The 72,089-nt window shown below is 38.7% G+C and overlaps 1 protein-coding gene and 1 pseudogene across 7 annotated transcripts; one reads left to right on the top strand and one right to left on the bottom strand.

Moving 5' to 3' along the window:
- Positions 1-21,881: 21,881 nt before the first annotated feature.
- Positions 21,882-22,272, top strand: LOC308340065 (small ribosomal subunit protein eS12-like; annotated as a pseudogene). The gene has a single exon. The product of its transcript is annotated as a small ribosomal subunit protein eS12-like (transcript).
- A 3,615-nt stretch (positions 22,273-25,887) lies between these two features.
- IWS1 (interacts with SUPT6H, CTD assembly factor 1) lies at positions 25,888-66,612 on the bottom strand. Of its 6 annotated transcripts, none has more exons than XM_080797926.1 (15): positions 66,278-66,612; positions 64,122-64,237; positions 48,282-49,431; positions 46,869-47,058; positions 46,266-46,323; positions 41,278-41,375; positions 40,094-40,244; positions 39,444-39,526; positions 38,203-38,332; positions 37,208-37,325; positions 35,292-35,403; positions 34,663-34,719; positions 30,881-30,992; positions 30,286-30,443; positions 25,888-26,259 (listed from the first exon to the last, which is right to left on the bottom strand). In XM_080797926.1, the coding sequence occupies exons 1-14, from the start codon at positions 66,309-66,311 to the stop codon at positions 30,315-30,317; spliced, it is 2,538 nt and encodes an 845-aa protein (XP_080654052.1). In that variant the 5' UTR covers positions 66,312-66,612; the 3' UTR covers positions 25,888-26,259; positions 30,286-30,314. The 6 variants fall into 6 exon arrangements, 4 of the variants coding, with proteins under 4 accessions (XP_080654052.1, XP_080654050.1, XP_080654051.1 ...); XM_080797924.1 differs by having other exon boundaries at positions 46,869-47,061; positions 66,278-66,597; XM_080797925.1 differs by lacking the exon at positions 30,286-30,443 and having other exon boundaries at positions 66,278-66,605.
- Positions 66,613-72,089: the final 5,477 nt, after the last annotated feature.

Raw genomic sequence — 72,089 nt, 5'->3', positions numbered from 1 at the left:
AATGAGTTTCACCTTAAAGGAGATTCATATAAAGGACTTTCAGGACAAATACAGATATTTGATATATTTGAAAATCCTAAAACTGAAATGGGTAAGAATTTCCAGAACTAACTAAAGTTGCATTCAAACTAAACCAGAATTAGTAACATGGGACTAACTGAACTAAAAGATTATAGTGTTATGTCTCTTATTTTAGACACTGCTTGTTCTCTAATGTTTACTCTTCCAGACTAAGAAAAATTAAAAATATTCATTTGTAAACAAATCAAAAAATTTAACTTTTCTCTCTATCTGAGCCCTCTGAAACTCAAAATGTCTCAGTATTCTTCCATGGCAATCAGTCATTTGCATAAGTTCAATAAGAATCTGTTCTCCTTATAACATGACACTATTGGAAACATTGGTTATTTTACCAAGGCTTTGACTGGAACGTCATATTTGAGAAAGGCATGTGTAGACTAAGATATGACCAGACAGCTTTAAGGAACTAAGGTTGACTTTATGAAACCTGGAGCCATAAAGCCCCTAGGAACTGTTGGCCTGATACCTTACTTACAGAGTTCCTGGCAGCCTCATCAGGTGAGTAAAGGATGTCACTTCCTGGCAGATGCAGGAACCTCAGGATACTTTGGGGACCTCATGAAGAGGAATTCACCCAAATTGACAGGTATTGCAGGCATGTCTGATGGCAAGTACTTGGCTTTGCTTCTTGCCTGGAGAGGCAACTAAAAGTTCAACCTAGAGATTCCTTATAAGAAGTTCCAGCAAAGCAGATTCTAAAAGATCTATATGATCACTCAGTGTTCTTGCTGAGCTTATGTAAATAATTAGGCCAAGTTTGTTAAAACTGGACTTGTTTTTCAAATAATTTAGTCCTGATTTGGCCATTTATGGAAATGAGGGTTATTTTAGGGAGAAAAATTATGTTTCAATAACACACCTTTGTGGATGTTAAGTTCGAGATTTGATTGTCTTTAAATGTTTGTTGTTTACCTAAGTTTACCTGAGGTAAACTTCAGAGAAGTTGCACCGTAGCTCGTTTAGATGATCTTGCTTAATATTCTGTAGGGATAATAACAGAACCTGTTTAACTGTTTAAACAACTGGAAAATGGGATTGATTCCTCAACAATTGTATAACTTAACTATCACCTTGTGTGTGGCTGGGCTAATGAAATTGCCTAAAAGCCAGCATACCCCGCTCCATAGGATTAACTATGGACTTGTGGAGATAATGGATGACCCCACTTTCTTTATGATTGGATTGAATGATGCATATGGGACTCCCCTTATCTCTTGACAAGTTTTCTCCCACTTGCCAGTGATCCTTTGTAATAGGATATTGTTAAGGCTGGACCACTCAAAGGGCTTAATGGTTTCATCCCTTAGTCATATTTATCCTAGAAGGTACAGTTGCAAACAAATGCTTTAACTAAGCATAGAATAGCCCTCCTCATAAAAAGAGCCTCAAAGCTCACTATGGGACAGTCCCTGACTGTAAGGACTTAACATTAGGTCCAGATTTGTCTTAGAAACCAAAGGCCATCATTGGATGATGGAGGCCAACTTAAATACTGGGCTATGCTCACAGATATGCCTGAAATAATACTTAAAACTTGTCAAACTTTAAAACTAGTTACCTGTATGACTGAACCTGACCCTTGTACTTCTCTATAGAGCAAAACTGTTCAGAGGTTATTGATCTTACTTTAGTTGGCCATATTTAAGATACCCCTATTAAAAATACAAATGACAGTTGGTTTACTGATGACAGTAGTTTTCATAAAAAGAATAAGAAAAGCTGGGTATGCTGTAGTGCTCACTAGCACCTTGCAATTTCCAAAGTCTTGCAAATTGATATTAATACTGACTCCAAATATGCTTTCCTAGTCCTACATGTCCATGGAGCAATTTGGAAGAAAAGGGTTTATTATCAAGCCATACTCCACAATCAAATACAGGCCTAAAATTATTACTCTTCTTAAGGCTGTACACCTACCTAAGGAGACAGCTATAGTTCACTTCAAGGGATGTCCAAGGATATGACCTTAGGAACCAATGAAAGTAATACAGGGTTTACACCAGGCCACTGATTTGGGCAAAAAGGCCATGAAGGTGACAAGTTTTGTGGAAAAAAAAAAATTGTTCCTAGGTTTAGACTCCCTTGGTCCCTACAAAGTAACAATGGACTGCCTTTTATTACAAATTTAATAGATGGCCTTCCAAAACTGAATAGCCCTTGATATCTTGACTGCAGTTACAGAAACCCAGAATTGGAGGACTGTCTCCTAATGGGACCCAATGGTTATATGACTCTAACTTGTGCTCATGGTTTCCCCCAGACTGGATAGGCCACTGTACTCTGGGTTTTGCCTGGAATCACAAATGCATGATTAAAACCATTACCAACCTGGCCAACCTTCCAAAACTTCCAAAACAGTGGTGAACTCATTCTGTCTCATTGGTATGACCAAATAACATCCACTTTTGTTCCCCCTTTGGAACTGGAGGATGTCTGGCACATGGAAGCTCTTGCAAAGTACATGGTCAGTCCTTGAAGTAACACTTCTCTATTAAAATGCTATGGTAATACAAATGTGTAAAGCAGGTTTACAAAATAGAATGGCAAAATACTATGTTTATGTTCCAGATTATCACAAAATATCTCTTTGGTTCTAACATACTCAAGTTGGCACTTTAAATAGTCCCTCTTTCCTTTAATGATTGGTTAAACTCCTGGACTGGAAAAGGGTGTTTTGTCAACTAGCAAAAAACTTATTTGAGCTTCATTTTCTTTTTGTTACACTAATCATGTTTTGCTGTTTTCTCCCATGTCTCCTCACCTGACATTGACTCTTTCACTGCCGTAACTTCCACAGATGATCCTTTCCACTTGGGAAGGCCACCTGAGCAGTCTCCCCTGGATTCAGCTGCCTCTGTTTACACATTCCCTCTGATCAGTGTTGACCCGAGTAGGTAGGGACAACTCTATGCCCCTGTTCAGCAGGAAGATGTTACAGAAGCTGAGACCTTCCACTTTCAACAACCTTAAAGATTTAAGGGTCAAAACTACTCAGGGGGGAATGATGAAGGAACAGAAGGCTGGCTGAGGACAAAGCAAAAGGCTGACACCTTGCAACCTCCCCCCTACCCCCACTCCTGGGTGGGACATATGTGACATTCTTTAGGAATCTCCCACCCATCTTAATATTAATACCTTGCTAGAGGGCAAAATGACCTTGGCAATGGCAAGGCCTCTGGTATCTGGTATCTTGTAGGTCCTCTTTAGCATATGAATGTTTTACTGAAACCTCCCTTTTCCTTACCTCCCCAACTCCATGATACGTAACTGGCCACCCCTCACAACCCCAGGGCAGCAGCCCTTCCTGCCCATGGGTCCTGTCCCCGTGCTTTAAAAAACCACCATTTTGCACCAAAGATGTCTCAAGAATTCTTTTTGGTCATCAGCTCTGGACCTCACCCCACCGAACCTCACCTATATTCTAGAACTTCATCAGCATTGTTCTGCATCACATTGTACTCTATATTTTTTGTAGTCTCTCCCAGTGCCTCATCATCTTGGACAAATGATACCACCAGTATCTGAGTGAACCAATGCCATTGGAATAGAATTTGGGGGCCAGAGGCCCTGAGTAGCCCAAGGGAGGTCAGTCCACCCACCTGGTCTTCCATTAGGCAAGCACTGGACTATGTTAAGACTTTTGGGTCTGAATAGTGAAAAAAAGTCAGAACACAGTCTCTGTAGAAAGGGTGGGCTAATTCCAACTCTGTAATAGGCTTTAGCAAGAGGGACTCTCTACAGAAAAATTGTGATCTAGGGAACTCCTGAGATGGGAGAGAGGCAGGTAAAAGTTGATAAGGCCAAAATGTCAGACTGGGCTGGTCCCCTTAGCACAGTTTTGGGAAGTGCTTTTGTAAAGGGCTAGCATGCCTCTGCTGCTTGGATTTGCAGCAGCCAACAGTTGGGCTAAGCTGGCTAGAGCATTACTTAATGAGACTCAACGCAGGGAAGTTTATATTCCTGCCCCTCTCAGGACTCCAACGGAGGTAGCTGTCTTAGGTGCTCCAAACCTTGAGATGAGACACTTGTTGGGGTCTGTTTGCCACTGCTTTTCACAAAGACACTCTCTCTTCAGAATGCCATTGGGCAGTAGGCAGGAACTGGAACGCCCAGGGAGATGACCAAAGGGAGGGTTCTGGGGAAGATGACTGGTGCCCTCTAGAGGAAAAGGCCACACAATACCACCATGATAGTCGAAAAGGGTTCTGCTCTAAAGAAACAGAATAAAACATCGGGGGATGATTAGGGCAGTTAGTGGAGATGTTGGCATCTCAGGGTTAAGTGTTTTCATTCTGGTATTGCTGATAAAGGCTGGCTTTTGCCTCATGACCCTAAAGCAAAGCCTGCCAATCAGTGGGCTTTGTCAATGCATATGGCTTTTCCTGTATTTTAAAAAATTACCTCCTTCTTAAATTAAAAAAAATGACTGAATACCCAACTATAGTATTTATACATGCACATTTGCATGGTGTCAAAACTATTTTTTTAAAGGAGACTATTATGGCTAGCTGGGATGGTAATAAGCTGGTAGAGAGGAAGTTAGAGTATAATGACAGGCAAGAGGCATATATACAGAAAGCTTCTAGGGTGCCGGCAATGTTCTATTTCTTGATTTGAACAAAAATTCATTCAGTTGAACACTTGTTTTCATGCTTTCTTTTTTCTGTACATGTGTTACTTATTTTCCACAATAAGATGGTTTAAAGGAAAAAATACGAACTAAGACTCACTGGATATTTGAAGAAAATCCTTGAAATGAAAGTAAAAAACCCAAATAAAGAAAGAAAAAACAGACTCTAGAGGAAAGACAGAAATTCAGGAGATGAAAGAGAACTTAAAAAGAAAAAGTTAATTTTTCCAAAGAGATCTTTTAAAAATTACATCCTTAGGAAAAAAGAAAATGCAATTAAAAATGAAATAGAGAACCAATTTTAAAAATGAGCAAAACATCTAAATAGATACCTCATCAGAAAATATACAGATGGGAAATAAGTATATGAAAGGGTACTGAACATCATATGCCATTCGGGAATTTCAAATTAAAACAACAAGATACCATTACACGGCTATTAGAATGGCTAGAATCCAAACCGCTGACCATACCAAATGTTGTCAAGGATGTGGAGCAACAGGAAATTTCATTTATTGCTGGCAGGAATGCAAAATAGTGCAGCCACTTTGGAAGGTAGATTGGTAGTTTCTTACAAAGCTAATCATAGCTTTACCACATGATCTAGCAATTGTGCTCCTAGGTATCTACCCAACTGATTTGAAAACTTATGCCCAAACAAAACCTACATAGACATATTTATAGCAGCTTTATTTACATTTGCCAAAAGTAGAAACAACTAAGATAGCCTTCAATAGGTAAACAAATAAACAAATTGTGCTATGATCATAAATGGAATATTATTTGGTATTTGAAAATTAGCTACCAAGCCATCAAAAGATATGGATGAACCTTAAATGCATAGTGCTAATTGAAATAACTCAGTCTGGAAATGCTACTTACTGTATAAGTAACAAAAGAGGTTAAATGGATGAAGCAAAAGGGATTTTTTAGGGCTGTGAAACTATACTACTACTATAATACTTAAATGATGGATACATGACATTCTTCATTTGTCAAAACCCATAGGAATTTACAGTGCACAAATTAAAAGAATTGTTTAGGATGTTGGGAAAATCCTATGATGGAATACAGACTGTGAGCACCCCCCCCCCCAAAAAAAAACCCCACTAATGTATTACTAATACATGAAACAACCTCACTGGAGGGGGTTGGAGTAAAGGTGCCAACCTGCATAAAGGACTGTATGTAAGCATTGTACTTTTGTTGATAAAGTTGTTTCCCATAGGTGAATGAGTTAGCAATTCTGATATTGCTCTTTAGAGATTCTAGAACTGAACAGTAAAAGGATGGCAGAGGGTGAAATCCAGAGTCTTCAGTGGTAGACTGAGAGTTTGCAGATAAGGTACAGGAAAGGCTATAATAATCCATATGGTAATAGAGTAGAGAACACCAGTATGAACTCATGTGTAGCTTAACACAGATACAGATGGTTACACACAGAAATATTTAGAGATCTACTTACACACATGGGTTAGTACACACACACACACACACACACACACACACACACACACATCCTTGCTCTGTCAGCAGAGAAGACCTAGATGCAACAACACCCCAGTAGCAACAAGCACACCTAATGCCCAGATCTTGGTTTCTAATATCATCCTCCAATAACAAGAACAAGGGATCTTTGGAGAAATGGGTGATTCTACACCTGGGGCAAGAAATATCCAAGATAAGCTTACGGCATCTTACAGTGCCATAAAGGAAGGAATTGCTCAACACCCCCCACCACCTCTGATGGGACTATGCCAAGGGACACAGGAGCCAAATGAAAGAGTTCTCAATGGCCAAACCTAGATCAGTTTGAACAACAAAATAAAGAAGTACTGGATTACATCCCAAAATATAAAATAAATACTCTGGAGTCTACACTGACATAAATAAATGATTACATAAATTTAAAAATGGGGGATAAAGAACTTATCAAACGCAACACCCAAAGAACAAATAATCCAATCAAGAAATGGGCAGAAGACATGAACAGACATTTCTGCAAAGAAGACATCCAGATGGCAAACAGACACATGAAAAAGTGCTCCATATCACTTGGCATCAGGGAAATACAAATCAAAACCACAATGAGAGGGGCGCCTGGGTGGCTCAGTGGGTTAAGCCTCTGCCTTCGGCTCAGGTCATGATCTCAGGGTCCTGGGATCGAGTCCCGCATCGGGCTCTCTGCTCCCCAGGGAGCCTGCTTCTCCGTCTCTCTCTCTCTGCCTGCCTCTCTGCCTACTTGTGATCTCTCTCTGTCAAATGAATAAATAAAATCTTTAAAAAAAAAAACAACACAATGAGATACTACCTGACACCAGTCAGAATGGCTAAAATTAACAAATCAGGAAATGACAGATGTTGGCAAGGCTGCAGAGAAAGGGGAACCCTCCTACACTGTTGGTGGAAATGCAAGCTGGTGCAGCCACTCTGGAAAACAGTATGGAGGTCCTCAAAAATTGAAAATAGAGCTACCCTACGACCCAGCAATCACACTACTGGGTATTTACCCTAAAGATAGAACTGTAGTGATCCGAAAGGGCACATGCACCCTGATATTTATAATAGCAATGTCCACAACAGCCAAACTATGGAAAAACCTAGATGTCCATCAACAGATGAATGGATAAAGAAGATGTGGGCTTTATATATAATGGAATACTATGCAGCCAGCAAAAACGAAATCTTACCTTTTGCAATGGCATGGATGGAACTAGAGAGTATTATGCTAACCAAAATAAGTCAATCAGAGAAAAACAATTATCATATGATTTCTCTGATTTGAGGAATTTGAGAGACAGGGTGGGGGGTTATAGGGGGCAGGGAGGGAAAAAATGAAACAAGATGGGATCAGGAGGAAGACAAACCATAAAAGACTATCTCAGGAAACAAACTGAGGGTTACTGGGGGGTGCAGGGGGAGGGATAGGGTGGCTGGATTACGGACATTGGGAGGATGTGTGCTATGGTGAATGTTGTGAATTGTGTAAGACTGATGATTTACAGACCTGTACCCCTGGGTCTAATACTACATTATATGTTAATTTAAAAATGGGGGATACAAATGTCCTATGTAGAAAAATTTCAAATAATTTCTGTAGATACTCTGCCCTCAGGAAATGGAGCATAATTCCCCACTCCTTAAGTATGAGGTGGAGATAGTGATTTCCTGCCCAAAAATACACTGTAGAAAAGGGAGAAAAGAATAGTTTTATAGCGGAAAATGATGTGACATACACAGTGATTAAGATGATAATATGTTGCCTGGATATGATGTGATGAAAATGGTGTCTTAGCTCCATGGTCTTCCTCCCTAAATCCAGTAACAGCAGTCTAACCATGAAGAAAACACCAGACAAATTCCAATACAGGAACAGTCTACAAACACCTGACCAACACTCCTCAAAACTGTCAAGGTCATCAAAAACAAAGAAAGTTTGAGAAACTATCACAGTCAAGAGGAGTCTAAGAAGACATGATGACTAAAGGGTAATGAATCCTGGGTGGGATCTGGAAGCAGAAAAGGACACTGGAAAAAAACTAAGGAAGTCTGAATAAAGTATGGACTACAGTTAACAATAATGTATCAAAATTGGTTCATTAAATGTAACAAGTGTACCACACTAAAGTAAGATGTCAATAAACTGGGTGTGGAATATGCAGGAACTATCTGTACTATCTTCAGTACGGTATCGTACTGAAAAATCAGCTTTTCCGTAAATCTAAAATGGTTTTTGAAAATAAAAGTCTGCTTGTAAAAAAATGAAACAGAGGACAACAAAGAGAACTTAGAAGTAAAAAAGTAATTACCATGAGTAAAGAGTTGAAAAATAAAGTTGAGGAAATCTCAATGTGCAAAAGAAGGAAAATGTAAAAACAGGGTTTTTTTGTTGTTGTTTTTTACAAATGTTCAGGATCTAACAGCTATACCAGAAAGAGAGAACAGGGGAAAAAAAAATAAGAGTGGAAGTCACTGAAGAAATAATAGAAGAAAATGTCCCAGAACCGATATGTCTTCAAATTGAAAGAGCCCTTCAAGTGCCAAGCAAATGAATAGAAAAGGATCCAAACTAGGGCACCTGGATGGCTCAGTTGGTTCAGTGTCTGCCTTTGGCTCTGGTCATGATCCCAGGGTCCTGGGATGGAGTCCCACATTGGGCTCCATGCTCTGTAGGAAGCCTGCTTCTCCCTCTCCCACTCACCCTGCTTGTGCTCCCTCTCTCGCTGTGTCTCTCTCTGTAAAATAAATAAATAAAATCTGGAAAGAAAAAAAAAGACACACACTTATACACACTCTTGTAAACTTTCAGATCAGAGAAAAATAACCCAGAAAAGTTCTAGAGACTTTTTTTTAAAAGATTTTATTTATTTGAGAGAGAGAAAGAGAATGAGCCAGGAGCAAGGACAAAGAGAGAAGGAGAAACAGACTCCCCACTGAGCAGGGAGGCAGCTGTGGGGTTCGATCCCAGGACCCTGAGTTCATGACCTGAGCTGAAGGCAGATGCTTAACCAACTGACCCACCCAGGTGCTCCTAGAGAGTACTTTTTTTAAAGGCTACTTTTAAAGGAATAAGCAAATTTCTTTTTAGCACCATTGTACACTAGAAAAGATCGACAAGATCTGCAAAAATTGGGGGGAAAAATATTTTGTATCTTGAATTCTAAAACCTGCCAAACAGTGAATCAAACTTGAAGGCAAACTAAAGTTATTTTCAGATGTGAAGGTCTCAATTTTCTTTCCATGACCTTTTTCTCAAAGAAGTTACTATACTCTGGCAAAATAACCCTTTGAGAACAAGAAATAATCCTGTAACAAGAAAAATGTGGGATCCAAGACACACTGCAACTTTCAAGGGAAGAAACAAGGGTATTATATAAAGCTTTCATATAAAGAAAGCAAACAGAATGATAACACAAACTCTTAATAGTATCAAAAGATTTACAATAAAAAACAAAAATATCTGTCAATCAATAGTGAATTTATTAACTGAGAAAAAAATTCTGATTAGATCACAAAGTAAAACCCAATATTGTGCTGCACATGAAGCAAAATGACACCAAAAGCACAAGAAATAAAAGAAAAAATAAACTGAATTCCATTTAAATTAAAAACTTTTATGCATAATGGGGGAATATTTTTGCAAATCATATATCTGATAGCGACTGATATCTAGAGTATATAAAGAACTATTATAGCTTCATAGAAAGACAAATAACCCAATTAAAAATGTGCAAATTATCTGAATAGACATTTCTCTGAAGAAAATATACAAATGGTCAATGAGTCTCAAATATTATTAGCTATCAGGAAAATGCAAATCAAGAGCATTAAAAAGATAATAACTGTTGGCTAGTATATGGTAAAATTGAAGTCCTCATACATTGTTGGTGGGAATGTGAAATTATACAGCCACTGTAGAAAAAATTCTAGCAGTTCCTCAATAGTTAAGTTACATGAGCCAACAATTCTATTCCTATATATCTATCCAAGAGACATAAAAATATATGTCTACATAAGAACTTGCACACAAATGTTCATAATAACATTATTCATAATAGCTCAAAAGCTTTCCATATACTCTTGAATAAATAAAATGTAATATAGCCATTTAATATTTATTTGGCAATTAAAAAAGTGAAGTGCCGATACTCGCAAGTGTAAAAGATTTTATTTCTTATTTTTAAGTTTCTTTCAAAAATAATGAATTGTTTAAAGCAGTATAATAATAATAATATGTTGTGTGCTGTTATGGGTTTAGAATTATGTTCCTTAAAATTCATATGTTGAAGTACTAACCCCTAGTACCTCCAGATGTAATCTTAGCTGGAAACAGGATCATTGCTGATGAAATTAGTTAAGTTAGGATGAGGTCTTACCTGGATGGAGTAGGGTAGGTCTCTAATCTAATCTAACTGGCATCCCCATAAAAGGGGGAAATTTAGACACAGACATGCACACAGGGAAAATGACATGTGAAGACTGAGTTATGCTGCCACAGCAAAGGAACTACCATAAAAGAGTCCAGGACCAGGAAAGAGTCGTGAACCAGATCCTTCCCTAGCACCTTCAAAAGGTATATGGTGCTGTCCACACTTTGATCTTGGACTTCCAGCTTTCAGAACTGTGAGATGATAAATTTCTGTGGTTTAAGCCACTCAGTTTGAAGTAATTTGTTGTGACAGTTTTACCAAACTAATACAGAGAGTTAAGATGTAAAAATAAAATGTGTAACAATAGCACAAAGGCTGAGGGAAGAGAAAAAGACATACACTGTTAGACTGCCATGTGTCAGCAGACTGACCTAAGTTAGGGATCCATACTCTAAACCTAAAGAAATGCCTTAAAAAGGTTTTAGCTAATAAATCAACAAAGGAGATAATGTGGAATTATAAAACTATATTCAATTAATCCAAAATAAGTGTCCTCCCCACAAAAGAGGAAAAAGAATAGATGAGATAAATAGCTAGAAAATAAATAGCAATATGGTAGATTTAAATCCAGTCACATCAACCAACACATTAAATGCGAAGATCTAAATATTCAAATGAAAAGGGCAGAGATTGTCAGTTTGGATGAAAAGTAAGCCTCAAATTGCCTACAAGAGGCCTACTTTAAACACAAAGAAACTGGGGCACCTGGGTGGCTCAGTAGGTTAAGCGTCTGCCTTTGGCTCAGGTCATGGCTCTCCACTCAGCAGCGAGTCTGCTTCTCCCTCTCCTTCTGTGATCTCTCACTTTCACTCTCTCTCAAATAAATTAAAAAAAAATAAAAAATAAACATGAAACAAATAGGGTAACAGTAAAAGAATGGAAAAATACACACCATACTAATACTATCAAAAGAAAATTAGGTAACTATATTAACAGACAGAGTAGATTTCAAAGCAAATAATATAATGTGGGATAAAAAGGACCACTTCGGGGCACCTGGGTGGGTCAGTGGGTTAAGCCTCTGCCTTCGGCTCAGGTCATGATCTCAGGGTCCTGGGATCGAACCCCACATTGGGCTCTCTGCTCAGCAGGGAGCCTGCTTCCCTTCTCTCTCTCTGCCTAGCTTTCTGCCTACTTGTGATCTCTCTCTCTCTCTGTCAAAAAAAGAAATAAAATCTTAAAAAAAAAAAAGGACCACTTCAAAATGAAAAAGAGAAAAGCCAATCTGTCAAGAGGACATAATAATCCTAAACATTAATGCACCTAATAATAGAGCTTCAAAATACATGAAGCAAAAATTTATGGAATAGAAAGGAGAAATAAACACACCCACAATTATAGCCAGAGATTTCAATACCCCTTTCAATATTTGATAGAACACGTAGAATAAAAATCAGTAGATACACAAAACTAGAACAACACTACCAACCTACTTGACCTGACAATTGTGGAATACTCTTCCAACTACAGCAAAATACACATTGTATAGAAGTATACACAAACTGCTTACCATAATAGGTCCTATTCTATGCCCATAAAACAACTCAAAACTCTAAAGTTATTCATACAATACGAAGTATATTCTCTGATTATAATGGCATTAAATTTAACTCAATGACAGAAATGTGGAAAATTCCCAAATATCAGAAACTAAATAACACACTTCTAAATCATACTTAAGTCAAAAAATGAATTCAGAGGGAAATGAGACAGTACTTTGACTTGAATGAAAGTGAAAACACAATGTATCAAAATTTGTGGGATACAGCTGAAAGTGGTTTTTTTGTTTGTTTGTTTTTTAAAGATTTTATTTATTTATTTGACGGAGAGACAGACAGTGAGTGCGGGAGCACAAGCAGGAGGAAGCAGGCTTCTTGCCCACCAAGCAGGGAGCCTGATGTGGGGCTTGATCCCAAGACCCTGGGATAGTGACCTGAGCTGAAGGCAGATGCTTAACAACTGAACCACCCAGGAGCCCCTGAAAACACTGTTTAGAGGGAAATTTATAACACTAAACATCTCTGCTTGGAAAAGAAGAAAGATCTCAAATCTGTAATTGCTGTTCTACCTTAGGAAACCAAAGAAGGACAAATGAAATACAAATTAAGAAGAATAAGGAAATAATAAAGATTACAGCAGAAACCAATTAAAAAAGAAAACAGAGGGGTGCCTGTGTGGCTCAGTTGGTTAACCGACTGCCTTCGACTCAGGTCATGATCCTGGAGTCCCGGGATCGAGTCCCACATCGGGCTGCCTGCTCGCAGGGAGTCTGCTTCTCCCACTGACCTCTCTCCTCTCATGCTCTCTCTCTCTCAAATAAATAAATAAAATCTTTTTTAAAAAAAGAAAAGAAAACAGAAAACAGAAAAGCAACAAAGAAAAATAGTAAAACCCCAAACTAGTTTTTGAAAAGATGCACAAAACTGATAAATGTCTAGACAGGCTATAGGGAGTTGGAGGATTTGGGGGTTGAGCACAGAAAAAGATATGACCACCAGGTGGCAGTAGCACATAATGAACTTTATTTGACTAACTCCTTGGACAGGTAGGCATGATGAGGGAAGTCCTTCACAGGATAAAACTGTCCATCCAAAGGGAGAAGAGGAAAAGCAGAGAGAGAGAGCGCTTGTGTGTTTAGATGATATCACTCAGTAGCGACACTGAGAGTCTCTGGAACATGGGACATGGAACACGAACAGCTTTATAGCTGCTGGGTTTATCTATGGCTAGAAGAGGTTAGGTGTGGTTTCCTGGGGTATACATACCAGATAGCTTGCAAATGGCTAAAAATCTGCTTATTTGAGCTATGTTTCAAAGTCTTGTATGGGTAAAATTTGAGTTTGGCATCCGCAGGCTTTTGAGCTTACGGGTCCCAGGCTGCTATTACTAAGTTAAACAACAGAAGGCCAACATACAAGGGGTTATCTTTGGCTCATAATATAATAATCCATCCCTCGGGCCCACGTTGCTTTATAATTTTAGTTATATGTAAATGCATTATGCCTCAGTTTGGACCCCATGGAAAAGCATTTTGAAGTCCCAGAATCCAATGAGAGTAAAAACAAGGATTTCAAAACCCATTTGCAGCCAGTCTGTCAGAAGACTTAGAAAATTGATTTGTTCAATTTGATTAATTATAAACTGTTATTAAAGGGACATGCCCCTTTAATACATGTCCCTGGCTATCTTTAAAACACGTAGCAACATGTGTTAAGTGTGCAGAACCCACTTCCTGCAGCAGCCAATAAATGATCTAGGACTAAGCGATGATACATACACCAGTAGCTGTGGAGTTGACACCGGCAAGGACAGGAATTTAGGTAAGGAAAACACACAGCAACAGAGTAGGTGTTGAAGTCCAAGTCATCTGCACCCAGCAGTAGAGGAATGTCTTCTGGGCATCGTTCAAATTGTGTTGGCCAGTCTGGGATGATGAGTTTGATCCTACAGGTATCCGTTGCAGATTCAGACTTGTTCTTCAGTGTCATCAGTGGAGCAAAGTACTTGGATGGCAGACGACAGTGCCTTTCTCTCCAGATGGTGGTAGGCAGTTTGCTTAGCTAAATCCTGGATGATGAGTGGACACAGGCTAAGGACAGTCACAGAGTTGGTTCATGTCCAGTCCTCATCCCACATTTTGCTGAAGTTCTGATCAAATAGAATTTTTGGTGAGCCCATTAACCCACAACTAGGAGTTGGTAAAAATATAAATCTTGGGAAAAATGTTTGTCAAGGGCATATGCTATTTCTGGAAGTAGTGTACTCAGCTCAGCCCATTGGGTGCTTTGGGCTCTCCCCATACAGAAACTGGAGTATGTGAATATGGACCATAGACTGAGACTGCCCACTGTTTGGCTCCTTTAAGCCCTGTGCCCACTCCATTCATAAAGAGACCTTTGATTTTTTCATTTTGTGGGTGCTGGCCACCTTACCTCTAATCCCCATTGAGAAAGGAATGAGACCTGCTGGGGACTTTGGCAAGTTAATGTAGTGGCAGGGTATGTGGCCCTTTCCTTCTGGAGTTATGACACTCCACAGGGCCAGGTTAGGCTTGAGCCTGTAGATAGCACTTCCATCTTAATCCAGCTGCAGCTTCAATTTTACAGAGAGCTTTTTTCCATTATCCAGAGCATGAGAAGACTCTCACTCCATCAGTAATTGGCTCTGCCAGGATTCAAGGCTAGGTCTGGGCAAACTCCGGAGCCTGAGCATGTAATCCTTACACTGTTCCTAGCTGAGGTAAAGGAAATATAAAGTCACATATCACCAAACCCAATGCTCAATTAAGCAGTGAGATTGAAAACACAGGAAACTGAAAAATAATCACAATGAAGTAGGCTCACCTATTAAGCTACTTACCGTGTGCTGGACATCCTGAGCACTTTCATCTCCATGACCTCTCTGTGCAGTGGGCATCAATGCCTTCAAGGAGGAGGAAACCAATTAGCGAGTTGAAGTGAATTTTGCCCTAGACCCCATAGCCCACGGGTGGCAGAAGGGGAACAGGACTTGGGGTCATGTGACCGCAAAACACCCTCTCTTGCCACTTTCATTCTCATTCCCATTCTGCCACTGTAAGTGATCTCAATATGTCCCTGAGTGAGCAGATGAAAAGAAGACCACCATGAAGAGTCCCACTCCCTTCCCCACATCAATACCACTGTGGCCCTGTGCTACCTGAGCTGATGTGGTGTGAGCAAATTCATTCTTCCCCTCTGCCTTCCCAACCAGAACCTGGGACACCACTGACCAAGGAGGGGAGAATAAAGATAGCGAGTAGCTGGGGTTCTCCATCTTACTCTGGCCCTGTTCTCTGGGTCCTCCTGTATGCAGATTTGCCCTTTGTGCACACGGGCACTTGGCAAACGTCTGCAACCAAGATCCTCACCACCAGTGTGCTGTGTGCTAGCTACCGCTCTGAAGTGAAGGGCTCCTGCAGGGGTAACGGCCGGGAGCCCTGACTGGGTTTCACCTGGACACTTAGTGAGTACTGTGAGCTGGGCGAAAGGCTGGGCTGAAATGGGTCTATATCAAGTGTCTGATCACATTTCATGGATAAGGGTGATCACTGTGGCTGTGATTCCAGACGGGGTTGTGGAAGCCACTGGGAAAAAAAAACAGCTGAGTAGGCTGAAGGGCTTCCAACCTGCCATTTTACTCAGACATTTACAGAAGAAAATGGTGCAAGACCGCTCATGCCCTTGAATACGTTTTTAAACCAAGAAAATGTCAAAAACTTCTCTGGTTGTTTTAGACATATGTGTATGATATGTCAGAACAAATGATCTGAAAACAACATAATACCCATCTAAAGATGTCCATACTGAGCAGATTCCTAGCATTCACATCTGGCATTCCCAAAGATTCCACCCCAAGTCTAGTGCTTATCTTTCTTGGCAGCAATTTGAAGAACTACTTAGTAGCTGATGTCTGTCAGCTCTGTGACTCCACTTGGAGCTCTGGCCTTATGCACCCAGACCAGCATGGGGGTTCTCCCTTCCTCAGGGAGCCACAGGTACAGCAGATCACCCTCATTCTTCATCTTCACCACTCCCATGCAGCTGTCCCTTAGATGCTCTGTCCTCATTAATGGTACCCCATCCTCCCATTCACCCAGGCGTTGCACCTTCTTTCTCTGACTCTGACAGCCAATGCGGAGCAAGCTCCAGCAGTTCTCTCTCCGAAGATCTTCCTGTTGTCTCCCCTTCATTCGCAAAGTTACTATCCTACTCAAGAACTCCATCTCCCATCAAGGACACTACAACCACATAGTCAACTCCCACCCCCACCACCCCCTGCTTCAGCCTTGAAATTTCTCTTTCAGATCAAAGCATATTCAGAAGCCTAATACAGTAGCAAAAGCAAGCTACTCCGGAAGGAAAGAGAAAGGAATCAGGAACAGGTATGCAAACCTGGGTCCTCTAAGGACACCTTCTAAGTGTCATACACTCCTACCTCATCTCTTTTCACACTTCCTGGAATCTCTATTGTTACCTGAATACACATGGTAAGGTTTCAATCCTTGGGATATAGTGTTTCTTCTGCTCACAATGTCTTCCCTCCTTGTCTGCCCAGCACATAGTTACAGCTTGAGATCTGGAACAAGAAAAAGACAAGTTTGAATCTCAGTTCCAAGTACTAGCTCTATGACCTTGGTGCTTTCTGAGCCTATTTCTGCATCCCTAAGATAAAGGTAATATTAGCAGTTATGTCATAAAACTGTTAACAGCCTTAAATGATACTGTATTCATTGCTTAATGGAGAGATGGTACACACGAAACACTCAATAAATGTTCACCATAGTAATCATCCTCGCCCACAGGAATCAGCTCAACACTGCCCTCTTTTTCTTGATCCTTCCCTGTTGTACCCCCTGTTAACTCAGTACAGTGCATTTCTAGTTAAGTTTGCCTTTCTGTGTCCCTCCTCATATTGTGACCTAATTGAGGACAGAAGCTAGCTTGTTCATCTTTGGTCCTCTGCTATCCAGTATATCCAGCACCTACAGGACTCAGTGTTTGTTGAATGAATTGATTAATGAATGAAGGCAGGCAGGCAGTAGGGGCCATTCATGAATCAAGTTTACAGAGTATATACTATGTCACAGACATTGTTCTGGTTGCTGGGGATACATCAATAGATAAAACTAATGGAGTTCCTGCCCTCATGGAGCTCCCACTCTCATGAGAAAGGTACACTCAATAACAAACAAGTAAATATATACCAAGTTAGACAGTGCAAAGTGCTTCAGGGAAAAACAAAGTGAGGGGCAGGTGTTGCTCTCTCATATAAGAAAGTTAGGCAAGGTGTCACCAATAAGGTGACATTTGAACAGAGACCAAAGAGAAAGCAAGGTCGGTGGATATTTAAGGAGACAGGGCAGGAGAATGTGATCCAGACTCAGAATAGCTGGGTGCACATGAAAAAAGGGAAGCTGGCCAGTGGGTGCTGGAGAGCAGTGAGTGAATGGATGAGTGACATGACATGAGAGCAGAGTGGCTGTGGGGCTGTGGAGTACAGACCATGGGCCATGTGTGGCCCAGAGTCTTTAATGAAGATACAAGCTATACTAATTGATTACTTTCTTGAGTGTCTCAAAAATCCTGTTCACTTACCCATTTTAAAATGTAACAGAAAGGAAAACTTTCCTAGCCTTAATCAGCCATGAGTACAAATGAAGTTGTTTCATGTTAATTTCTAAATCTCAATGGCTTTGAGTGCTCATCTATGCAAATGTAGGGAGTCCTACCTCAAGCAAAATCCTTCCTTCTCAAATATTCTAGGAATCCTAAGGGTGCACATGATCCTAAGTGGGTTGCTATGGCCGCTCAGGTCAAGCTTTTGCAGCTTTGGGTCTGATGATCCCACAGATGTACCCCAGGAGGGAGGACCACTCCTGTCATTGTGCCCTAAATTGGTTGGCCAGAGGAGCTGCCATTCCAGGACTCCGAAGGGCTATGAGGCTAGAGTGTTCCTTTTGCATACGGATGACCAGCACAACTTTCTGAACTCCAGCATTATAGCATCCATCAAAACAGCTCAGTTCACACCCACAGACTCAGGAGATACTGGGACCTTCAGCTTGCCTCCAACATTCTATCCTCTTGCAAAGAGGAGCTTGCCCTGTCAGACTGCTCCTTCTCTTACAGTGAATTTTCTCTTGGGGCTCCCAGATCTCTGCAGGTGGGCCTCTGCCTGGGCCACTTCAGCCCATAAGTCCTATCCATAATCAAACCCAATAATGGACAGAATTCAAGATTTTTCCCCAGGATCCAAAGCCCTAACAGACATCAGTAGTATAACATTTGAAGGAGGTTATCACCAAACTATTTAGCAGTATGGCTGAATCTCAGCCCTTCCCCAGCCATTAGGCTATTAACCTTATCAGTGTCCTGAGGTCTCCCATGTATTATTCAAGGTATCTTGAGTGGTAACAGCAAAACCTGGGAAAGAATGGACACAGGTATTCACTTCAGATGGTACTAGTTTAAACAAGATCCAAGAACAACTACAGGCTCAACACAAAAACTCTAAGCATCTGTTTAAATCCTAGTATTTCACCCAGAAAACGCTGCAGCATAACTGAAAGCTTTGAAGACAGAAAGAATGGACTCCGGATCCATGGATGGTTTGCTACTTACAGTATGACTTTGGGCAGTCATTTCACTTTGAACACATTTTTCTCACTTATGGAAAGATAACAGCGCCTTTATGTGAAACCTAAATAGGGTGATTAACTGATCACCATGAAAGGTATTTCCTCTCCCTTTCAGCAGAGACATGCACAGGACTTACACGGTTTTGCTGTTTTGCTTTAAAAATTTTCAAAAAGGAAATTGGTTGACATGAATCAATTTCATTCCAAATTCTGCTCTAAGGATAACCTGATGATGCTGAAAGTCTACCAAATTTGATCCTTTTTAAAATATAATACTGAACAACACTATTTCTTAGGAAACCCCTGAATGACTATTTCCACCTCAAGATTCTCTGACTTCCTCAACAAAAACAGAATAGCAACACTTAGGAATGTCCAGAAGATAAAAGCCAAGAACTACAAGTCTGAACAATAAAAACTACCAAATACTTCATGTGGGAAAAAAATCCAGCTGATAAGGTGGCCAGGGATCTGCATTCAGACCTGAACTTGAATTCTGGCTCTGCCACTCACCAACTGGGTGGCATCTTGATCTCTGTGCACCATTATCTTTATCTGTAAAGCAGGGACAATAACATCTCATAGAATTAAGTATAATCAATGTCAAAATATGAAGTGCCATGTTAGGTCAGCTCAACAAACTGAATGGTGACAACCAGATGGATGTGGTCCTTGACCCCTGTGAGCCCACGGACTCTGATTTGGTCCTACTTCCTCCTGACATGGGTTTCAGAAGAGACCAGCTTGGAATGGCTGTCCTTAACTATACTGGTCAACTACCAGGGTAAGTTCCTCAAAGGGCCAGCACTTAACTGACCTCAGCTGGTCTCATATAGAACTAGTGTGCAGAACTCTATTTCTGTACTATCTCTAGCCAAAAAAGTAACTTTTCTCAAAACACAAGAAAGAAAAGAATTTTTTAAAAAATCACTCCTTCTCCAAATTCAAAGGACAGTAAAGCATAAACTCTCTCCTTTTTTCTCCTCTCAAAACCATGAGCGCTGATTTCCCCGACCCAAAGAGATCCACACATTTTGGGAGACCAAACTCTGTCTCTTTACTTTCAATCCACTGTCTTTTCAACATGTCATCATCATAAAACATTTACAAAGTATTTTGTTTAAAGCCTCACCCATTGCTCTCTAGTCAAATAAACCCACGGAATAAGTAGCTATCTTAGGGCCTGACACACTTTGAGCCTCCCTTGGTGCATCCATAACTGCAGCTCCATCATGGAAAGAACACACAGGTCCAGGGCCCCAGATTTTGGAAGAACTGAGCTAGTCCTGGGGAGCACAGACCGAAACCCCATCTCCTAGAGTGAGGGTTGTTCTCACAAGTTGCTCCTTCAAATCCTGCTTTAAAGCAGCAAGAATATTTTTATTTTATTTAAGTGGTTTTTTTGGGGGGGGGGTTGTTTTTTTGTTTTTTTTTTTAGAGAGGAGCAGCAGAGGGAGAGGGAAAGTCTCAAGCAGACTCCACACTGAGCTTGGAGCCAGATGAGGGGCTCGATCTCATGACCCTGAGATCATGATCTTGGCCAAAACCAAGAGCAGAACACTTAACCAACTGTGCCACCTGGGTGCCCCAAAGCAGTAAGAATGTTTTCTAAAAATCTTGTAAGTAAAGCATTTTCCAAACTATCATCCCCAAGTTTTTGTCAGATCTTTACATTTATGTACTCAGCTTGCTTAAAATGAGGCATACAGGTAATGCTGTGACACAGCTCACCACTTCCTTTAAAAAAAAAAAAAAACAATGAACATATGAAATGCACATGTGGAACTCAATGGTACCAAAATCAGCCAACTTGAGACAGCTTGCTGTAGAATCACATGCATTTTTGCAACATTTCCAGCCCACGTTAACACTACACAATTCCACCTCTCAGGACTACTCTAACATCTCAGCACAACTTTTATATACACGTAATCTATACTCACTTCACTCCACACCACATTCTACCTGTGCATCTGAGGTTGTAAGACTTCTGCTACCACGAGAGGGAAGATCACAACAACAGAGGCAGTATGGAGCTTGGCCTGACAATCTCTGCCTGAGGAATAGTAGTAGTATATAGGTAGGTAGGGAGAAGGCAATTTGGAAACAATGGTTAATCTGATGCTCTCCTCCAAAATTGTATTTTACTAGTAAAGGGGTCCCTCTCTGGCTCCCAGGGCACAATCTCTGCAGGCCAGAAGGCAGTCAGATGATATAATTAAAGTGATTCAAGAAAAAACCCATCAACCAAGAATTCTCTATCTGGCAAAACTATCCTTCAAAAATGAGGGAGAAAATAATGCCATTCCCAGATAAACAAACACTACGGAGACAAGCTCTACAAGAAATGCTAAAGGCGGTCCTCCAGGTTGAAAGGACACTAGTAACTCAAAGCCATATAAAAATGTAAATTTTTCCAGCAGAGGTAAATACATGGACAAATATAAAACCCAGTATTATAACTTCTTTTACAGGATTTAAAATAGAAAAGCATAAAAAATAACTATAAATCTGTTAGTAGGTATATAATATATTGTGCGTGTGTGTGTGTATATACATATATAGTGATTTGTGACATCAATAACATAAAGGCAGGTAGACTACAAAGTTTTTGTGATTGAAATTATTTAAAAATACTTACAACTTAAGATGTCAGAAGTAACTGCCATAACTACAAAGAAAATGTCTATAGAATATACACTGAAATGTTGCTCAAAGAAATCAAAGAGATTACACAGGAAGACATCCTGTGTTCATAGACAGGAAGACTTCATCCTGTTAAAATGTCAATACTACCCAAAGTGATCTGTAGAACCAATGCAGTCCTTGTCAATACCCCAATGATGTTTCTTGAAGAAACAGAATAATCCCTCCTAAAATTCATATGAAGTCTCCAAGGACCCCAAATAGCCAAAACAATCTTGAAAAAGAACAAAGTTGGAAGACTCACACTTCCGGATTTCAAAATTTATAAAGCCATAGTAGTCAAAACAAGATCATGCTCTTTCCCTGCCGCCACCAAGTTGCTCAGAGGCGGGGCTTCAGGTACACCCAAGATTGGGCTCTAGCCTGGCCCACCACCATGGCTGAGGAAGGCATTGCTGCTGGAGGTGTAATGGATGTTAATACTGCTTTACAAGAGGTGCTGAAAACCACCCTCATCCACAAGGGCCTGGCACATGAAATTCACAAAGCCACCAAAGCCTTAGACAAGTGCCAAGCCCATCTTCGTGTGCTTGCACCCAACTGTGATGAGCTTATGTATAACAAGTTGGTTGAGGCCCTTTGTGCTGAACACCAAAATCAATCTAATTAAGATTGATGACAATAAGAAATTAGGCAAATGGCTAGACCTCTATGAACAGAGAGGGAAATCCCACGTAGTTGGTTGCAGTTCTGCGGTGGTTAAGAACTATAGCAAAGAGTCTCAGGCCAAGCATGTCATCCAGGAATTCTTCAAAATCAAGAAATAAACAAGTGAAAAATTTGGTTCTTGTTCCTAAAACAAAAGTGTCATGCTGATGCTAGGATTGCCATACAGACTAATGGAAGTGAGGCCAGAAATAAACCCTTATATATATGGTCAAATGATTTCTTACAAGGGTGCCAAGACCATTCAGTGGGAATAAAGAGTGAAAAGGCAATCCACAAAATTAGAAAAATATCTGCAAATCATTCATCTGGTAAGTTATTATCCAGAATATATACAGAACTCCAACAACTCAAAACTTACTTTAAAAATGGGCAAAATATCTTTATAGGTATTTCTCAAAAGAAGGTACCAAAAGCATTAGTAAGAATATGAAAAGATACTCAATGTCACTAATCAGAAAAATACAAATTAAAGCCATAATGACATACCATCTTATACCCAGTAGGATGATTACTATCAAAACAAGAACAAAACCAAAAATAACCCCCCAAAAAACTAAACATAAATAAGTGTTGATGTGGCTATGGACAAATTAGAACCCTTTGGATTATTGGTAGGAATGTAAAATGGGGCAGCCATTTTGGAAAACAGCATGGCAGTTCCATAAACTAGAATTACCATATGACCCAATAATTCTACCTCTGGGTATATATTTCAAAGAACTCACAGCAGGGTCTCAAAAGAAATATTTGCACACCCGTATTCATGGCAGCATTCTTCACAACAGCCGAAAGGTAAAATCAACCCAAATATCCATCAACAGGTGAATGGACAAACCAACCATGGTATACACATATAATAGTCTTAGTCTTAAAATGTTTGGAAGGAAATTCTGACCCATGCTTCAACATGAACGAACCTTGAGGACCTTATGCTAAGTGAATACACCACTCATAAAGGATAAACAATGTACGATTCCATTTATATGAGATGAGAGTAGTCAAAACCAGAGATAAAGCAGTATGGTGACTGCCAGGGCTAGGCCAGAAGGAGAGAATGTGGAGTTACTATTCAATGGAAGTTTCATTTTTTTAAGATGAAAAGATTTCTGGAGATGAAAGGCAGTTGACGGTTGCAAACAAAAGTGAATGGACTTTGGGGCGCCTGGGTGGCTCAGTGGGTTAAAGCCTCTGCCTTCAGCTCAGGTCATGATCTCAGGGTCCTGGGATCGAGCCCCACATTGGACTCTCTGCTCAGCGGGGAGCCTGCTTCCCTTCCTCTCTCTCTCTGCCTGCCTCTCTGCCTACTTGTGATCTCCGTCAAATAAATAAAATCTTAAAAAAAAAAAGTGAATGGACTTAATGCTACTAACTGTACACTTAAAAACTGTCCTTAAAGATGTCAAATTCTATGTGTACTTTACATTTATACATAATTAATGTAAAATAATTTAGTCAACAATTAAATTTTTTTAACTGGGAAAAAATGATTCTGCATCACCACCGACAATGGAACAAACTAAAGGTCTCTATGGAGAGAAATATGCTTAAACATTTGAGGACCAAGAGGCAAGCTGTCAAACAAGTTACTCACATGTATAAAGTAAATGCTACAAATGTGAACAACTGGTTAAAATAGGTGAAGATAGGTATATGGGAGTTTATTTTACCATTCTTGCAACATAATTTTAAGTTAGAAAAATTTCCAAAATTTAAAAAAAAAGCCATTCTGTTTGGAGGTCTGAGTTTCTAACCCATGGACCAAGGATCATTTATACAGAAACAATCTTTTCTTCAACATAGTATTAAGAGAACCTCCTAAATCATTTTGAATTCCTCACTTACGATTATCCCTTTATTGTCTGGCACCATGTTTTAGCCCGTATCTGTGAAATCATCAGATAATTGGAGCTTACTCCATCAAATGGCAAAATACTGTATTAGTAAGTTTAAATATTTTTTTACTCTTACCTTTCTTGTTTAGAATTTTTAATGACCAGGTTCATCAACATTTGCTTCAATAGATGGCTGTGCTTTTATTGCTCTCACAAGTTTTTTTTTAAGGCTATCTATATAAAGCAAAATGACTGTAGAACGTACTGTTTCCACCTCCACCTAGCAGTTAGCAATCACCTGATAACATTTTTATGCACCTGCCTTTTACAGTTCACTGCCCCATCTGTGCTAAGCTTGTTGAAAGTAAATGTGGGGCTGCCCAGGTGGCTCTCAGTTGGTTAACCATCCGCCTTTGGCTCAGATCATGATCCCAGAGTCCCAGGTTGGAGCTCCCCCTGCCAACTCCACTCAGCAGGGAGTTTGCTTCTCCCTTTCCCTCTGCTGCCCCCACCTCATGCTCTTTCTCCCTCTGTCTCTCAAATAAAATCTTAAAAAAAAAAAAAAAAAAGTAAATGCAGATACTGAGAGGACCTTTCGAGTAAGTGCATACACTTCAAGCCATTTTTGCTATTCAAAGGCTTTTATGGCAAGTACTACTTTCAAGTGTTTTTGAAAATCAGTGTTGTCAAAAACCCTGTTCCAATTTGTATCAATTTCCATAATCAAAATGAATTACTGGTTCTTGAATTTAGTCATTTTTGACTAAACAGAGGTTTTTCATAATTAAATCTGCAGAGACTATTAAGTTTAAAGTATCACAAAAATAGAACAATATAGCCATAAACTATAGTTATCTCTAACCCAACTGCCAAACTGCTATCAGTAACCGGTACAGTGATTGTCAGTTACATCCACATTTCCTCTAAGGAAGTATTTCACAAATTTTTTTTTCATTATAACACCCTTTCCATGAGAAAACATCAATGTAATTTAATTAAAATCAATTAAAATTTCCTAAAAGAAATAGTAAGATTTTGTATTTTCTTTCAACCCCAACTAGAATATTGCAATTCATTCCGACACTAACCACCTGGAGTTAGCATCCGACTCAACAGGTTTAAGGGCTCAGTCCTCCCTAAGACCGCTCCCATTTTGAATGCCAGTTTCAAGTGGGTCCATGACCACTTTTACTGACTAGTTACAAATCTGGGGGTTCCCATGATCCCCTTAGGTTCAAGAATTTGCTAAAATGACTGAAAGAACTCAGGAAAGCACTATGTTTATGATTTATTATAAAGGACTCAAAGTAGGAGGACCAGCCAAATGAAGAGACATAGGGCGAGTTCTGGCAGTAAACAGAGCTTCCACACCCTCTCTTTGTGGAATGAAGGCACATCACCATCTCGGCTTATCACTGTGCTCACCATTCAGGAAGCCCCAGTGAGCCTGAATGTCCAGAGTTTTTAATTGGGATCTCACTACTCAAGCATGACCAATTACATCATTGGGCACATGGCTGAACTCAATCCCCTCACTCCAACCCGTCAGGCCTGCCCAAAATCCCAACCCTTGAATTACATGGTAGATCTTTCTGGTGACATCCCCCATCCTAAAGCTACCTCAGGGCCTAACAAGTCACCTCATGAGAATCACAAAAACGTTCCTATCACCCAGAAAATGCAAAGGTTTTTAGAAGTTCCTTATCAGGAATCCAAGACAGAGACCAGACAAATTCCTTACTATACTATGGTCAGGAAGAATGAACATGGAAGATGGAAGGGTCACAAACCACTGTAATAGCTAAGATTTTTTTCTCTCACCAAAAGCCAATTTTCACCCCCACTGAGAATACATCCTCTAAGACAATGAAGAGACAGCCCCCCAAAACCAGAATGGAACTTTATTGTGTAAATTTTATAGAAGTATGACTAGTATTCTTCTGTACAAAGTACACAACAAACAGTTTTAAATACAAGTGAGAGAAATGCAAGTCCTATGACAACATCTGATATAAGCAGAACCATTTACAGATACACTAAAAAAATTTTTAAAATATCATCTTCGTTCTCCAAAGAGTCCATTGCGCATTTCTTAGAGATGGGGACACATCCCAGGCAAGGTCACAATGGCATTTTATTGCCCTCGATGCTGATTTTCACTGCGTGTGCAGATCTGCTTTTTTTTCTGATATCTGTGAACTTTCTCATCTGCTTATCCAGTCGACTGATACCCTTCTTGGAGGTCCCCTGAAACTAAGAGTGGGGTAAAAATTAAAGAGCAAATTATTGAAATACACAAATCTAGTTTTGTCTTTCATCTTCTTTTATCTGCAAGTTAACAGTCAGAAGAGCTCCAATTTCTGTAATAATCACAATATGCTTTGGTGACCTCAGGAACAAGATCAAGTGTACACACCAGTGTTAGCAATGTACACATATTAAACTCTCTCAATGAAGATTAACAGTTGTCCATGTCTTATTTTAAAATTCTGCCTCAGTCCACAGAAACCTCCTAGATGAAAGGGGGAAAATTTAAACTATGATTCCCCCCAATTCCATTCACTTACATTGTGACTATATGCTTTTCCCTTTCAAAGGTCAAACATGGAGCTGGCCACTTCAGATATTCACCTCCCAGCAGTGCTGGCATGAAGAATAGTGATTTTCTAAGGCAAGGAAAGTCATCTGAGAAAAAGCCTTAAGCATAACGAATGAGGTGAGAGGATGAGTAAAGCGAACCCAATTAAGTGCTGAAGCTCTAGTTTCAGACTTGGGGTGAATCCCCACTTTGCCTCAGCAAGTTCTAGAGCCCTAGGCAAATCAGGCCGCTCCTTTCAGGACTGCTAGGAGAAGTAAATGAGATAATTGTGTCAAATACTAGCACACAGTCAGTGCTCAAAATATGTATCAGCTATTACTATTATTACTACTACTTTGGAACCAATTAGATTTATATTAAATAAGTACACTTGATAACCAAAAAAAAAAAAAGCAAATGAAATCTTTTGGTCCAAGGGTGTTACTACTTTTTGCATCTCTTCCTGCTTGCCATATATGGTTAAAGGTTTGGTTGTTAGATTATTTCTTTTTTAATTTTTAACGACTATGGGTCTTAAAAGGATGCCATCTCTAAGAAATTGACCTTTAGAAATGCTGAGGAGGTCTGCCACTTAAGTCAAAGACCAGGGGAAACTCTTCTGGTTGACTATAGTGTTACTGACAATTCCGATCCTTAAGAATGTTGAATGGTATAAAAAGTGATGAGTTCTTCTATTTCTCCCCAGATGTTTATTATTGAATCACCTGTGAAGCTCAATTCCAAGACTGCTAAAAGAAGGTAAGGCCCAGAAGGAGACATTCTGGGTCAGTTATCAGTGTGGCAATGTTGAGTTGAGGAGCCTCCCAAGTCTTATCCCACCTCTAGACTCAGCATACCCCTCAGACAGAAGCAAGGAACCCTCAGTCAGTCTCGAACAAGAGTGATCATCCACCCTATATTTTCTAAAACAATCCCAAGTCCAAATATTTATGTCAATTTAACACTTGGCAGTAGTACTCTGAGTTAGCAAAAACATTCCTTATCAGAGGAGAAGGAGCTATACTTCTATCACCCTATCAAATCCCCAGATTTTCTGGATAGTCCTAAACATGTGACCTCCTTTCAGATGTGCCCTGATTCTTAGTACTTATAGTCAGTCCACATCAGAAGCCTTACCCACTCAGATCTCCACCAATTACCTAACTCCCAGCAGCTTTACACGCCATTAGAAACGTCTCCCAGCACCTAACAATCTGAGCCCTCTAGCCTCCACTAAAGGGACACACCCAGGTCACACTGATCCATTCCTATTTATATTAAGACTTACAGCTGGCAGATGCCTAGTTTCCCCAAGTCAGAGAACACAAAAGATTTAGTACCTAACATGCCAAATTCAATGACCTCTCTCCTAATTCAACTCTGTACCACACCTCCTTAGAACACTGAGAGTGTATGCTGCACTGTTTTATCAGTGAAAAACCAAAAGTAGCTTAAAATATTAGCAAGATGGGTTTGCTTAAAAAAAAAACAACAACAACAAAACTATGGTACAACTGTATTATGACACAATATTAAGTCACTGAAGAATGTTTACTTAAGTGAATTTTTACCATATTTAGTAAAACAAAAATCCAACAAAGTATAAAACAATTTTGCATAAAAGTTGAAACAAAAACACCAAACCACAAAACCAGTAATGTTTATGTACAATATAAAAAGGACAAAAAGGAAATAGCCCAAAATGTTAATATTAAGGTGTGGTGGAATTACAAGTGACATTAATTTTATTTGTGCTTTCTGCATTTAAAAGTTTATATAAAAACATACATTACGTTTGTCATTTTACTGTTATCTTAAAAGCACTCCATGGAATAAATTAACATTTAAATATACAATGTAGTGTAGGTTATTGCATTATTTAGGAGTGAAAAATCAGAAACCACAGAGGAATAAATAAACAAATTATATATTCACATGATAGACTATTATGCAGCCAATATAAAAGACAAATGATAAGGTGGTTTAATGAGGGGAAATGACCAAAATTATATACAATATAATTTTATGAAAGTATCAGTCGAAAAAAAGGGGCAAAAACTGTAACAAACTGCTTTTGAATGGTGGGTGATTTCTTTCTAATCTCAAAATTTTCTGTAATTATAACCACAAAAAAACAAATTTGAAGCATTACTGGGAATACATTTAACAAAACAAACTGTTAACACTGGGGACTTTGAGAAGAACAGGGCTTTGCAATGGGGTTATTCTATAGTGTTTTATATTAACTTATGTACTTTCAAAAATAAAAATGACATTTAAAACAAAGAGAGTTTCATTTGAAAGGCATTTACTCACTCCAATTTTCTTCTGGAAAATATGTTTTCTAATAATACTCATTAGTGTCTGCAATGTGGAAGCCCTGAGTGAATTCATAAGGACTCTTCCTGAACAGGGAAAGAGTGTCAGGTGGTTTAAGGACAATACCCTAAAATGTAACATGAAATCACCAGGCCCCCAAACATGCCTAGACTTGGACCTAGATAGTACCGGCACATTATGATCTTGGGAGTGCTGGGATTAAGGAAAGGAAAACAGCTTGAACTTGCCTCTCTGCCTGCTAGTCACCTCTCTGCTCTAGCAGGAGACTGGGCCACTTCTTCCCACCTGCCCATCACCTACTGGGAGAATGGGATCAGAACCAGCAACACTGGCAGACAGGCACATGCCTTTCAGGACACAGCTAGGCTTCCAAAGAATGGCCACTGAGACTTTTTTTATTACATTTTCTCTGCCTTACCATTCTCAATTCTCAAACGTAAGTGTGCTGGGGAAGAAAAACTACTACTAAGAGGGACAGCAAGAGGGGAAAAGACAGTGGGAGAAGGAAAGATAAAAAGAAAGAGAAGTGGCCGAGGAAGATAAGGGGTATCAAGGGATGTGGATATGGGTAAAAGTACAAAAAAGGGGAAGGAAGTATGAAAAAGTTTTTGGCACTGAAGCAGTGCTCTTCTACCTCTCATTTATTCTCAATAAGTAAGAAAGTGTGCTTTGTTTTGATTGCAGCTTAATATCAAAAATGAACTGGCACAAAGGTGAGTGTAGTCCATGAAAATAGCTGCCCAAGCAGGGGTCGTGGAGAAGTCACAAAAGGAAGGCAACACACTCAGACTCTCAAGAGCACACTGCTACAAAGGTAGCGCTATTCATCTCAGAGCACAGCAGGGAGTGAGTGTGGCTTTAAGGAAGGGTCCCAACGTTTTCATTTCTAACCATGTATTAAAGATGTATTAATCAAATTTATCTCTTAACTATTTAGTGTAAGGCTTTATGCAATGGGTCCTCTCAAATGCACACTGATGAGCCACTGATAATGGGAGGAAAAGTCACCTCCCTTCCATCAAGAAGCTACTCATCACTTTACATGCTTGTAATGCAGACCACTATGATTCTGGACCCTAAGAAAGACTTTTTAATAAAAATGGGTAACAGGAAGATGAAAATGCTTATCAGGGAATTAATTATCCATGAGTTTCCGGGGTTCTAATAAAAGAAGGGACTTCCATTTTAATTTCTAAATATTCAACAGAACTTGAAAGTCATGAAGTGTTTGTTAGGGTCATTATTTCAGTAACTAGAAGTGGGCTGGGCCTTTTCTGGTTAGGAAAGCACACGCACACTTGTCTTCACTCTAGCTGCTGACAATTCAAGCTCATGCACAGAGCATGCTTCCTTGGGGATACCTCCCGGATACACTCTGGTAGGGCCAGGACTACAGGGGCATCCTGTTGCCTTCAATGCTGAACTTGACAGCACGGTGCACTTTGCTGAGTCGTTTCTGTTCTGCAAATCGCCTCTTATGCTTTTCCAATCGGCTTAGGCCCTTTTTAAGAATACCAGGCTAGAAAGAGTAGTTTGAATGGAGAATAAAAAAAGATTACTGAGGAGCAATGAAGATCAAGGAGTAGTATTTACAATGATGACAGAGGAAGTGTTTACCCTAAATATTTCACAACAGAATTACTTAAAACAGTTGAAGAGAAAGGGAGGGGTAGATTGCAGAAGTAGAGAGTTCTGTTTCTCATGGTTCTAAAAAATGACTGCATGAGAACACTCTAGACTTCAAGATTCAGTTGAAATAAAGGGATTGATACTGTTGCTTTAAGTCTGAAGTAAAGCTCACAAGCAATGATCTGGCTAGCTAAGAGACCAGAAAACAGCTCTCTTTAAATCAGATAAACCTCAAGAGCTGTTAAGAGTTATAACACATAAAGTAAAAGACAAAATAGTAACTTCCACTTGGGATTCACCTCGCTATTTCCCTCCTTGCTTACTTACCCTGGATGACTCCATTTCCACATTCCACTTAGGTCTGACAACATAGTCCTTGTTTGAGGGCATGGGGACCCTGGCTCGGGCACAGAATCCAGGATCTCCAGGTCTGAGGGCCCTGAGAATAGGAAGAAGACCATGCTATTATATAGCCAATCACAGCTGGGTCCAGCTGATTCAGCTGCACAGGTATTATATCAAACTTCCTCCGCAGAGGGGAACCCTCCTACACTGTTGGTGGGAATGCAAGCTGGTGCAACCACTCTGGAAAACAGTGTGGAGGTTCCTCAAAAAACTGAAAATAGAGCTACCCTATGACCCAGCAATTGCACTCCTGGGTATATATCCTAAAGATACAAACGTGGTGCTCCGAAGGGGCACGTGCACCCGAATGTTTATAGCAGCAATGTCCACAATAGCCAAACTGTGGAAAGAGCCTAGATGTCCATCAACAGATGAATGGATAAAAAAGATGTGATATATATACACAATGGAATACTATGCAGCCATCAAAAGACATGAAATCTTGCCATTTGCGACGACGTGGATGGAACTAGAGGGTATCATGCTTAGCGAAATAAGTCAATCGGAGAAAGACAACTATCATATGATCTCTTTGATATGAGGAAGTGGAGATGCAAGGTCGGGGGGGTTGGGGGGAGGTAGGAAAAGAAAAAATGAAAAGATGGGATTGGGAGGGAGACAAACCATAAAAGACTCAATCTCAAGAAACAGACTGAGGGTTGCGGGGGGGAGGGGGGACGGGAGAGGGTGGTGGGGAAATGGACATTGGGGAGGGTATGGGCTATGATGAGTGCTGTGAAATGTGTAAACCAGACGATTCACAGACCTGTACCCCTGGGGATAAAAATACATTATATGTTTATTAAAATAAAAAAATTAAAAAAACAAAAAAACAAAAAAACAAAAAACTTCCTCCGCTTCCCCAGGTCACCCTATCTGCCCTCTTGCTATCTCAGCTGACCTCACCATCACTCACATTACTCTAAAAATTCTTCAACTTCCCTCTCAAAGCCAACTTCCTCTGCATTTTCAGGAGTTCTCTTAGCCTCCCTTGAGCTTCAGATATAATCAAGCCTCTTTCCTTTCCAAGGCTGGCTCTCACATCAGAACCCCAAATTCCAATTTCTCTGGTCTGGTGGAGCTCCTCACAGTCTCACATCCGGTAGCCAAAATGATTCCCCAAAACTGAGTACGCCCTCAAAGTAGTTTTTGTGGTGTTACTGTATATGCAATTAATACAATAATTTCTGCTTCTTGTTTTTAAAAGTTTGGATAATCACAGATTCACATGTAGTTTTAAGAAATAATACAGAGAGATCCAGTGTCTCTCCCAATGGTAAAAGATGCAAAACTATCCAAGAACTACAATACTAATGTTGATGTAAGTCCACCAGTTTTTATTTACATTTCCCCAGTTTTACTTACATTCATTGTGTGTTTCTGTGTTTATTAGTCCTATGCAATTTTATCACAAGTGCAGGTTCGTGTATTTACCACGAGGGTCCTTCCTATTGCCCTTTTATAAAAACAAGTCCACCCTCATAGTCCATCTGCCCAGCCCCTAGCCCCTGGTGACCATGAACCTGTTCTTCACTTCTCTATTTTAGCATTTCAAGAATGTTATATAAATGGAATACACTACATAATCTTTAGAAACTGGCATTATCCACTAAATATAACGCCCACAAGGATCCATCCAAGTTGTTACATCTATCAATATTTGTTCCTTTTAATTGCTGAGCAGTATTCTACAGTACAAATGTGCCACAGTTTGACTATTCACCTGCTGAAGGACATCTGGATTGTTTCCAGTTCTGGACTATTATGAATAAAGCTGTATACTCATTTACAGGTTTCTGCACAAACTTAAATGTTCATTTTCCTGGGAAAAGTGTCCAGGACTGCAAGTGCTGGGTCGTATGGTGGTTGCATGTTTAACTTTACATGCACTGCCAAACTGTTTTCCAGAGGAGCTGTATCATTTTACTTACATCAAGGTACGAGTGAGCTAGTTTCTCAACATCCTTGCCAGCATTTGATGGTGTGACATACAGTTACTTTTATGTACAAATTTAAGACTAAATTAAGACTAGCACCCCTCAAAAGTAAAGCCTATTTGTAAACATGTGGGCATTCAAATCACTCAACTTTTAGGTAACTATTTACTCTACTGGTAAATGGAGAGTGGGTATATGTGTGTCTGTGTGGGGGGAGGTTGGAGTGGGAGAAGAGGATTAAAAATTCATTTCTATTCCCTTGTATGGAGTGTAATCTTTTTTTTTTTTTTAAAGAGAGAGAAAGCATGAGAGTGAGGGGGTGGGGAGGGCAGAGAGAGCCGGAGAAGGACTCTTAAGCAGGTTCCATGCCCAGTGCAGAACCTGATCTCACAACCCTGAGATCATGACCTGAGCCAAAATCAAAAGTCAGAAGTTTAACTAACTGAGCCACCCAGGCACCCCAAGTTTCATCTTTTCTTAATATCAAGCTTCTATAAGTTTCAAATACAGGAATAAATTAAGTGGCTAGCCAAAGAAAATTCTCATAACCTATTCTCCCGTAAAGCTGCCCCCTGTCCCATCATCAAATCTATCCACAAACCAACAACACCAGTGCTCTCTAGCTTTTCTCCCCCCTCTCGCAATTTGGTGCCACCTGATTGCCAGCACTCACTGCACAAACTCCTCTGTAGCCTCTGCAATGGCCCATGCCCTTTGCTGCTATCCCTCTCCAGCATGGCCTCTTCATTCTCCTCTAGCATTTCCTCCAACATGCAGAACAACACCTACTCACTCACTTTCAGTGGCTACACTCTTTTCAAAGTGGTGTGGTTTATTTCTTACTCTATACTTTCTTGGTTCCACAATCAATTCTGTGGAAATAACTGTCAAATCTATTGTCTCTGGCCCCAAATCCAGGTTTTAGACCCATGATATTTACATTATAAATATCATACATGATATTTGTAAGAGTATTTCACTAGGCATCTCACATTTACTATGCCCAAAGCAGAAGGCACCTATGTCCTCCAAATCTACTCTTCCTCTCTATTTAGGCAAATGGTAATACCACTGCCTGAGTTACTTGCGATAAAACTGATGTCTTCAACATTAGCCAAACTCCCCACCTAACAGAGTCACCAATTCTTGGCAATTTTGTACCTCAGTTTCACGGCCTTCAGCTCCTCTGCACTCTAACCCACCTTGCACCACGATACCACCAGCACCAGCATTCCAAATCAAATCTGAAAACTTCGTATCTATGCCCACTTTCTATAGAATCACAAAGAGAAGTGACAATTCCACAACTTGATTTAAAACCCCTTCAAAATCTGGCCCACATCTATACTCTCAAACTCATCTTGTACCATCTCAGGTACCACACTATTGCCCAACCACTTCAGTCTACTTGCTATTCCTGAAGTAGACTTTGCATAATAACCCATACCATTACTTAAGCTCTCCCCTTTACTTATAAACTCTTTATAGACATTTTAAGAGCATAGGTCACTTTTGGTTTTTATATTCCCAGAACTCAACACAGTCTAGCACATAGCAAGCAGCAACAAAATCTTTACTGAAATGAACTATTTCTCAATGTTATATCCTCTAGACCACCACCATGTTTGTGGATATTCAATAAATGTTAATCTGAAAGCCATCCCCCCACTAGGGTAAACATAACGTTTCATTTGCCATTTTTTTAAAGCCACAAGCAGAAGATTTTCTATATGAAGTCTAAGAACAACAATTAATAAAAAATCTTACTTTTCTTCTCCTGTCAGCACCTTTTCCAGGTCTCTTCGGGGTGTCTGACCACCAGTGCTGTGAAAAAAATTATCAATGATACCAGGAATGTTAGAACCTTATAACTAAGAAAAAAACCAGCAAAGCAAAATATCAAACTTGGGACTACAATTTGGTCCTTTACACTGGATCTGGGAAAATTACTCCAAATCTTTTAAAATTATAACTTCTTTTAATGATTGTTTGCATACCAGGTTTCATCATGGGTGAGGAGTAACTGCCATTTTTGTAACTTATAACCCTGTCATCCTGGATGCAACTGCATCCAGTTTGCTGATACAAACTGAACCAGGAACAATTTTTTTTCTCCTAAGAATCTGAAAATGGGCCTGAGAAAGAGAGTCTTTCCTGCAACTGGCTGGAACAACACAAGCAACCTCTAAAATTGGCAAAGGCCACATTCCACCAAATCAAACCAAAAAAGAAGGGAGTGTGGGCCTTCACTGTACAGTACCACATTTAAACTAAAAGGGTATAAACTACACAGACCTACGAAGCTGAGAGAAAAGACAAAATCCTATCACTCTGCAGGATTCTTAATGACCTGATTACAAAACCTGAGTTGCTGGAACAATATTTACTCTTCATACCTGTTCATTCTCCGTCGTTGAGGCATTTGTTCTAGATCTCTCTGCTCTCTTTCTTCTCTTGTCATACCTTTGTAGTTTGAGGTAAGACCAAATATAGGCCGAGACCATTCATCTGTAACAAGGAAAAATCAATTATTTAGACTAGAAAATAGCATTTCTGCTACCATTCCCTGAAATAATAATATTACATTCTAGTGTGATGTAATATTCCAGGCTTTAGAATATTCTTTCCCTAAAGATACCATTATTTCAGGACCACTTCAGGATAAACCCAGCAGGTAGTAATACCAGTATTATAATCAGCTTCAGCTGATTCAGAAAATTGAGTGTCAAAAAGTCATTTATGCCTTTAACTATCACAGAGGTTTAAAGGAAGTAATAACTGACTCACTTTGACAGTCATCAATTAGCTGTATTGACATTTCAAAGACAGCCTAATTTGTAAGTTTACTCTACCGAAAACAGAAAATCTTGAAATTCTTCTAGCTTCCTAGTATAACCAAAAACAAGCTCCCTTATTACTTGTCAAATGTCTAAATCTTCAAAAATTGCATTTTAACAGTGCAGCACAGAGTCTAGATTTCATTAAGTCTAAGAAAGCTGTTATAGTGATGTGACCATGAACCAAAGTACAACATGCCCACCATTTAGTCAGTAAAAGTCCAGGGGTGATGTTTTTGTTCTCAAACATAATCTAGCTTACTGCTGCATTTACTACACCATCAAAACAAACAAGAACATTCAGAAAGAATATTAGGTGTTATCAAATAAGGGAGCAGGGAGTCTCAGGGAGTCTATGTATCTTTACACATTTTGCCTATGGACCCCACTATTAGATTCAGAATTACTGTTATAGTACGTCATGGGTATTAGTGGGAATATTCTGCTTCTCTCAGCTTAGGGCAAAATGAGAGTTGAGAACTACTGCATAAAAGCATTAGAAGTTTATCATATAATACAGCACTGCAGTTTATTAACAAGATCAAAAATGTAATACTTCTCTAGTTCACACAAAAAATAAATTTCTCTAAAAACCTTTGATAATCTCAAAATCTCAAAAATCTCAAAAACTGAATAGAAAAGTAATTACTATATTATGTATTATATAATTACTATATTATATATAATATATATATTACTATATATATAGGAATATTTTTGATATATCCTTGAAGTTTAAAAAATTCCTTTGCAACATGGAGCACAGAAGAATTAAGAAGAATGATGAAAACACACATGGTTTTCATTCTTAAAACTGAAAGATACAGTAATTGATAAGATTAATTCCAGTTAGATTCCTGGATTTCTCAGTTATCATTAAATAAGAACATGCAAAACACTTTGAAGACCGTTATAAAGGAAACAATAGCACTAGCGGCTAACATTTCTTGAGGTCTTACTATGTGCTATGCACTGTGCTTATATATATAATATATAATATATAAAACTATATATAATTGTATATAATATATAATACAGTACATATATCCTCTAATATAATCTTTATAATTCAAAATGAACATATCATTATTTTACAGAGGAGGAAACCAAGGCTTAGAGCTTAAATCACTTGCCTAAAGAATGCAATAAGGTAGGTGGTGAATCCAGGATTTGAACCCAGATATGATGGACTCTAGGGCCTATATACTAACCCCTCTCTATATATGCTCTTGAGCCAGGATTAGAAAACTTTTCACTTGCTATCCTTAATATTCATAGCATACTTAAATATGCTGAGGAACATTTTAAATCTAAGGCTAAAAAACTGATACCCACAAGAAATTACCAAAAAAATTTCTATTCTACTTCATGAACCCATTTCAAATGAATATTGGTAAAAATATAGTTTGCTTTTATATATACATGTCTTTCTGACATACATAAACACAACACAACAAAAAGCAAAATGTACATACTGATTAATTTCCCTGCCATATCCTTGTTGGACCTTGATTCCTTGGGGTGTTTATAGAGATACATCACTGCTCGTCCAATCCCACTATGCTTCAGGGTCTCCTGGCTCACACTAGGTAGCTGGGGAACACAAACACATACAAACACATTAATCACTCAAAAACTGGGAGTCCTGCCAATCTATTCTAGAGGACCTCCAACACCTGGTTCTTTCACAAAAGAATAAGGAAAATTCCATTTTCAGAATCTGCAGGCATTGAACACAAAGATACTCTGTGTTCCTATCAAGAGTTGAGATTTCAGTATTACACTGAGTCAAAGTAAAACTTAATGTGGAAAGTGTAAACTAACCATACTCAGAAGTTAGCAGTTTAATACAAGCATCAGTACAGGCCTCTGAATCAAACAGACCTCAGTCTGAACCTAAGCATAGCCAATCTACTAGTTATGTGACCTTGGACAAGTCATTTAACTTCTCTTGAGTCTTCATTTCCTCATCTGTAGAATGAAAACAATTCACCTACTTTACAGATTTGTTGAGAGGAATAAATGAACCAATACATGTATGAACACCTAGCACATGGGAAGTTCCTTGGGAATTCCTTCAGAAGTTAAGTAGCCTGCCCAAGGTGTCACAGCCACATAAAGGTGGCCCAGCTCAAGATTTCACGAGCAAGTTTATCTGAATCTGAAATTAGTGCCTTTTCTACTTCAAGTGCCTCCCTAAAACATGTCCACTGCTATACAATTCCTCTTAGATAAATAATAGCAACTCAAGATCTTTTTCCTTCAATACTATAGTTACATGAAATGTTATAAGGCCTTCCTTTTTATGCTCATTTTATTTAGTATGTTTCTAATAGACATACCTATTGAAACCCCTCTTCTGGCAGACTAAGGCAGAATATGTAAGTACATGCTGACACAGAGGTTGGAACGATACAAACCACATCAGATAATTAATGAAGAACATATACTTAGATTATTTGCCTCTAACCTCTTGCAGAATCTTCAATAGCTCCTCTCGAATCTTCAATGCTGGCAAACTCCTATCCGGTAGAGGGGAGAGCCATTCTTTGATGGCAGACATCACACCACTGTCAATAAATGTTTCTTTAAGGTCCTGCCTGCAATTAAAAAAAAAGTCCAGTCTCTGAACCTTGGTTCTATCATAGCTTGCTCTGGATTTTCTTATATATTTAGTGGCATTTCCAAAGACTGCTTTTAAAGTTACTCAACCACCTTACTTACTGAGTACCTATTCCTGTTTCAAAAGCAATATAAAATTTAGTTCCTACTTAAAAAAACAAACAAACAGATTTGACAGGCAACGATCATTTGTTAAAAACCTGAATTATATAAGACAGGTTAATGCTATATGAATGGTACATACAATAAGAATAAAGAGCTCCAATAATTACAACTTTAAAAAAATAATCTTTATCAGAATAGAGATTCTCAAACTGGTTTAGATGATAGAGAACCCAAAATTGTGTTAGTCTTGGCAGGACACCTAACTTGGTTAGATTCAAGGAGAAATCAGTTGCTCAACAATACGAGTAAACCAGTGAGACAGCCTAGTATCAAGATCTATCAAAAGAGGGTCCTCATTCTAGAAGACCAGTGACATACTTCATATATAACTGGTCATATAAGCCTCCTAAAATACAGGCTTCAACCAGTCCCCAGAATTTTCTCTGTGCTCAATTACACTGGGAAAAGATTTTACTAGACTCAAAATAAGAGAGTCGATAAAGAACAAAAGTAGTGGTTTACATGCTTTACTTTCCTTAGTGTCAGTTTGCGTGCTCGCTTCAGCAGCACATATATCCTTAGTGTCAGTTTGCTATTTGTTCCGTTCTGTTTGTAACAGGCATCAAGACTTTAGAAAAATTTATGAGGGGGCACCTGGGTGGTTCAGTCAGATAAACACCCAACTCCTGATTTCAGCTCAAGGCATAATCTCAGGGTTATGAGACCAAGCCTTGCATCAGGCTCTGAGCTGGGCATGGAGCCTGCTTAAGATTTTCTCTCTCCCTCCGCCCCTCATGCACCTTTAAAAAAATAAAAATAAAAAATTGGGAGGAAGTAACATAATTTAGGAAATTCTATTTATTATTATTTTTCTATGAATTGACAGATAGCAGTCATTAAATAACATCTCTAGAACACCAGTACATAGTTTGAATATTATTCCATTAAGATGAAACAACTTTTTCAAGAAAACAGAATACTTACTTCTTAAGGTGCATGACCACAGTAGGTAATAATGTTAATTTTTTCAGTGCTGGTTTTTTTTGATTGTTCAACTGTCTGTCTTCCTATCCAGGAAGAAAAAGATTTTTTAAAAAGCAACAACTTGTTGTTAATAATAAATTGCAACCACTATAATTCTAAACTTTAAAATAAAATAAAGCAGCAGTGTCTCTGAGTAACAATTTTTTCTACAAGAAAACTAAAAAATGAACTTTTTATAGAACCCCAAATTCTACGTCTGTATTTTTTTTTATTTTTTTCAGTGTTCCAAGATTCACTGTTTATGCACCACATCCAGTGCTCCATGCAATACATGCCCTCCTTAATACCCACCACCTCTACGTCTGTATTAATCAAACCTACAAAACTATTAGATTAGCTTAAACAATTACAAATTTAGAGGAATAATGTTATTGTTATTAAAGAAGAGTTTCAGTATTTACTTTGGTGCTTTTTCCTATTTTAATTATAGAAAATTTCAAATTCTACCAAGATAGAAAAAAACTAACACACTATCACATACATGTCCACAATTAAGCACCCATGACCAGTCTTATTTCAGCTACATGTCTCCACATACTTTTCTCTTAAGTGAGGAAAGAAAAGAGGAAGCCACCAGTGACCCATCTCACCTCCGCAGCCTCATTCATCTTGACAATCATAGCACTCACTACGTCATCAGCGTCACTAATAAAAGTACCACCATCTCGGTTACGCCTGCGCTTGCCGCTCATGCTCTTTTTCCGCTGCAACATCATCTCAAAATCCGACAGAAAGTCCATACTAAGCAGCAACACAAAATCAAGTGAAATACAAATTCCCTTTTAAATACATATCTCCTTTTGTGACAGTTAAGAACCCCCAACTTTCTTAATTCTAACTCCACAAAATGCTACTTTCTTCTAAAGTGCAAATACTTACAACTTGGTACCTTTCAAGATACCAGACTTCTCTGAACAAAGATTACAATCATCTCAACAAAAGAATGTGAAATTCAACCAAGTAATATTTTGTAGTTAGGACTTGACCTCATTGCCCCTGGAATCCCAAGGTCAGCTTTTCTCTCAAAAAATGTGTTTTTATGTTATGTTTCAGTAACTCAAGAAGAGCTTACACAGTGAGGATGACACAAATTAAGAAGCTGAGCACAGGGCAAATGAAAAGAAAAATAATAAGTGTAAATATATTTTCAGACAGCACTGTATATAGAGAAACAGAATGGAGAAAAATGGAACAGATTCTTTGCTACACTTAGTAAGGAACCAAAATAAGAAAAAACAAAGTTTGATAGTCTCTACCTTCATTTTTAAAGTACTCTTTAACAAATACCTTTATGATTTTTAATTTAAATATTCACATATAGTGTATTATTAGTTTCAGAGGTAGAGTTCAGTGATTCATCAGTCTTATATAATACCCAGTGCTCATTACATCACATGCCCTCCTTAATGCCCTTCACCCAGTTACCCCATTCCTCCACCCACTCCCCTCCAGCAACCCTCAGTTTTTAACAAATTCCTTTTTATTTTTTTATTTTTTTTTTAAATTTTATTTATTTATTTGACAGATCACATAGTAGGCAGAGAAGCAGGAGAGAGAGAGAGAGAGAGAGAGAGACACACACACACACACACACACACACACACACACACACACACACACACGGGAAGCAGGCTCCCTGCTGAGCAGAGAGCCCGACGCGGGGCTCGATCCCAGGACCCTGAGACCATGACCAGAGCCGAAGGCAGCGGCTTAACCCACTTGAGCCACCCAGGCGCCCCAACAAATTCCTTTTTAAAAAATGAAACAAACTTACTGTTTTCCTCTCTTTATGTTATCATCAGAATCTGAATCTTCTGCTTCTTTTACCTGTGTTTCACTTTTTTCTTCCTCCAAATCTTCTTGGTTAAAACCCTACAGGCCAGGTAAATTTGCCAGGGTTATTGCAACTTCCTTACAGATTTCCTTTAGTATAACTACTCTTAATTTTTTTTTGCATTTTTAAAGTAATACATTCACAAAAAGGTACAGAGCAAAAAAGCTTCCTCCATCCTAGCTGCCAGTGTTACTACTTTTCTTATGTCTTCTTCCAGAAATAGCCTATATTTATACATACATACTTCTACACATATGTATTTCTTATCCCCTTTTATTATACAAATGGTAGCATACTCCACACACTGGGTACAGTATATACTGGTCTCCACTTTCCATATTTAACAATAGAATATGGAGATCAATTCATATTGGCATAAAGTATCCTCATTCATTTTAAGGCTTTGGATTATTTCATACTATGACTGTAACCATAACTTGTTTATATATTTTGCCACTGATATTTAGGTATATGTAACTGAAATTCTGCGAAATATTTACCAAACTTCTCATAGAGGTTATACTTATTCTTTCCAGCAAAGCATTAAGTACACCTGTTTCTCCAGCTTTTCACTACTACAAATTGTCAAACATTGATATTTGCCAATCTCTGAACCAAAAACTAAAAGGCATCTTTCTTTATATTCTCTTGTGAGTAACGGTGGGCATTTTGTTCATGTTTAAAGGTCATTTTTAATTTTTTCTCTATGGAACTCCCAATTTCGTATGTCCATTTTCCTGTTGGATCTTTGTCTTATTGGTATGGATTTAAAACTTAGCCCTTTTTAAGTGACAGGGCCTGCACAATCCTCAATTGGTACAGTTGCATTTTGTTTATGGTAATGTTTTCCAAGCATAATTTTTTACTTTTTTTTAAGATTTTATTTATTTATTTGACAGATCACAAGTAGGCAGAGAGGCAGGCAGAGAGAGAGGGGGAAGGAGGCTCCCCGCTGAGCAGAGAGCCCGACGTGGGGCTCGATCCCAGGATCCCGAGATCATGACCTGAGCTGAAGGCAGAGGCTTAACCCACTGAGCCACCCAGGCGCCCCATAATGTTTTACTTTTATGTAATTAAAATGGTCAGTCTTTTCTTTATAGCTTCTTTTATGTTGTACTTAGATCTTTCCAATAGTTCACTGAGTATGTTGTTTTTCTCCGTGAACTAAACCCAAAATCAAGTTGATGGTAATTCTCTAAACTAGAGAAACACATCTTGCTCTTGTAAAAAAAAAAAAAAAAAAAAGCTGCTTAGTTGAGTATAAGCACCATGAGCGCAAAATCCAATCTCTGGCATACAGGCTCCCAAATATTTGTTGAATGAGTTATTCCTATTATTCCTATTTTCCTTAGGTTCACTTTATTTTTCTACCCTCTTGAATCAGACTCTAAATTCACCTAAGTTTCACTCTTTTAGGAATTAAAGTACTGATTTTTTTTTCAATGCAAGAACTGTTTGACAAGAAAGTCTTTAATTTCTGGGTGGCAAGGATATTTTGTTTGTGGATTTTGAAATGAATTTCTAATTTCACTGCTCTGCATTCAGACAATGTTGTTTATAATTTGTAATTTTTGCAAAAGCTTTGTTTAAAATTTATATGGGAATGTGATAAAATCAAGGCAATCTTGAAAAATAACAAGCTTAGAAGGCATAAACAACCAAATATCCACAGTTCTGTATTAACACTGCAAGGATAAAGAGACCCACAGAACAGACAAGAAACTGCCGATATAGACTGGAAATCATCTACAGACACTTCGTTTATGACAAAGATGGCACTAGGGAGAAGCAGGAAAGGCTGGCCTCGGTCAACTAGATATTCGAAATGGGAGGAAAAATTTTTTTAAACATTTTAATTTAAAGTAACTCTATATACCCAATATGGGGCTTCTTTACAACCCCAAGATGAAGAGTCATATGCTCTACCAACAGAGCCAGTCAGGAACCCCCTAACTTCTATCTCATACATACCATTATAGGTGGATTGTACAACTAAATGTGAAAGATTAAAATAAGCTTCTAGAATATAATTCAAGAGAGTATCTCTATGATCTTAGGAATAAGCAAAAATTTGTGGGAATTCAAAGTTTCACTATAAAGGAAAAGATGGAAAAAGTTGATTTATATTAAAATTAAAAACTTTTGCTCCTCAAGACTCCATTAAGAAAGTGAAAAGGAAAGCCAAAGAACAGAAAATAATTTTAACTTTTATAATCCCCAAGCTTTTCTTTTGTATTCTTATTTGCATTTATTTCCAGATTACATAAAAAGAGACTCTTCAGTGGCTTTTTGGTCTGCTTATTCTATTGGTTACATTCCACTCAGATAATAGATTTGTCCATTTCTCTTTGCCATTCTGTCAATTTTTGTTTTGTATACATGTATTTCGGCCACATTATTATATATATACAATTTGAAAACCTTTTTAATCAATATAAAGTGACCCTCTTTTTTTTTTTTTTTAAAGATTTATTTATTTGAGAGAGAGAATCCCGAGCAGACTCCACGCTGAGCACAGAGCCTGAGGGAGGGCCCGATTTCAAGATCCTAAGATCACAACCTGAGCCGAAACCAAGGGTCACATGCTTAACTAACTGTGCTACCCAGGCACCCCTGAAGTGACCCTTTATCTCAAATGTTTTTCTGCCTCAAAGTCTCATATTCATATAGCTGTGCCAGTTTTTTTATTAGCGTTCACACACAGTATCTTTTTCCATCCTTTTATTTTCAACTTTTCTTTACCTTCTTTCAGATGAATCATGAAATGAGTAAGCAGCTATATTTTAAAATCCAATCTGACCACCTCTGTCCTTTAATTAGAGCACTTGATATATTTCGGTTTAATGTAATCTGAGATGTTATAAAAGCTTAAATCTGCTATCTTACTGTATCCTACTCTAATTATTCCCTGTTCTATACCTCTTTCTTTTTCTCTTGCCTTCTTTTTGGATTGATAGCTTTTATTATTGCTTTTCCCCTCTATTAATTGGAGGCTACATATTCCATTAGTCTTTTTAGTGGCCACTTTAGAGATCACAATGCAAAGTCTACTGATGTCCTTTTATACACATTTGCAAAGACCATGTATACTCCCATTTTGTTACTGCTGTCATATTCTAATTTTATAGATATTTCAACCCACACCACACATGACTTTTTTTGTAGCATCAATACTCATTTAGACTTACCCACACACTTTTGTTGCTTTTTCTTCCTAAATCCCTGATTTTCCACCTGAGATTTTCTTTCTGCCTTTAGTATCTCCATCAATTGGTATATTGGTAAGATGAATTAGGAGGAAATCTTCATTCCTGACAAGTATTTTTGCTGAATGTAACAGAACACTAATTCGCAGTTAGTTTCTGTTAGTTTCTGTTAAGAAGTCAGCTGTTAATCTGATTTTTGCCTCTCTGAGTGTAATATTTTCCCCCTCTGGCTACTTTTAAATTTTCCTGTCTTCTCGGACTTCTTGCAATTTTACTATGATGTATTTAGGTACAGATTTCACTGTATCATTGTATTTATCCTGCCTATAATTTGTACAACTTCTAGAAACTCTTGCTTTACATTTCATTTCCTTAAATGCTTCTGCTATATTTTTCTAAGATTCCAATTCACTATGCTAAGCCTTCTCATGTATAATTTATAATTTTTTATATATCTCAGTTCTTCATTCTAAATAGCTCCTTCTAACCTCATTTTCTTTTCAAATAACTCTAATCTGTTGTTAAACTCATCCACCAAATTTTTAATTTGTTACTATAATTTTACCACTCCAGAATTTCTATTCAGTTCTCTTCTTCCAAATCTACCTTTTTAAAAAAATTGTTTGGTGTGGGGCGCCTGCCTGGCCCAGCTGGTGGGACATGCAACTCCTGATCTCAGGGTTGTGAGTTCAAGCCCCATGCTGGGTATAGAGATTACTCAAAAATAAAATCTTAAAATTTTTTTAAATAAAAATTGTTTGCTCTGACAAAATTTCTAATCTTTTATCTCCCTGAACAGTTATTTTATTTTTTTAAGGAAATAGCTAAGATTCCTGTATCTAGACCCCCTATTTCTATTATCTGTTGTCACTATTGTTTCTTTTTAAGGTTATCTATGATTGTGTACCACACTACGTACCTGATAAACTACAGAAATAATCTGAGGCCTGTGATGATGCTACCTTTGTCCTAAAGGTATTTGTCTGAGTATGCCAGGTGTCTCAAGAGCACTAGCCAATGAATTAAGGCACACTGTGATTGAATCTCTGGGACTGAGGTTCTCTAGGTTGTCAGAAGACTCAAAGCTGGCCTAAAATCTGAGCAAAGACTCTTATCACTTCCACATCACTCTTAATCCAAGGAGTCCCAATTCTGAGCATGCAGTTTTCAGGGTCTCCTAAGCTCAGCAAAATCTGACCTCCAAATTTTGACCCCTGAGGCTGTCAAAAATACGACCAGCCTCTCAGCCTAATCAGGCAACCATCCCAGAAAAAGCAGTTTTAAATGCTGAGCTTACCTCTTTAGGCATCTGTCTGTTCTGGGGTTTGGCTTAGTAATTCTTTGCTATCTTATTCCTCTGCTGATGAGATTTTTAAACATTTGTCTGGCTTTTCTAGTCGTCCTTAGTGGAAGGGTTGGTCCAAATTACCTAGCCTGCCACTGCTAGAATCACAAGTTTTGTTAAGTATTGCGAATCTTTCCCTTTAGCATTACAATGTACCTTCCACCATTTCTTAAAATGTCCCCCACCAATTAATTCAATTTTGCCTTTTATGCTTTTGTACATACTTTTAATTCAGTTTTCTGAATCCTCTATTTTAGACTTTTCTACTGAACACATTATAATTGTTTATTTCCACTTACTGTAATTTAGCTATTTGGGAACCACTGCCACAGAAACAAAAACAATAGTCTAAGAGGAAATATCTCCCTTATACTTACTGTAAATTCTTCTTCCTCTTCATCGCCAGATTCTCCAAATATGTCTGCAATAAGATTTCTAGAAGAGAAGGAAATCATTTGCTTTCTTCTCATTTGCACAGGAACCAAGAAATCTTTTTCTAATAAGGTATATTTTATGTATAGTAAAATGTGCAGATCTTAAGTGTCCATTTTGGTGGATTTTGAGAAAAGTACACATTCATGTAACCACTACCCTCATCAAAATATAGAACAATTTGATCTCCCCAGGGAGTTCAGTTGTGGCCCTTTCTAGCCAGTCCCTACATGAACATCCTAGAGCCAACCACCATTCTGATTTCCATCACCGCAGATTAATTTTGCCTGCTCCTGAACTTCACATCAGTGGAATCAGACATGTCTACTTCACTTCTTTCACTTAATACTATTGAGATTCATCCACATTATAGTGTGTAGCAATAGTTCAGGATTCCTGAATCCCCCAAAGTCATGCAGTCAGGCAGGAAATACTGTATTTTACTTCTCATCACAAAATTTTAATACCAGTTTAAAAAAAATTAAAAGACAAACCCCTCTCTACCACCTCTATGAACCCTTGAAAACTCATGTTATACTGTCACTTACTCTTCTTCATTCCCAGACTCACTATCACTCCCAAAGAGATCCTTCTCTTCATTTTTCTTATCAGACAACTCTTCTTTCCCTACTTCTTCTTCACTGTCAGATGCTAGAGTCTTCTCTCTTTTGCCTGATTTGTCTGATATAACATCACTGTCAGAGTCATCTGCATCAGAGACAACACGACTCTTCTTTGCTGCTGTCAAAAAAGGTGCAAAATATCATTAATCTTATTCATCATGGTCATGGTATTACTAAAACGAACAGGTGCTTTAACATAGCAACACTTGGCAAAAATCAAAGGGCTCCTAACACAGCTTAGAATAATTATTTAAAAAAAAAAAAAAAAGACCAGGGGCACTTGGCTGTCTCTGTCAGACCATGTGACTCCTGATCTCCAGGTCTTGAGTTTGAGCCCCACATCGGGTATAGAGATTAAGTAAAAATTTTATTAAAAAAATAGTGACTAAAAGGTTCAGAGTCATCTCACAATTATGATACTCTTTAGGAAAGAGTAACTGGAAGATGAAGAACAAAATAATCAATATAAAAATGGGCACCAATAGCTACCTTTCCTTGGGGGAATAGAGAAAAGAAGCCTAGAATGATGTACAGAATTAGAGTCCCTTCTATTCTGCCAAATATTAGCAAACTGAAAAAACTTAGATATTCTTTTGTGGAATTCCCATACTCCCCCATCACTGCTGGTCAGTTTGGAATTTCTCATCTCCCTTAGTAAACTGGATGGCACATGTGTGATGGTCTTTTTCCTTCTCCTGTAACAACTGTCAGCTTGTAAGGGAATAGGCCTCCCCACCCTATCAAGGAAGTTTCATAAAAAAATAATCAAGTAAAAAAAAAAATAATCAAGTAAAAATTATTATCCATGAAAACAGGATCCCAGGTAACAAAGACTAGAATATGCTACAGAGACATAGAGTCTCTAAATACAGTCTCCCTCACAAACTTCCTTATATTTGGGCATTCAATCACATTTCACAAAAGACAGGTACCAAAAAGACTTGGGAACTCAGTCAATAGCTAGATGGAAACTAGTGCACTGACTGTCACACTTGCTGCTAACTCTGGGTACAGCTGGGTTTTCAAGTTAACATATTTCTTAAACATTACCCTTCCCCCACAAAAAAACTAAGTATTTCATATTCCCATGAAACTCCCATTAGTTTACTATTTTGAACTAGTTAGATCTTAATACTCCTAGAACTCAAAGCAAATTTAATACTAAGATTAGCCACTGAAAACCAAGCAAAACTGGTATCCTAGTAATATTTTAGAAGATCAAGTTGAATGACAGAATATAGACCTAACATTTCAGAAATACAGTGCTTCACAGTTACAATTAATTATTACTAGACAATAATTAAAACTATGCACAAACAGTCCAAAACAATTCCTTACATGCTTTCTCTTCATCTTCACTATCAGAAAGCACAGCAGCTTTTCGCTTCGCTACTTTCTCCTCCTCCCCGACTTTTTCTTCATCTTCATCACTGTCAATTTTTGGCCTTTTGGGTTCTTCCTCCTCGCTGTCAGAACTCTGGATCCTTTTTCTGTCTACATGGCTATCTGAATGAAAGGAGTCATTCTGCATTTCTGTTTCCTCTCTCTTATTCTCCCCATCACTATCATCATCTGACTCTGGCTTCTGTTTGTGTCTGGAGGCATCCTCAGTTTCAGAATCACTGGCAGGTCCCTTCTGAGGCTCCTCACTCTCAGAGTCACTGACTCGGGGCTTGGGAAGCTCCTCATTTTCTGAATCACTGGCCTGGTTCCTTGGGGGGTCCTCACTTTCTGAATCACTGATACGGGGTTTGGGAAGCTCCTCATTTTCTGAGTCACTGGCTTGATGCCTTGGTGGGTCCTCACTTTCTGAGTCACTGATACGGGGTTTGGGAAGCTCCTCATTTTCTGAGTCACTGGCTTGGTGCCTTGGTGGGTCCTCACTTTCTGAGTCACTGATACGGGGTTTGGGAAGCTCCTCATTTTCTGAGTCACTGGCCTGAATCCTCTGAGGCTCCTCACTTTCAGAGTCACTGACCCGAGGCTTAGGAAGCTCCTCACTTTCAGAATCACTAATTCGAGGTTTGGGAAGCTCCTCATTTTCAGAATCACTGGCTTGGTGCTGTGGAGGTTCCTCACTTTCAGAGTCACTGATTTGAGGTTTTAAAGCATCCTCTGTTTCAGAGTCACTGGCAGGACTTTTGGGGAGCTCTTCCATTTCTGAATCACTGGCAGGATGTTTCCTAACGTCTTCATTTTCTGAATCACTTGCATGCCCGTTAAGAAGTTCCTCATTTTCAGAGTCACTGACAGGTAACTTCCTGGTCTCCTCACTCTCAGAGTCACTCCCATGCTGATTAGTGTCCTCATTTTCAGAATCACTTGCAGGAGGCTCTGCGTGCTCTTCAGACTCAGAGTCACTGTCCTTTTGCCTTTGAAGCTCCTCACTTTCAGAGTCACTGGCATTAAGATTTGAGGGGTCATCATTCTCAGAATCTGTCACATGGTGTCTTTTGTTGAGGCCATCCTCTCGATCACTAGGTTCATTCTGAAAAATTAAGGGTGAAAAAATTAGGAGAGTGCAAAAAAATGATTGGTAGTGAAATGTTAAAATTTTTCAACAATTTTTTTAAACAAAGGAATATGCACACTTCAATATAAAATTGTTGTTCTATACTTATATGGAAACACCCCACCTTAAAGAAGATCATACACCTGTAAAATGGCTAACATGGTTTGGATTCCAAAATGGGAAAAGATAACCAAACTTCACCAAAACAAATCTGTAAAGTATACCCCCAGATAATTATATAGGAAACTTACATCTTGAAGAGCTAGACTTTAAAAAAACAAACAAAAAAAACTCTGATGTTCTTACATAATTTTAGCTCCTAAATATATTTTTCAAAGAAATATAAGCAAACAGGTACCCAAGTTCTTTTTAAAAGAAACATTCTTGGGTTTTATAAAGTTAAAATTATTTTAAGGAAAAGAACTATGAAACTATAAGGCCAAATGATATACAGGACACATTCTCCTAGGCAAATCTAAACAAACAAGGAGAGGAATAGCTCACACATACTAAGTACCTATTATGAGCCTAATGTCTTGTCAGACTCTCTCCTGTTAGTTCATTTACTCCTTGTAACAGTACTTTTCATGGTAACAAAATTGAGGCTTGGAGCAGTCTCAGTCATATATCTAATAACACTGAGACAAGAGTTTAAGTTTTAGAGAAACTACAGTTGACCCTTCAACAACTTGGCAGAGGATCTCTAGGGGAACTGACCTCCCCTCCACCCCACACACAGTTGAAAGTCATGTATAACTACTAACTTCCAAACTACTAATTAGCCTCCTGTTGACTGGAAGCCTTACCAATAACACAAAATGTCAATTAACACATATTTTTTATGTTGTACTAAATTCTTATACACAATATTCTTAAAATATACTTTACTATACTATATTCTTACAATATAGTAAGATATTCTTACAATATACACACTATACTATATTCTTACAATACTATATTCTAACGATAAAGTAAGCTAGAAAAAAGTGTTTTGTTTTTTTTTTTTAAGATTATTTATTTATTTGATAGACAGAGATCACAAGTAGGCAGAGGCAGGCAGAGAGAGGAAGGGAAGCAGGCTCCCTGCTGAGCAAAGAACCAGATGTGGGGCTCGATCCCAGGACCCTGGGATCATGACCTGAGCCGAAGGCAGAGGCTCTAACCCACTGAGCCACCCAGGTGCCCCTAGAAAAAAGTGTTTTAAGAAAGTCATTAAGAAGAGAAAATACATTTATAGTACTGTATTTATAGAAAAAAAATTTCCAAATATAACTAGGCCTGTGCAATTCAAAACCATACTGTTCAAGGGCCGACTATAAATCAAAGTGAGGAATAATTAACTCAACAAACTATGTGCAAGTGCTGGGAGTCAAGGCTGAACATGTTTCAATGCCTGATCCTAAGAAGCTGCTTTCTAGTAAGCCAGCCAAACATATCCTAACAACATCAACTAATATGCACTGTCATGAATGTATGCATGTTATTTTGAACACCTACAGGAAGTGATCTCTATGAGACGGAGCTATAAAAGGTGTGCAGACAACAGGTATTTGTAACTAGTCTGTGATAACAGAGTCAGAAAAAAGATTAACAAGATTATTGAGGAGGGAAGGTGGGATATACAGACACCAGCAGAGGAACTAAAGCAGGAGGCAAAAGGGAAAATTAAAATTATAATTGGCTTTTGAAATGCTTTCCATAACATAGCCATAACGTAATTCTAACAGCATGTTTGTGTGTGGCTCAATTTATTTTCACTGCAAAGAACAGAAACCATCTCTGGCTATCTTCAGAAAAAAAGAACAATATTCCCAAAATCAAAGTGGAATGAACGACTAAAGACTCAGAAATGGTAGGAAACAAGTCAGCTCAGAGAGCTTAGAAAAGGGAACTCAAGGATCTTTCTACTAGAGCACTATCAATACCATGACTCACTCTAACCATGCTAAATTTCTGTGCCTAGGATCAAAAATTTTAAACCCCCAGGACAGATGATCTAATTGGCCACAGCAGTATCAGATGTCATGACTCAGTATTCACTGGGTTATACAGCCAGAGCATGGACAAAGCAGTGGGACCCACTGCCACAGAGGAAGAGAATCATGAACTAGACAGCCATTCCAAAACTCATCTGCTACACTCTACCCTGGATTTATAGACACATTGTGTATACATTCTAAAACAAGCAACCATGGGGCACTTGGGTAGCTTAGTAGGTTAAGCATCTGCCTTCAGCTCAGGTCATGATCCCAGAGTCCTGGGATCAAGTCCCTTGTCCAGCTCCCTGCTCAGCAGGGAGTCTGCTTCTCCCTCTCCCTTTACCTCTCTCCTCTCCCCCCACCCCGGCTCTTGCTCTCTCTCTCTCTCAAATAAGTAAATAAATCTTTAAAAATAAATAAGTAAGTAAATAAAATAAGCAATCATGACAAAGACATTACATATGGTCAGGACTGTGAAACTTAGGAATTCTCATCAACTTTTGAGGAGTTTCATTAAAACTGGGTATTTATTCATTATGTGTAATATGGTGAAGACAAAACAGTGAGAAATCACTGTAGTAAGAAAGTGCTAGTCAAGAGACTCAAGTTGGGGCGCCTGAGTGGCTCAGTGGGTTAAGCCTCTGCCTTCGGCTCAGGTCATGATCTCAGGGTCCTGGGATCGAGTCCCACATCGGGCTCTCTGCTTTGCAGGGAGCCTGCTTCCTTCTCTCTCTCTGCCTGCCTGTCTGCCTACTTGTGATCTCTGTCTGTCAAATAAATAAATAAAAATCTTTAACAAAAAGGAAAGTATCTAAAAAATAAAATAAAATAAAATAAAAGAGACTCAAGTTGGAGAATGCACTTAGGCAGTGACATCACAGAATTTAGGAAAGGAACATATTAAAAATCATACAGTTACACTTAAAAGTTATCAAAACAACATTCAAAATTTTTAGGCTGGTTTCAACAATTGGTTTAAGTTGCAAACTTAAAAAATCCAAAATGCAGTTTTTAAAAAAGTCAGATATGAGCACAACAAATCAATTATAGAAACTGCCATTTAAATGCCATGTTCTTAATAATTTTTAAAAAAATCCCCTAATTTTTAACCGTCAGAGAATTTGACCACTGAGGTTTCTTAGAATTTTAAAAAATGTCTATAATGCCTCATACCTCCCTCTTATAATCATTCACCTTGTAGATACAAATAAATACTGTTACCCATAATGAATCATTTGGTCATTTGGCTCAGCATACAAACAGAAACCACACTCCATATGGACCGTCACAATACCCAAGCAGAGAGAGGATTAACATCTAAAAATTACAAAGTAAATAATAAAACTGACAGAAAGCAATAAATGTCAAATAGAAATCCTTGTAAAGAACCAAACTCAGGATACTTGTTTCTTCCTTAATTATTAGAAGAGTGGAACAAAACTTTTGAACTCACATACTAACCTACAATTATAAATTGGCAAAACATTCAATACTAAGTCACAAAGTTAAACGCCATGAAGAAATTTCTACAGGAGATTTTCAAAAACATGTTTCCCTGGATCTTAGCTCTAAAAGATGTATCTGAAAACCTCATCTTGGGAGTTGTCAATACATACCACCTTACTGGCATATGAAAGAATTTAAGAAGTCCAGCAACAGAATTACACAATGCCATTATAGATAATATGCTGCTTATCCAGTGTAGCTCCTGGAGTGGACTTTGAGAAACTCCAATTTTACAGCAAGCATACACATAATAAAATGAAGCTATATATAAGTATCCATTGTCAAAAGACGGTTAACCTTAGGATCAGATAGTTAAAAACAAAAGCACTCCTGATGAGTAGAAGAAAGAGCAAACTGCACACAAAGCTTAAAAGTTCATAATAAAGGGGCGCCTGGGTGGCTCAGTGGGTTAAGCCTCTGCCTTCGGCTCAGGTCATGATATCAGGGTTCTGGAATCGAGCCCCGCATCGGGCTCTCTGCTCAGCAGGGAGCCTGCTTCCCCCTCTCTCTCTGCTTGCCTCTCTGCCTACTTATGATCTGTCTCTCTTTGTCAAAAAAAAAAAAAAAAAAAAGAGTTCATAATAATGAAGCAAACTCCTACTCCTGCCTACTACCTCTCCAGATTCATTTCTGCCCTCTCTCCTATATCAACCCTATGCACTGCATTAGCAGTTCCCAAACTTCCTATGTGCATTAGAATCATTTGGGGAGCTAATGGTGAAAAAGCACCAGATATTAATCCAGTAAGTCTGAAGAAGAGGTCACAGAATCTGCATTTTGACATCTAATCCAAGTGATTCTAACCACATTAAAATTCTACCGCAAACACATGCAACTACTTACTTCATTACCTCCATGCCTTTACAAATGTTGTTCCTTTTACCTCGAGTATCTTTCCCCCACCTTGTCCTTTTCAAACATCAAAACTGGGCAAAAACAGCCTCCTCCTAAAGGCTCTTCCATTTTCCTCTCTAGACAGAATGGATTGTGTGCAACTTAACTGTAAGAGTTAACAACATAGACTCTAGAATCAGAAAGATCTTGGGTCCAAACCCAAGCTCAGCCACTTCCTATTCTGTCATCTAGGAAAATTTTCTTAACTTCTCTTAAGCCTCAGTGTTCTCAATCTCATGGAGTTAGGGATAGTACTAATACCTTAGAGGGATGTTTTGAGGATGAAATGAATGAAAAGTAGTTAGCACAGTGCCTGTGATCACTCAGTAGATGCTATTAGCCATTCAAAACAAAACACCTTATTATTAATTACAAAACATTAACCCTCCAAGACTCAGCTTACACACATCATCTGAAAAGGCTGGGCTGATTAACCATTCCTTTCTTCATACCCCATAACATCTTGCACCTCTACCTCACTGAAAGATGATGTGAAATACACTGACGTTGAAATCAGAGACCACTTTTTAAAAAAATGTATCTTTTACCTTTAGTATATAGGAGACACTTAAGTTCACCAAAATGAAATAGAACGCCATAAGACAATGCTTAACAGAAAAGAACACAAAATAATGTTTTTCTCCTCAACCTGGCAGACTCAGTGACAAAGCCTGAAACCTAACACAAAGAAAAGAAAATGTAGATGGAACCAAAGAACTGGTAAGAAATAGGGTAAACAAGGACAGCAGTACCAAAAAGAATATTCTAGCTGCTCTGATGTACTCTCCTTAAAAATACTTTCCTTGTATTAGGACAACCTCTGTGGAAAGATCCAAACAAGAGTAGCCTGCCACCTTTATGAAATTCAAAATGAGGCTGGGTTAATGGGACTGTCCCCAACTTCAAGAGCAGATGGATGTGCCCATTATGCTTTGCCTACAGTTAGAAAACAATGAGAAACCAGGCTCCATTTACAAACAACCTCTACATCAATAGTCCCTCATATTGGGCGCCTGGGTGGCTCAGTGGGTTAAGCCTCTGCTCAGGTCATGATCTCAGGGTCCTGGGATCGAGCCCCACATCGGGCTCTCTGCTCAGAAGGGAGGCTGCTTCCCTTCCTCTCTCTCTCTGCCTGCCTCTCTGCCTACTTGTGATCTCTGTCAAATAAATAAAATCTTTAAAAAAAAAAAAAATAGTCCCTCATACTATTTTCTTGTGTGAGGCCCTCTTCTACCTTCTACTCAGATGAAATCTACAGGCTTCTGGATTTTAAAATACACATTCCCATCAATATATTTTCCATGGAACAAACACCAGCTGACCATTAACCACAAAGCCAATATCATGCTGTCCAAGAAAATATTCAAGTAAAGCAACAAAAATTACAACTGGCAACTACTAATAACCAGATCACATTTGTACTCAAACTGCTTTATCAAAAATGTGTGGCTTTGGCGATAACTACTGAAAAGATTTTTTTATTAAATTTTCCCCTTGGGGTGCCTGGGTGGCTCAGTGGGTTAAAGCCTCTGCCTTCGGCTCAGGTCATGATCCCAGGGTCCTGGGATCGAGCCCCACATCAGGCTCTCTGCTCAGCAGGGAGCCTGCTTCCTCCTCTCTCTCTCTCTCCGCCTGCTTCTCTGCCTAGTTGTGATCTCTGTCTCTCAAATAAATAAATAAAATATTTATTTTTTCAACACAGTGGTGGCAGTCCTAGCTGCAGCAATTAGGCAAGAAAAAAATAAATAAATAAAAGGTATCCAAATCAGGGAGGAAGAAGTGAAACTGTCATTATTTGCAGATGTCATGTCATACACAGAAGACCACCAAAAACTGTTAGAACTAATCAATGAGTTCAATAGTTTCAGGACACAAAATCAATAGACAAAAATCTACTGCATTTTTATACACTAACAACAAACCTTTAAAAAAAGAAAATAATCTCATTAATATCAAAAAGAGTAAAATACCTAAGAATAAACTTAACCAAGGAGGTGAAAGAGAACTAGTCCAAGATGGCATAAGAGTAGGAGACCTTAGTTTCATCTGGTCCAGGGAATTCAGTTAGATAGCTGTCAAATCATTCTGAACACCTGTGAACTCAACTGGAGAGCTAAGAAAATAGCTGCAACTCTACAAAGAGAAAAGCAACCACTTTCTGCAAGGTAGGAGGTGTGGAAAAGTGAATCCTAAGCGATATATGGGAAGATAAATTATGGGGATGGGGGGCCTCTGTAAGTGGCTACTCAAAAGTGATATGGCAGTGGTGTGCAAAATCAGAACTTTCATAAGTCTGCTCTGGTAAGGGACTTCCCTGCCTGAAAGCTGCTCAGGTGGCAAAGATTACAGTTAGTCTATCCTTTTATTGTATTTAACTTTATTTTTGTACATATGTAAGCTTTTCTTTACAATTTCGGGATCTAGTTTTCTTTCTTTCTTCCAAAGATTTTTATTTATTTATTTGACAGGGAGAGACACAGCGATAAAGGGAACACAAGCGGGAGAGTGGGGCAGAGAGAGAAGCAGGCTCCCCGCAGAGCAGGACCCTGGGATCATGACCCAAGCCGAAAGCAGACACTTAACAACTGAGCCACCCAGGCACCCCTGGGATCTAGCTTTTCAACAAACAAACCAAAATATCCAGGATCCAGTGTATTGCTCTATTCTGTTCACATGCCTGATTATATTCTCTCTTTTATTGATTTATTTTTTATTTATTTATTCATTCATTCATCCATGTCCAGTTTCGGGTCTCTTCTGATTTGTTTAGGGTATATTTCTCTGGGGTGGTTGTTACTATTTTAGGACTTTGTTCTCTTGCTCATCTAATCTTCTCTGGACAGAATGACAAGACAGAAAAACTCACCTCAACAAAGAGAACAAGGGGCGCCTGGGTGGCTCTGTGGGTAAAAGCCTCTGCCTTCGGCTCAGGTCATGATCTCAAGGTCCTGGGATTGAGCCTCACATCAGGCTCTCTGATCAGCAGGAAGCCTGCTTCCTCCTCTCTCTGCCTGCCTCTCTGCCTACTTGTGATCTCTGCTGTCAAATAAATAAAAATCTTAAAAAAAAAAAAAAAAAGAGAACAATAGGCAGTACTGAATGCCAGGGACCTAATCAGTCTAGATATAAGAAAGATGTTGGAACTAGAGTTCAGAATGATTACAAAGATATTAGCCGGGCTTGAAAAAGGCACAAAAGACACTAGGGAATCCCTTTCTGGAGAAATAAAAGAACAAGAATCTAACCAAATCGAAATAAAGGCTATTAATGAGATTTAATAAAAATGGAGGCTCTTGCTGCTAAGATAAATGAGGCAGATGAGACAATTAGTGATAAAGACGACCAAATGATGGAAAATAAAGCAGCTGAGAAAAAAGAGAGATAAACTACTAGATCACGAAAAGGGCAGAATTCAAGAGATAAGCCATGCCATAAAGCTAAACAATATTAGAATAATTGGGATCCTAGAAGAGGAAAGAAACAGAGGGGCAGAAGATGTATTGGAACAAATTATAGCAGAGAACTTCCCTAATCTGGAGAAGGAAATAGGCATTCAAGTCCAGGAGACACAGAGAAACCCCCCCCAAAATAAAAAAAAATTGGTCAGTACCTTGACATATAATAATAAACTGACATAATAAATTGACATAATAAAAAGTGAAACTTGCAAACCTCAGAGACAAAGAGAAAATCCTGAAAGCAGCTCAGGACAAGAGGTCCATAACCAACAAGGGTAGAAATATTACACTGGCAGCAGACCTAGGCCAGAGACCTGGCAGGCTAAAAAGGACTGGCATGATTCAGGGTACTAAATGAGAAAAATTTTCAGGGTACTAAATGAGAAAAATATGCAGCCAAGAATATTTTATCCAGCAAGGATTTCATTCAAAACAGGAGAGATAAAAAGCTTCCAGGACAAACAGAAACTAAAGGAATTTGTGATCACTAAGCCAGCCATGCAAGTAATATTAAAAGGGATCCTTTGGGGAGCCTGGGTGGCTCAGTGGGTTAAGCCTCTGCCCTCAGCTCAGGTCATGGTCTCAGGGTCCTGGGATCGAAGCCTGCATCAGGTTCTCTGCTCAGCAGGGAGCCTGCTTCCCCTCTCTCTCTGCCTGCCTCTCTGCCTACTTGTGATCTCTCTCTATCAAATAAATTTTAAAAATCGTTAAAAAATAAAAAGGGATCGTTTAAGGGAAGAAAGCATCCAAAAGTAACATAGGCCAGAAAGAAACAGAAACAACATACAGAAACAGTGACTTTACAGGTAGTAATACAATGGCCCTAAATTCATATCTTTCAATAGTTACTCTGAATGTAAATGGACTAAATTTCCCAATCAAAAGACACAGGATATCAGATTCGATAAAAAAGTAAGACCCATTTATATGCTATCTGCAAGAGACTCATTTTAGACCCAGATTTAAAGTAAGGGAGTGGAAAACAATTTATCATGCTAATGGTCATCAAAAGAAAGCTGGAGTGGCAATCCTTATATCAGACAAATTAGATTTTAAACCAAAGACTGGAATAAGAGATAAGGCTATAGAAAACAAACATTAAAATGGCAGACTGCAATTTTGTCTTATCAAAAACATTAGATTGTGAATGGATTAAACAAGTCAATTAAGAGACAGAAACCAGAGGGGCTACTGGGTAGCTCAGTCGGTTAAACATCCAACTCCTGATTTCAGCTCAGGTCATGATCTCAGGGTTGTAAGACTGAGCCCTGCTTTGGGCTCTGCACTGTGCCTGAAGCCTGCTCAAGATTCTCTCTTTCCTCCCTCTGCCTTTACCCACTCAAAAAGAGACAGAAATCAGGTTAAAAAAATATATATCCAACGATACATTGACTACAGGAGACACACTGTGGCTTCAAAGGCAGATTATATATTCTTCTCCACTGCACATGAAACATTCTTCAGGACAGACCATACACTAAGCCGTAAAACAAACCTCAATAAATTTAAAACAACGGATATTATACAAAGCATATTCCCAGACCATAATGCAATTAATTAGAATAGGAAAAATGGTAACAATCTGAATATGAAATTAATAAGAGAATGCCACCTGCTAAGCATCAAAGAGAAAAACATAGGAATAAATTTAAAATACAAATGCAGCATTTGTACACTGAAAATTACAATGCATGGTTGAAAGAAACTGAAGACCTAAATAAATGAATAAATACCCTATATTCATGGATCAGTAGCTTTGCATTCTTAAGATGATGACACTACCCAAACTCATCTATAGATTCACTGCAATCCCTACTAGGACTCCAGCTAATTTCCTTGCAGGAATGGACAAGGTGATTCTAAAATACATATGTAGTTGCAAGGGACCCAGAAGAGGTAAAACAATGTTGGAAAAGAACAAAGCAGCACTCACACTCCTTAATATCAAAACTTATTCAAGGTACTATGGCACTGGTGTAAATACAGACATAAACAGGAATCAATTAGAACAGAGGATACAGAAATAAACCATTACATCTATGTCCAACTGATTTCTGACAAGGGGCCAAGACCATTCAATGAGGAAAGAAAAATCTCTTCAACAAATGGTGCTGACACAACTAGATATCCACAAAGAAAAGAATGGAACTGGACCCTTACCAGTTTTATTATCTCACAGTATATACAAAAATTAACCCAAAATGGGGGCGCCTGGGTGGCTTAGTGGGTTAAAGCCTCTGCTTTCAGCTCAGGTCATGATCTCGGGGTCCTGGGATCGAGCTCCGCGTCGGGCTCTCTGCTTAGCGGGGAACCTGCTTCCCCCTCTCTCTCTGCCTGCCTCTCTGCCTACCTGTGACCTCTGTCAGGTAAATAAATAAAATCTTAAGAAAAAAAAATTAACTCAAAATGAGCCAAAAATTCTAAATATAATAGCTAAAATGATGAAACCCTTAAAATAAAACACAGGGGTAAATCTTGATGACCTTGGATTTGGTGAAGAATTCTTAGACATGCCACTAAAAGTACAAACAACAAAAGAAAAAAAAATAGGTAAACTGAACTTCATTAAAATTAGAAACTTTTTTGTGTCAAAAAGTCATTAAAGTCAAAAGATAACTCATGTAATAGGAGAAAATATTTGCAAATCAGTCATCTAATAAGGGACTTGTATCCATAATATTTAAAGCACTCTTAAAAGTCTATAATTAAGAAAGACAAATTGTCCAATTAAAAAATGAACAAGGGATCTGAATGGACATTTCTCCCAAGAAGTTACACAAATGGCCAATACCTACATAAGTGTAACAAACATCATTACTCATCAGGGAAATGCAAATCAAAACCATAACGAGATATTACTGCATACCCACTAAGATGTCTATGATCAAAGAGTCAGGTAATAACAAGAGTTGGTAAGGATATAGAGAAATCAGAACCTTCATATACTACTAGTGGGAATGTAAAATGATACGGCCACTGTGGAAAACAGCCTGAGAGTTCCTCAAACATTTAAGAATAATGTTACCGGGACGCCTGGGTGGCTTAGTGGGTTAAGCCTCTGCCTTCGTCTCAGATCATGATCTCAGGATCCTGGGATCGAGTCCCGCATCGGGGTCTCTGCACAGTAGGGAGCCTGCTCCCCCTGCCCGCCTCTCTGCCTACCTGTGATCTCTGTCTGTCAAAAAAATAAAGAAAAATCTTAAAAAAAAAAAAAAGAATAATGTTACCATATGAGCCAGTAACTCCACTCCTAAGCACATACCCAAGAGAAGTAACACACAAAAACTTCTATGTAAATGTTTATAGAAGCATTTCTTATAAGTCAAAAGGTGAAAACTTAAATGTTCATCAACTGACAAATGGATAAACAAATGTAGTTTATCCATACAATGGAATATTACCACAAAAAGAAATAAGTACCGATATATGCTATAACATACATGGGTATGGTGTATACATATATCCAACATACACGGTTTACAATGAATAAACCTTGAAAACATTAATTGAAAGAACCAGTCACAAGTGACCACATATTATGTAATTCCATTCATATGGAATGTGCAGAAGGATGGGAAGGGAGGAGGGGTGTGAGTGATAAGCAGGTAATAGCTAAAAGGTCTCTTTTTGAAGTGACGAAAATATTCTAAAATTCACTATGGTGACTACTGTGAATATACTAAAGACAACTGAATTACACATTTTAAATGGGCGAATTGTAGGGCATGCAAGTTTATCTCAATAAAGAGGTTTTTTAAAAAAAGACAACTGATAATTTTCAAGATCAGATGATGGAGAAAAATCCATAATGAACAAAATATCAAGATTTTAAAAATACGGTATTATTTTTCCTTTTGTCTCAGGCTCCAATATGGACCAGTAAAGCACTGTTACTTATCTTGACATTCATTATCTTATATTTTTAAGTTAATTTTAATTTTAAAAATATTACCCTGAGTTTTTTCAAAACTTTCCTTAGAGCTCTAAACAGATAAACATAGAGTGAATACCGTAAGTGAAATTAATTTTTTTCAAAAACCAGCCTAAAATCTAAAATGCAAATGGGAAAAACCTTTTTGTACTATTGGAGAACCATGTTTTGAGTTCCATCTTGTGGCAGGCAAAATAATGCCTCTCCAAAAGATGTCTACATCCTAATCCCCGAACTTGTGCTTGTTAACTTTACATGCAAAAGGGGCTGTGCAGATGTAATTAAGGAACCTGAGATAAGGAGATTTTCCTGGATTATCTGAGTAGGCCCAATATAACTACAAAGGTCCTTAGAAAAGGGAGGCAGGAGGGTTGTAGATGTGACCGCAGAGGTCAGAGAGATTTGAAGATGCTACCGTGCAAACACTGATGATGAAGGAACCGCCAACGAATGCAACTGATTTACAGAGCTGGAGAAGGCAAAGAAATGGATTCTCCCTTAGAGAAGAAACATGGCCCTGGTAATACCTTGATTTTAGCCCATTAACCCCTTGAGACCCATTTTAACCTCCTGGTCTCCAGAATTATAAATCTCTTTTAAGCCACCAGATCCGTGTCAAATTGTTATGGCAGCAACAGGAAACTAATACATATTTTTTTTAGGTTTTGGGCCTGTCATCTCCACTGTTCAGTTTAATACAATGGTACTCTTTTAACATCCCACTGTCTTCTAGAAAATATTTTTCATATGAAAATGATCCAAAGAAGCCACTTCCAAAGAAGCCACTTTAAAGAGCCAAAGAAGCATAAATGCAGAACTCAACAATTAATAAGGGTAAAATTGGCACTCTCAAACTATAACCTAGTAGTTTAAATAACTGGGATAATCCTCCTGAAAGAGATTATCTATGGAAAAAACAAAAATACGTTCACGGCAGACTTCATTTTTAAGATCTAAACACTCTAAAGGTCAAAAGTCAGGAAAGTGTTGAACAATTAATGGTGCATCCATTTTAAGAAATATCATGTTAAGCCTTAAAAATTATACTTAGTGAGAATCCTTAATGACACAGGGAAATTCTTAGGTACAATCTTAAGTGAAGATAAAAAATATTATATAAATACAAAATATATACAGTAAAATCTCAAGTAACTTAAAATGTACACACATTATATATATGAGAAAATAAAAATGCAGGACAAATAATATAAAAAGTTAACAGTCATTTCTGTGATAACAGTATGCTGATTTTAATTTTCTTCTTTAAGTTTTTAATAGTTTCCAAATTTTCAGCATGCACATTTATTTATTTAGAATCTACCTAATTACAAAAAAGTAGTTGAAGATGCCTAAAGGTAAGCCTACATTACATTTACAATTGAATGATGAAGCCCTGAGTCAATCATCTTATGCTACTTTCCAATTGGAAATTTTAATAAAGCCCTACACACTAATAAACTGTAATAAAGTTTACACTATGAGATAATTGCTATCTATAGGTTATTATTAGGATTTAGTCTAAATACTTAAGAGCATACCAAAAACTGAGTGGTATCAAAATAACTAAAAGATAAGCCTTTCTCCCAGTTCATTTAGCCTCCAATCTCACGTGCCTTCTACTTACTCCCCTCTTGCCACGCTCCTTGGTGTTCCTTGAACAAACTAAGCACAAGCACACCTTAGGGTCTTTGTCTGGGATAGTGAGTGTGTGTGTGTGTGTGTGTGTGTGTTCCTCTACAGATCCACATGGCTATTCCTTTACCTTCCTTCACATCTTGATCAAAAGTCACTTTCTTAATAAAGTCTATGTGTACCTCCCTATTTAACAGAGCCTGCCCTCTACTCTGTCACCCTCCATCCTTCCTAACTTCTTTCTGCATAGCAATTATCTCCTAACAAACTACACAATTTTTAAAAATTACTGTTTAATGTCTTTCTCCCCCTTATGAAAAATAAATCCAAGAAGAGAAGCATTTTGATGATGGTGAGACCTCATTTAGTCCTGGATACTTCAAAAGAACCTGACACATAGCAGATGCTCAATAAATATTTGCTGGATGTCTAAGTACACTCATGACATATCTAAGGACAAAATCAGTAACACAACCTCTAATAACTGTATCTACTACTTAAAATCAGACAATCTTCTGTTCCTGTGTAATCAAACAAAATATATGGCACATGAATTTCTTAAAAGAAAATCTCATCATCTTTATCATTCCTACGGGTTTCAGTTTGTTTATCAAAAACGTATACCTGAATTATTTAAAAATGTCCCAATTTTATTTTGTTAACACTGTGTAGTACAGACTGTGTAACCAGGGAAGCAAATTAAATAGTTTTTAAAATGTTTATTAGGCCAAATATGTTGAAATGCTGTATACAAGATCCAACACTACTCTGTATTATTAATTAAAAACAGCTTTTAAAATTCTATTTGCTGTCATTACATACATTACATACACTGGACAGTTCATATTGGGAAAGTCAAATCCTGGTAAGAATTCTGACAGGTGATAAATGCCATAACTTTCTATCCTAATTGATATTTCTTCAGCTTGCAAATGCTCATTGCCTCTTTCAGACATTATTTTGGGAATGGGGAGGTCTACTCAAATACCAAAAGGCCTGGCCCATTTTGTGAATCAACATGAACATATGAGAACTGTCTACTATCTGAAGAGGGCCCCAATCTGAAATTCTTTCCCTGTGATTTCCTAAGAAACCAAGCTATCCCTGTTTATTTTTTAAAGCAGTTCTCTATTAATTTAAAATCCTTTACTCCCAGGGTTTGAAGCCTATACCATGTGACAGGATCTCTACAACTCCTAAATAAAAACATGTCTCACAGAATGCAAGGGAAAAGCCTCCCCAAAGATGTTGTTTAGCCAATACCTCTGAATGACGTTCTACACTTCCAGTGTCTGATCCAGAGTGTTGCTCATTTACATCATCCTCAACGTCTGACCCTGAATCCCGTTCATCCTGTACTGGGGTAGCGCCACCATCATCTGCTTAAAAATAAAACAAAAACCCACTTAAGGTGTAAGATGGATGACATCTACAACTGAAATGAACACAATGAATCAAGAATAATGTAAGAACAAAGGTTACCACTGATGAAGCACGACTAATGATGCTAATGTCATGAATAAGACAACACTATAACACATATATAAATACCAACAATCAGAACATGTATTATGACATATGTGGCAGCAAAAAATACGTCATAAAAGAAATGTGAAGCTTAAGAAACATCACTAAGGACCAAATCAACAACCTCTAAATGATAGTGTGCTCTTTAACTACTTCAACCTTATGTTAAAACCTGAATCTATTCTCTCCACAGCATTTACTTACCACCTTCTAATGTACTACATGACTTACCAAGTTATTTGTTTAATATGGGTCTTTCCTCACTTGAATGAAAGGGCCAAAAGAGCAAGGATTTTGGTTCACTGCTGATTCCCTGGAGCCCAGAACAGTGCCTGGTACAGCACAGTAAATATTTGTTTATGAATGCAGAGCACAAGAACTCCAGTACAGAAATAGTATAAACTCCTTAAAGTAAAGCTTACACTGCACTGTTACAAAATGGTAAAATTGAATTGCTACCTACCTTTAACCGATACTTTAAAAATATAAAGTAAAATTGTACTGTGAGAGGAATTTAGGGCTGTTGGAGGATACGGGAAGACTTGGTTAGAAGTTTAATAAAAATAAACAAAATTTTAAAAATGAAGCAGTCAACTAAAGGAAAACCAAAAAGTTTGTTTAAGAATGAAATCACTATCATACTAAGGAGCTACTCTACTCAGCTGAGAAGTAAAGAATATTTATACAGTCAAATTACAAGTAATTCTGAAATGTAACAAATAATTATGCTGCAACAGTAAGAGTATGGGGGGAAAAGGGCACATAAGAGGCTAAAACCCTGTCCTAACACAAAGGGAATCATTATGGAATGCCTAAAAATATGCAACAAGAAAGAGCATAAATTAAGAATATGAAAGTAAATATCAAAAAACCGCAAAAAGAATGAAAAGTCAGGGAACTGTTATTTTTTCAAGTCTTCCAGCACTTAACCCATAGACATGTGTTACATATAATTATTTATTTGAAAAATAATTTTATAATTTAGAAAGAACTGAAAACTCTGTTGAAAATATCAAGCAAACATTCTAGGCGAAACAGCAGGGCATGCCTGGAAACGCGTTCTGTAGTCATCACTATTCGCTATCATATAGCGAATCGAAGTGAACTCAAAACAGAAAAAAGATTAACATTCAGACATTTAGGCACCCCTGACAGGTAACACTTCACGGGACTAGAACACAAAGTGAAAGGAAACGGTAAAGTTCTTCCCCACTAGGACATGACTTATTCATCCTTGTATCTCCGGTGCCTAGTACAGTGTTAGAAGGGGGCGCTCAGTGTTTACTGAATAAACAGGATCAAACTTCAGTGAGGAGAAAGAGGAAAGGTCTCAAGGTGAAGAAAAAGTACAAAATCACCAGTAAGTGCCAGAAGTACACGCCTTACTCTAAAATATTTATACAACTCAAACGAGGGTCCTACGTTTTCTTTACTAGGAAACCATTGTTGCAGGCGAGATTAAACCATCCCCAACTCCGTGTGAAAAGCCTAGGAAAGATCCCGGACCCCCTACTGAACCGCTCCCTTGAATTCTCGCAAAAGACTCGCAACTACAGGAAAAAAGAAAAAAAATATATCCATAAAAGGAGAGACCTTCCCTAGGACTTTGCACATAGAAGCGCTTAATATATGAAGTGGTTTCCCAGTTTCAGCAAAAAACTTGCCAATTCAGAAGACGACTCTCCCTCTAGAATCCCCTCTCCAAGGTTCTAACTTCCGGGCCGCAGCGGGTCGGCGGGCTCTTCGCGCGCCGCTTCCTAGCCCAAGGTGGACCAAGTCGGAGTGGGAACGTTTCCGGGGCCTCCTTCCCCTACCCCGCGAGGGTGAGAGGCCAAGCCCCACTGAATAACTGCTCCGCCCCCCAAGCCCTGTCCCCCAAGTCCCTGCCCCACCTGACTGGTCGCCGCTGTAATATTCCGAATCCATGGCAGGCGGGCTCTCGGCGGGGAGTGTCCGCGCCCCGCGCCGCCCCCGTCACCTCCTTCCTGGCGATGTGACCCCCGATGGCGCGGCCCGATGCTCAGGGGCTCCCGCTCGACTAGAGGGTTTCGGGGATGCGCAGCATAAAACGGCAGCAGCGGCGGGCACAAACACTTCGACCTAAAAGCCCCGGCACAAGAAGCTGTACCGGGTAGGCGGGCAGGCGTGTAGATCCGCGCTCTACTTCCCAGAAGCACCTCTGGGGCCAAAATGGCGCCTGCCCACGACCCTCAAAGGAATGCAGCGCGCAGGCGCTGTCTCCTATCATCTGGCCAATCAGACGATGCAACGGTAATGACGCACAGCGTGGCTGGTAAAGAGACTACTGGGTAAATTGAACGGGAGCTCCAGCTTCAGTTAAATACTATCCTTTGTAGGAGCCAGTTATGTTCCCCACGGAGATGATAACGTTAATTTATTGGTTCTCTGCCCGTGCTCCTTGTTTGAGAATCTTCTTGAGTTATGCTTCTGGAAAATGAAGACGCGCTACAACTACATTTTCATTATAGGGCAAATTAAGTATGCTTCCCGTCATGCAGTGAGGCGCTTGATTCGCGCCCTTAGTACGGGACGGAAGTGGTGCACTGCTCTCTGGGACTTGTAGTTCGAAGTTTCAGCAACTGTGGCGCGTTTCTAACTGGCGTGATTTGATTGAAAGAGCTTCCTTTCAAGGCATTTTTCTTCCTTTTTTATCGTCTAAAAATAACAACTTGAAGCGCCGGGGTGAATAGTGGGTTACGTGTTATACTGTTTCGGCTCAGGTCTTGAAAGGTGAGTTCAAGCCCCACCTTGGGGCTGTGAGTTCACGCCCCAGCATGGAGCATGCTTAAAAATAATGATGACTTAACTCCCATCTTAAGAAGCCATTTGGTCAGTAATACGAAGTACAAGTTTCTGCTTCCAAAGGGGCCCCCTGATGAAAAACATTATTAAACTTTACTTGAGCCCCATGCCCTTGGTGAAGAGCAATGGTTAAGAAACCTCCTGACCTATCAGGTATCTTTGAAGGGCTTTCTGTAAAGAACCACCCACCCGCCTAAATAAAACTCAATCTCCATCTTTCATGGCCCTTTTGTTAGCCCGTAACAAGACCAGGCAAAGAAAACCTTTCCCTTGTGTCTGAGCCTGCTTCTAAGGGCCACTCAGACCCTGCAACTTCCTGTTCTTTGTTTCATGAATTATTGGCTGAGATTAAAAGTCAGCCCTCCACACTGAGGAGCTAGACACAGATAAACATTTTCTGTTCACCTGACTGAAACTTCTGATTGCAAATCTCCCACTTTTCTCCCTATGAAAGTCTAAGGCAAAAAACAATCTGGGTAGGCACTCTGATCTTCATATCTGGAGTGCTCTCACTATTACAATCTAAATAAAATCCATTTCCTTACTTGTTTGCTTTTGTCTCAGAGTGGAAAATGTTCTTGCCTTTTGATTAGAGGAGCCAGTAGAGGTAAACAAAGATTCCCCAGCATGTATAGACCTGCATACATTGGGCCTTTTGTTAGCAAAACATAGACTGGATTTCTAGGTATGTCTAGCCTGTTGTAAGGCCTAATTTAGTGCCCTGGAAAGTCCACCTTCTACCTTGGGCTTGAGAGACGTGGATTCTCTGATGCCATCCCTGCTGTAAATTCTCAAAGTGCCCTTAGTCAAGACACATCCCTGCTTTGATATTCCTTGAACCCTTTCTTAGCCAGTCAGAATATGCTGGCAGAACCCAGTTCTGGGTTCCAGAAATGGACATGGGAAGGGAAGGAAGAGAGGGGTGGTTTCTCTCTAGAAATTCTCATTTTCTTGTAAGACAGTTCACTCCTTTCCCTGGTAATAGAAACAGTTTTGAAATCTAAGCCTGCCCCTACTATGGGAATATTACAAGAATCCTAAGAACAAGGAATTGACAGTTCCTGAAACCAAAGGTATAAAAATAAAATATTAACTTCCTTTCACTTGAGAAAGGAGACCCTAGGATCTAAGCTTTCTTCCAAAGAGAGTGGGTGAGAGTAACCTATGTAAGTTAGGCAAGATGAATAGAGGATAAGTCCATGAAGAGGTTCAGTGGATGGGAACCCAGTGGAAATCCTGCCATAAAGAGGTTGTAATTTCACAGGAGATACAGGACAAACAGCCATGAAAGTGATTGAGCTAAACAATGCAATTGCAAGAAGAAAATTATTGAATTTTAACATAAAGATTCTAATTGTTCCAGTGGTTTAAAGAATGGAGCGAGAGAAAGCAATTGAACATGCAGCAATGTGCTGAGATCCTGAAGGCTGTAAAGAAGCATCAGATCTAGTTTTTGTACTCAGGAAGCCCACAATGTATTTAGAAAAACAGGATACACTTTTTGAATTAAACAGAGTCTTAGTTAAAGCAGTATGCTTGTCAATGCAAATACAGGTCCCAGAGGGTTCCCCAGACAGAGCCTTTTCACCAACTGGCTGTCCCTTAGACCCCCAATAGAGAAATGCTAGAGCAGCACAGGTGTGCCTTTCTGCGTCTCAGCTGCCTTACTTTTTAAAAAAGATTTTATTTTTTATTTGAAAGAGACGTTCGTGGCGGCAGGGAGGTCAGAGGGAGAAGCAGATGCTCCACTGATGAGGGAGCCCAATACAGGACTCAATCCTGGGACTCCAGGATCATGGCCTGGGTCAAAGGCAGTTGCTTTACCAACTGAGCCACCCAGGCACCCCATTAGCTACCTTGCATTTTAAGGACTGGCATCTCTCCAATCTCCATGCCCCACTCCAGCCCCAGCACAGTTGGTCCATGCCGGCGGTAGTGGAGAGGCACTCTCCAAAGGGAGGCTTTTTTTACCTGCAAAAGATACTAAGGACAGAGAAGAGATGAAGGGAGGGAGGGCTTGCAGCAGTTCACTTTTCCCCTTAAGTGATAACCCAGTGACAGTTCCCTAAGTGAATACAAGATTTATTCAGCCAGCCTTTTGAGAGACTGTACCTTGCCAAAAATGTGTCAGGAATGAGAGGTCACAGCATATCAGGAAAAACCTGGCACTGGCAGAGCTGCAACCTGAGGCTCAGAGATCTGGGTTCTGGGCCAATCTCCGGGCTTATTGAGCTTGCTGAGCTGGGACGAGCTACCGGCCTCTTATATGAGTCTCAGTTTCCCTGTATGCCAAATCAGAGTGTTGAATCAGAAGGCTGAGAGTGCCGAATCAGATTTGAAGGCTCCTTAGTTTCATTATTCTATATCAAAGAAGCCCAGGCTCCCAAGTCTGACCCTCCTTCTTACGCTTGAGCCACTAGGGGGCCCTGCTAGTGAGAAAAACAAATGGAACAAGTATGTCCTAAGGCTGTGCCCCCCTGGCTCTTCTCACACATCCCAGCCTCACAAGTCACTGAGACACATGAAAGATTTGTCCTGAATGGTTGTTTGTAACACTGAAAACTGAAACTCACTTGAAAGCCATTAATAGTGGATAATCAATCACTGAACCACAGTATCATGGCATAGAACACTAATATAACTGAAGTGAATCTTTAGCTCTCACATGGATATGCAGATTAAGTGGAAAAAAGTACTTACAGAGTACTATAAATGGTATAACTTTATTTATGTGAACAACTAAAACAGCATACAAAACCCAACCTAACAATTCCCTAGTAAATATGGTGAGAAAAGGACTTTCTAACAAAGGTTGAAAAGCCAAAAGCCATAAAAAACTGAAACATTTGACATTAAAATAAAAACTTAAAAAAACAATGAAATGAAACCTTAAATGTGTGCATGGCAAAACCAATACATTATTAGCCCAACCAAAATATAAATGATTAGGAGAAGAAATTTTTTTTTCAACTCATATTAGAGACCAAGGACTAATTAGAGAGAAGACTATAGAAGAAATCAATAAGAAGATTAATAACTCAGGCACCTGGGTGGCTCAGTCGGTTAAACAGCTGCCTTCAACTCAGGTCATGATTTCAGAGTCCTGGGACTGAACCCTACGTAGGGTTCGCTGCTCCTTGGGAAGCCTGCTTCTCCTTCTCCCTCTGTCTCTCCCCCAACTCCTGTTCTTGGCTTGCACCTTCACTCTTTCACTCTCTGTCAAATAAATAAATAAAATCTAAAAAAAAAGGAAACTAATAACAGAAAAATCAGTAACTAATATGACAATTCACAGAAGAGAAAATACTAATGGCCCTAAGACACATGAAAAGGTATTCATCCTAAAAGAAAATAAAAAATTAAAATCATATTGAGATATTATTTTCACTGCTCAGATTGCAAAGATCCTTTAACATCCTACAGGTAAGGCCATAGAGAAAGAGGCCCTCTCATAAGGTGCTATGGGGGTATACTGGTATAGTTCTCTACAGAATGCAATTTGGAAATATTTATAAAAATTACAAATGCATATGCTCTTTGGCCCAGCACATGGGCCAATTTCACTTCAGCAAATGTATCCTACAAATATACTTGGCCGTGTACAAATTACATATCTACAAAATTATTCATTGCTGCACTGCTTGCAAAATATTGGAAATAACCAAAATATCCAAACAGGAATGATCACAAAATTATGGTACATTTGTACAATGGGATGTTATGTAGCTACAACAAAAAAATGAGAAAACTCTCTTATGTACTGATACAAAAAGATATCTAAGTTGGAGTCAGTAAAAAAATGCAAAATGCAGAACAGTGTTAGAGTATCCCATGTTTTATGACAAGGGGAAGATAACATACATTTGTTGTTGCTTGTAACTATATTTTTAAAATTTGGAAAGTAGAGTAAAAAATGTATTTGTTGTCTGTTGGGGGAGGGAGGGAGAGGATGAGACTAAGCCGTTAAGTTTTTCTATAACACATAGTCCTTGCTCTTGATCCACATGATAACATCTATCTGATTCTATTTAATATTATCATGTCATATCAAATGATACAGCCCACTAATAGGTAACCCACAGTTTAAAAACTGGAAGTGCCAGTCTTCACTTGCCCATGGTGCGGAAGCCACCTAGGTCAATTTGCTATGATCGGGCTTCATCTCCACCCAATGATCCAAACAAAGATGTTTTTGTGGACTCACTCTGGTCTCACCTTGTATAGAAACCATAGATGTGTGGCCTGCCCTGAGCAAAGCCCCACTTCAATATGTAATTATGTGTGTGTGGTTGAATAATTATTCATATTATGAAAGAATTCTTAGTTTGGTTTGGTTTGGGTTTGGGGTCTGGGTTTTTTTGTGGTGAGCACCACAGTGAAAATGTATAAGCAGAGACTGCCTGTGTGTCAGAAAAGAATTCAGTTTTGGAACCATGGTTGCACCGAGTGACTTTCATAGATTTTTTTAACTATTTTTAATAAGTATGGCAAAATACATATAATATAAAACTTGCCTTTCTAAAAAAAATGCAAAATTTGCCATTCTAGTCATTTTTAAGTGCATGATTCGGTGGTAATAATTACATTCAGAATGTTATTCAACCATCACCCCTATCTAATTCCAAATTCTTCATCACCTGAAACAGAAAGTCTGTATCCGTTAAGCAATAATACCCCATTTCACTTCTCCCACAGGCCCTGGTATCTTCTAACCTTTCTTCTCAGTGAATCTGGTTATTCTAGATATTCCATATACATGGAATCATGTATTTTTCTTTTTGTAACTGATTTATTTCACCTAGCATATTTTCAGGGTTTTTCAGCATTGTAGCATGTGTTAGGACTTTATTTCTTTTTACAGATAAATAATATTCTGCTGTA

This window comes from Martes martes, assembly GCF_963455335.1.
Source record: "Martes martes genome assembly, chromosome: 3".
NCBI lineage: Eukaryota > Metazoa > Chordata > Mammalia > Carnivora > Mustelidae > Martes > Martes martes.
Note: the sequence above shows the minus strand (reverse complement) of the source record. Positions and strands in the feature narration are given on the sequence as shown.

What these genes read in the sequence shown, in the direction of transcription:
- IWS1 (XM_080797923.1), bottom strand. Translation starts at nt 66,311, where the DNA reads ATGGATTCGGAATATTACAGCGGCGACCAGTCAG. An exon ending in GAGTCTGGGAATGAAGAAGA is followed by an intron (nt 46,324 to 46,868) that starts GTAAGTGACAGT and finishes CTTCTCTTCTAG; the next exon opens with AAATCTTATTGCAGACATAT. An exon ending in TATGGCAGGGAAATTAATCA is followed by an intron (nt 35,404 to 37,207) that starts GTATGTACATTT and finishes TCCTTGTTACAG; the next exon opens with ATGAATGGTCTCGGCCTATA.